Raw genomic sequence first — 72089 nt, forward strand, 5'->3', positions numbered from 1 at the left:
ACAAAAGTTTCTACCCCATAAATCAAGAACATGTTGTGGAGATTGATCACAAGTTTACCACTAGACATGTAGTTCCACAAAGAAAGTAGAGTTGTAGTAGGGCGTTGAGCAGTGCAGTCATCCTTCTCCTCCTTTGCCCCTCAACCAGAAGATTGTGGAATTCACAAATGGTTCGTCGAAGCGGTACAGGTGCACTGCCTCTAAGGTATTCGTGCGTACAGGGAAGAACATTGTATGATAAATTGCTAGATTTGATAGCGCAACCTATGCACGAAGGTGGCGACTGTCGTGGTTCTAAGTCTGACAGTGATGTAGGGGGGTAAGTATGGAGAGGCAAGATCTTAGCTATAGAGGAGTTGTAGGAATGCAAGATTTACGAGTTCAGGCCCTTCTCGGAGGAAGTAATAGCCCTACGTCTCGGAGCCCGGAGGCGGTCGACTGGATTATGCGTGTGTGAATTACAGGTGTGCGAACCCTTGTCTCAGAGGAGGGGGCGGCTTATATGGAGTGCGCCCAGACCCCAGCCAGCCCACGATACAAAGGGTTCAATGTACATTAAGGCAGGGCGTTACTGGTAACGCTAGTAATAAAGTGCTATGATGACCATAAAAGCTACTTAATAACCGACCGTTAGCATGCGGAGCGCCTTTAGGTCACCTGACCGTCGAGTGGCTTGGTCTTGGTCGAGTGATTGCTTCTTGGTCGAGTATCTTCAAGTCTGTCGAGTGAGACACCTTCAAGTCGATTGAAAGATGATTTCTTCTGGAGATGTCCTTGGGTAGGTTAGTTTGGACAGGTCCATGACCCTACCCTAGGTACATAGCTTCATCATTAGCCCCCGAATGGATCGAGGTTTGAGTGGGACAGGGTTTGAGCATTTTTCCGACTCGTTTTTCATGCCGCGAGCATACCTTGTTTCGGATCAATGAACCCAAGTGTTGACAGCGACTTCCTTTCCAGTCGCCTTGATACATTCTTAATTCTTCGTCGAGTGGGTTTCTTTACTCGAAAGGCTCCGAGTGACGGTGCGGAGGAGATCTTTGGTTTGACAAGTTGTTCTGATGTCCGCGGATTTCGTGGGATCCAAATTTTGGGAAGCGCGCGGGACGGGGGAGGCCACAGTAATCGGATGGGATAGAGCGGAGCTGCCTCGATCCCCGCGCCATCTTTTTCACCACGTATCGCGCGTGCGATTGTTACGGGATTTGACAGAGCTGCCTGGGCCTACCCGTCAGCCACTCGGAAGCGGCCTCATATAAGGTGTTGGACCGGAGTCTCCCGAACAGTGTGTTCCCATTACCTATTCTCCTCTTCACGCCCCTCCGTTGTGCTCACTCTCGCCCCAGCGCCACCGCTCCGTACGCGTCTCGCCGGCGACAATGGGGAAGGAGAAGACGGCGGCTCTGGAGCGGGCAAAGAAGGCGACGGCGAGGTCGAAGGGGAAGGCGACCAGCCGGGGCGGATCTTCCTCACAAACCGGCCTGCCGAAGGGCTGGATCCAGGGCGACTGGATCCACTCGAGGATCACCCAAGAAGACCTCGACGACCTGGCCGAAGGGGGGCTGATCCCCTATGACTCGGCGCGGCTTCCGGGGAAGGAATCTGAGCCGCAACCTCGGGAGGGTGAGCGTGTTCTTCTTGCCACCCACGTCGACCGTGGATTTTCCTTGCCTCCTCACCCTTTCTTTCGAGGGTTTCTGAACTTCTTTGGGGCACAACTCCACCACTTTACTCCCAACACAATCGTTTATCTCGCCGCTTTCATTTCTTTGTGTGAGAACTTCCTGGGTTGCCGGCCTCACTGGGGTCTTTTCAAGCACATTTTCACTTGTCGCTCCCAGACGGTGAAAAAGGCTAATCCGAGTGACGAGAGGACGCAAGTGATTCAGATGTGTGGGGGTCTTGGTATCCAGATGAGAGGAAAAAGTTCTTTTCCGGCTATGATTCTTCCCAACTCAGTCCGCGAATGGCAGTCGACCTAGTTTTACTGTAAGGACCAGTCGACGCCAGGGCAATCGACTGGCCTCCCTCCCTTTACCGTGGACCGAGTGAGGAAACCCTCCCCTTTGAAGGTGCTCCCGGAGGAGAAGGCACAGGTGAGGGTGCTGGTCGATCGAGTGGTCCAGCTTATCCGTGACGGGGTCACTGGTATGGATCTCTTGGAGGTCTTCCTTCAGTGGCGCATCCAGCCTCTTCAAGCCCGAGACCATCCAATGTGGATGTATTCGGGTCTTGAAGACTCCACTCAGATCCACCCGGAGGAGGTCGACGACGACACACTGGAGAAGTGGCTGTCGGGCATTACCGGGAACAAGGACAACCCCAGGGGAGCCAGGAGAGTCCCTCCATTCGACCAGTCTCATGCACCAGAGAAGGTCTGATTCTGAGTTTTTGCTTTGTAATTTAAATTCGCTCCTACATACACTGCATCGACTGACTTTGTTCTCTCTGCTTTCTTTCAGGCCATTATTGAAATGTATTCAATGCCCAACGGAGAGAAAGAGCAAGCTCTGGAAGGCGAGGCAAGCGGCGGCGACAGTGGTGAGTGGACTTCCGACGGTGAAGGGGGTGGAGGAAGCGACGACTCAAGTGATGGAGAAGAAGTCGAGTCACCTCCTCGCCGGGAGAGGCGATCCAAGCTCGACCAAGAACGACCGAGTGCCCGTGAAAAGGTAACTGCTCAGGCTGGTCAATCTTTGAAGCATCCTCGGGTCTCTTCACCAACCCCGACTGAGAAAGCGCCAAAGCACCCCAAAGTTGCAGAGCTGAAGACTCGAAAGGCGTTGCCGAAGATTAAGATTGACATCCCCGTTGCTTCCGCGTGAGTGTCTCCTTTCGTATTCACTCGACGCTTCATGCTGTTTGTTTTTCTTGTTTTAACTGGTCAGATTTTGGGATTGTCAGTGTTGCCACTTCCGGGACCTCAGCTTACAGGGACGAGGACGAGGTGATGGAGGATGCAGTCACTTCTAATCTGGGTATGATTTCTGCCGTACTGTCTTTGTTTGGTCGATCCAATTGCAATGTGCATCATTGGGTGATGTGACTTTGGTAATTGCACCCTACACAGCTCCCAACGTTATTGACCTCCCTGACGATGATGAAGAGCCCGAGAGGCCTTTGACGAGGAAGAGTAGGCAAGCTCCTACAAGTGAGGCGCTACAGTCGACACAGAGGGCGGAACCAGTCGTTCAGGACGCTGGCGACGCCAATCGGGGTTCTGTTACCTTCGTCGTGCCACTTGTCGAGTGCCTTGCCTTCTTCGTCGACTGCTCAGGCCCCTGTCGACCCACCTTCAGTTTTTGCAACCCATCATGTCCCAGAAGACGAAGTGAATGCTGCCAGGGAAGCTATACGCCAGGCGGGTGTCATGATGGAGAAGATGAAGATGGTGCGAGACGCCAGTCAGGCTGCCTACGACGCCAGCTCGGCTCTCCAAAGCAACGTTCAGGTTAGTTGGTCGCCGCTTGTTCTGTTGGAATATGATATTTGAAGACTCCTTTCTGAAAATCTTTGCGTTAGTACACCCACTGGGTGCGTTGCTTGAACTTTGAATTAGTGGGGGCACGCTGAGTGCACCCACTGGGTGTAGTCCCTGAGACTGCGGTGGACTGCGGGCAGTCGACTGTAGTCTTTGTATCTTGTCGAGTGTAAACCGAATTGATAGTTTGTCTCTTCCACTCGGTCTGGTCGAGTGGGGTCGAAACCGGTGGGGGCACGCCAAGTGCACCCACTGGGTGTAGTCCCCGAGACCGCGGTCGACTGCTGGCAGTCGACTGTGGTCTGAGCTCTCTTTTTTTTTACTCCCTGCACTCGACTCTGGCAGGCCGGTCGAGTGGGCTCAGAACAGGTGGGGGCACGCAAAGTGCACCTGCTGGGTGTAGTCCCCGAGGCTATGGTGGACTGCGGGTAGTCGACCGTAGCCTTAGTAACTTTTTTTGCTGTAAAAATAACTTCTCCCCTTTGATTTTAGAAATCTTGTGATCTTGGGGCTCGCTTTGCTGACTTAGAGAAACAGCAGATCCAACTGAACCTTGACTTGGAGCTGGCCAAGACAGAGCTACAAAGGGTCAAGGACGACGCCACTGGTAAGACGAATTTGTCGACTGGTCCGTCTTAAGCTTGAGTTCCCTTCTGCTCTTTCTGAATCAGGCATCATTTATTTGTAGAAAAACTGAGAGAAGCTCTGGTGAAGAAGGACCAGGATTTGGATGCTGCTCGAAAGGAGGCTGACGACAAAACCGCTCTAGCTGCACAGAAACTGGCTTCGGTCGGCCAGTTGGAAGAAGAGAATACCAGGCTGAAGTCTGCTCTGAATGACGCCAACAAGGAGTGCTCGCGCTGGAAGAAGGAGAATCTCATCCTGGGCGAGAAGATGGAAAGCATTGCTCGCGGGAGGGACGATCTGGAGAGCTACCTGAGGAGTCTTGCCAAGAAGTTGTTCATCAAGCTTGAAGGTGCACATTTTGTTCCGACTGATTTTTTTTGTGTCGACTCGGCGTATGTAAATTGACTTATCCTTGGATCGTGATGCATAGTTTTGCCAGAACTTCGAGGAGGAGACTGGGCGGATCGAACCTGGTTTGGATCCAATCAATTCTCCTGTGAAAGATGAAACTGCCATGAATCTGCTCTGACTGGAATCCCGCATTGACGGTGTCGTGGACTACTTGGCTCGACTGAAGGTCGCCATGTCGCGGATTGACCCGGCACTTTGGCCAGAGGCTGTGCTCCAAAATGATCTTGAGTCCCTGATGACTCGACTAAATGAAATCCCAGACCAAGTGCAGGAGTGGAAGAAGTCTGCTGCTCGGTGTGGCACTGACGTGGCTCTGTCTTTGGTTCGTGTCCACTGCAAGGAGGTGCGACAAGACAAACTGGCAGCAATCAAGGTCGCCAACACCTAGAAACATGACTTCCGAACTTTTATGGAGACTTTCATCGCTGCAGCCACTCGGATAGCCGACGTCGTCGACCTGGATGAGTTCGTCGAGCCTGCCAGCCCTCCTCCTACGGAGTGAACAAACTTTTATGCCTCACCTTAAATTTTCCTCGGAATGCCGAGTGGTTTTTGTGACCGTTAAACTCTTTCGGGCTGAATGCCCGAGTACTTTGATCTGTGGTCCGGAAACCTTTAGGATTTATCCGAACTTGGTTTATCGTCAAATATCTTTATGCGTTCCCCGTCGAGTGGAAATCGTTCTTTATTCGAGACAACTTTTGTATTTGCGGCGTAGCTCTGAAGGAGACAGTAGTAGTCGACCTGCACCTCGTCGTCTTTGCGGTTCAGCGATGGATTGTACGTTGTATTTTTGGCGAAGCTCCCCAAGCAGGAGGCGGCAGTCGACCTGCCCCTTGTTACTATAGAGCAGGATGAAGTGCATGTTGTATTTGTGGCGAAGCTCCCCGAGGAGGAGGCGGTAGCCGACCTGCCCCTTGTTGCTGCAAAGCAGGATGTGTTTCAAACTTAGGCGAGTGCTGGACTGCAGCTAAGTCCCCGAGTGGGAGGGATACTCTCCACTCGGTAGGATTTTTTCAAACTTAGGCGAGTGCCTGACTGCAACTAAGTCCTCAAGAGAGAGAACTTAGGCGAGTACTGGACTGCAGCTAAGCCCCCGAGTGGGAGGACTGCTCTCCACTCAGTAGGATTTTTTCAAACTTAGGCGAGTGCCTGACTGCAGCTAAGTCCTCAAGTGAGAGAACTTAGGCGAGTACTGGACTGCAGCTAAGCCCCCGAGTGGGAGGACTGCTCTCCACTCGGTAGGATTTTTTCAAACTTAGGCGAGTGCCTGACTGCAGCTAAGTCCTCAAGTGAGAGAACTTAGGCGAGTACTGGACTGCAGCTAAGCCCCCGAGTGGGAGGACTGCTCTCCACTCGGTAGGATTTTTTCAAACTTAGGCGAGTGCCTGACTGCAGCTAAGTCCTCAAGTGAGAGAACTTAGGCGAGTATTGGACTGCAGCTAAGCCCCCGAGTGGGAGGACTGCTCTCCACTCGGTAGGATTTTTTCAAACTTAGGTGAGTGCCTGACTGCAGCTAAGTCCTCAAGTGAGAGAACTTAGGCGAGTACTGGACTGCAGCTAAGCCCCCGAGTGGGAGGACTACTCTCCACTCGGTAGGATTTTTTCAAACTTAGGCGAGTGCCTGACTGCAGCTAAGTCCTCCAGTGAGAGAACTTAGGCGAGTACTGGAATGCAGCTAAGCCCCCGAGTGGGAGGACTGCTCTCCACTCGGTAGGAATTTTTTTTCAAACTTAGGCGAAACGGATTCGCAGCTAAGCCACCCACTGGGGGATTTCATTCGCAAACAAAAAACGATAACAATCACTGAGAAAATTATAATGCTCTTGTCTTTGAAAAATAAACTACAGGAGTTTTTTCTTATTACATCTCATCCGAGTGAGAATTCAAGTATAAAAGGGGCGGAGTAGCTCCGCATTCCAGGCTCGCGGCTCATCAATCTGGCGATCGACATTGTAGAGGTGGTATGCTCCATTGCGAAGGACTCTGGTGACTATGAAGGGGCCTTCCCAAGTAGGGGCGAGTTTGTGTGGTTTCTGCTGATCCACTCGGAGGACTAAGTCTCCCTCTTGGAAGGCTCGACCCTTCACATTTCTGGCATGGAATCGGCGCAAGTCTTGTTGGTAGACGGTCGATCGGATCATGGCCATTTCTCTTTATTCTTCCAGGAGGTCGACTGCGTCCTGCCGGGCTTGTTCTGCTTCATCTTCAGAGTAGAGCTCGACTCGGGGAGCGTTGTGAAGCAGGTCACTCGGCAAGACTGCCTCGGCTCCGTAGACTAGAAAGAATGGGGTTCTTCTGGTCGATCGGTTCGGGGTTGTCCTCAATCCCCAAAGGACTTATGGAAGCTTGTCGACCCATGCACCTGCTGCATGCTTGAGATCGCGCATCAACCGGGGTTTCAATCCTTTGAGAATTAGGCCGTTTACCCTTTCTGCTTGCCCATTCGACTGGGGGTGAGAGACCGAAGCATAGTCGACTCGGGTACCCTGAGAGGCGCAAAAGGCCTTGAATTTGTCAGAATCGAAGTTTGACCCATTGTCAGTGATGATGCTGTGCGGAACTCCGTATCTGAATATCAACCCTCTGACAAAACTGATAGCAGTGCAAGCGTCAAGGTTCTTGATAGGCTTGACTTCAATCCATTTGGTGAACTTGTCGACTGCTACTAGCACATGAGTGAAGCCGCTCCTGCCTGTTCTCAGTGGTCCAACCATGTCCAGCCCCCAAACAGCGAAGGGCCAGACGAGTGGAATGGTTTTCAGAGCTGACGCGGGCTTGTGCGACATATTGGAGTAATACTGACATCCTTCACACTTGTCGACTATCTCTTTTGCCATTTCATTGGCTCTTGGCCAGTAGAATCCCGCTCGGTATGCTTTAGCCACAATGGTCCGAGAGGACGCATGGTGACCACAGGTCCCCGAGTGGACATCATCAAGGATCATCCGACCTTCTTCTGGTGTAATACACCTCTGACCGACTCCAGTCACGCTTTCTTTATGTAACTGTCCTTTTATGACTGTAAAGGCCTTGGATCGTCGGACGATCTGTCGAGCCTCTTCTTCGTCTTCTGGGAGCTCTTTCCTTAGGATGTATGCAATGTACGGTACTGTCCAGTCGGGAGTGCTGACCAAGACTTCCATGATCAGGTCGACTACAGCTGGAATTTCAACTTCAGTCGAATCCGTGGCGCTTTTTGGCTGCGGGGCCTCTTCACTGAAGGGATCCTCCTGAACTGATGGTATGTGAATGTGTTCCAAGAACACATTGCTGGGGATGGCTTCTCTTTTGGAACCTATTTTTGCCAGATCATCAGCTGCTTGATTTTTCAGTTGGGGTATGTGATGAAGCTCTAACCCCTCAAATTTCTTCTCCAGCTTTCTCACTACATTGCAATAACCAGTCATGGCTGGACTTCTGACGTCCCATTCCTTCATCACCTGATTAACCACCAAATCTGAGTCGCCATAGACCATGAGGCGACGGACGCCGAGTGAAATGGCCATGCGTAACCCATACAAAAGTGCTTCGTATTCTGCCTCGTTGTTGGAGGAATCAAAGTGGATTTGAAGAACATAACTGAGTTTATCTCCTCTGGGGGAGACCAACACTACTCCGGCACCGGAACCATTCAGCATCTTGGAACCGTCGAAGAACATGGTCCAATGCTCCAAGTGAACCTGAGTTGGCAGCTGCTGTTCAATCCACTCGGCGACGAAATCTACGATTGCCTGGGACTTAATAGCCTTCTTTGCCTCAAACTTGATATCTAGAGGAAGGAGTTCAGTCGCCCATTTTGCCACTCGACCGGTTGCATCCCTGTTATGCAGGATCTCTGATAATGGAGCGTCGCTGACGACTGTAATGGAATGATCAGAGAAGTAATGAGCAACTTTCTTTGTGGTCATATAAATCCCGTATACAAGCTTCTGATAATGAGGATATCTTTGCTTCGACGGGGTCAAAACTTCAGAAATATAATATACTGGGTGCTGAATTTTGAAGGCCTTTCCTTCTTCTTCCCGCTCGACCGTAAGTACCGTACTGATGACTTGTCCCGTGGCTGCAATGTAAAGCAGCAAAGGCTCCTTACTGATTGGGGCAGCAAGCACCGGCTGGGTGGAGAGCAGAGCTTTGAGCTCTGCAAACGCTGCATCAGCTTCAGGAGTCCACTCGAACTTGTCGGACTTCTTCATCAATTGGTAAAGGGGCAATGCCTTTTCACCGAGACGAGATATGAATCGACTTAAAGCGGCCAAGCAACCAGTAAGCTTCTGGACATCGTGCACTCGCACAAGACTTTTCATTCGGAGTATAGTGCCGACTTTTTCTGGATTGGCGTCGATTCCCCGTTCGGAAATGAGAAAACTGAGTAATTTTCCGCCAGGAACTCCGAATGTGCACTTTGATGGATTAAGCTGATATCATACCTCCTGAGGTTAGCAAAGGTTTCAGCAAGGTCAGTCAGCAGGTCGGAACCCTTCCGTGACTTGACCACAATATCATCCATGTACGCCTCCACATTCCGACTGATTTGGGTGAGCAAACACTTCTAAATCATCCTCATGAATGTGGCTCCGGCATTCTTGAGGCCGGATGGCATGGTAACATAACAGAAGCACCCGAATAGACTGATGAAGGCTGTTTTGATCTCGTCAGGTCCATACAGACGGATCTGATGGTACCCGGAATAGGCGTCTAAAAAAGACAGTCGCTCACATCCCGCAGTCGAGTCGACTATCTGATCGATGCGGGGGAGAGGAAAATGATCTTTCGGGCAGGCCCGATTGATATGTTTAAAGTCAATGCACATGCGAAGTGACTTGTCCTTCTTGGGGACCATAACAACGTTGGCGAGCCACTCGGAGTGGTAGATTTCTCGGATGAACTCCGTTGCTAAGAGCCGAGCCACCTCCTCGCCAATGGCCTTTCTCTTCTGGACAGCGGACCGTCGGAGATGTTCCTTGACAGGTTTTACTTTTGAGTCGACTCTTAGGCGGTGCTCAGCCAGCTCCCTGGGAACACCCGGCATGTCAGAAGGCTTCCATGCGAAAATGTCCCAGTTCTCACGGAGGAACTGGATGAGCGCTTCTTCCTATTTGGAGTCGAGTGTTGTCGAGATATGAGTTGGAGCAGCGCTGGGGTCGGTCGGGTGGATGTGCGCTGTCTTCGTATCGCCAGTCGACTGAAAAGCTGATTCTGTAGCGGGCTTCTTGGCTCACAACAAATCACTCGGGTCTGCAGTCTTCTGGTATTCCTGCAACTCCACCACTGCCATCTGAGCATCGGCGATCTTCGAACCTTTCTGAAAACATTCTTCCGCTTTCTTCCGATTGCCCGTAATAGTGATCACACCTTTGGGGCCAAGCATCTTCAATTTGAGATACATGTAACATGGTCGGGCCATGAAGCGTGCATAAGCCGGCCTGCCCAAAATAGCGTGGTAGGCACTCTGGAAGTCTACAACTTCAAATGTCAACTTTTCTTTGCGGTAATTCTTGGAATCACCGAAAACCACATCAAGAGCAATCTGGCCGAGTCATTCAGCCTTCTTCCCAGGAATAACTCCATGGAAACTCATGTTGCTGGCACTGAGTCTGGACATCGGAATGCCCATCCCTTTCAACGTCTCAGCATACAATATGTTCAAACCACTGCCACCATCCATCAAGACTTTGGTCAGTCGAGTGCCTTCAACCACTGGGTCGACCACCAGAGCTTGCCTCCCAGGGGTGGCAATATGCGTTGGGTGATCGGACTGGTCGAACGTGATGGCAGTCTGAGACCATTTCAAATAACTTGGTGTCGCCGGAGCAACCATATTCACCTCTCGGTTGATGACTTTTAGTTGAATTTTGCTCTCAACATCAGCAAAAATCATCAGGGTGGAATTGACTTGGGGGTATCCATCCTCGCTATCTTCCTTGTCCTCAACTTTGTCTAACTCCTTCTCTTTATCTTTGGGCTGCTTGCCCTGAAACTGCTGGATCAAGAGTCGACACTGTCGAGTGGTATGTTTTGGGTAAATAAAATTACCCTCTTCATCTTTCTTAGTGTGGACGAGGCACGGCAAATCCAACACATCATTTCCGTCTTGGTCTTTAACTTTCTTGGGGTTCCAAGGTCCTTTGGGTTTCCCCTTAAACTTACCTTGAGTCACAGCCAAGGCTTTCCCAGGAGCAGCTGGCTCGGCTTTCCGCTTCTGTTTCCGATTGGAATTTCCTCCGGTTTCTTGGGCGACTGACTTCAGCTTGCCACTCCGGAGTCGATCCTCATCTTCTCCATTAGCGTACTTGGTGGCAATCTTCATCATTCGGTTCAGAGACATATCTCCGGTTCGACCGAATTTCAGATTCAGTTCTCTGTACTTGACGCCTTCTTTGAAGGCACAGACTGAAGGAAATATGCCCTAGAGGCAATAATAAAGTTATTATTTATTTCCTTATATCATGATAAATGTTTATTATTCATGCTAGAATTGTATTAACTGGAAACATAATACTTGTGTGAATACATAGACAAACAAAGTGTCACTAGTATGCCTCTACTTGACTAGCTCGTTAATCGAAGATGGTTATGTTTCCTAACCATGGACAAAGAGTTGTTATTTTATTAACAGGATCACATCATTAGGTGAATGATCTGATTGACATGACCCATTCCATTAGCTTAACACCCGATCGTTTAGTATGTTGCTATTGCTTTCTTCATGACTTATACATGTTCCTATGACTATGAGATTATGCAACTCCCGTTTGCCACAGGAACACTTTGTGTGCTACCAAACGTCACAATGTAACTGGGTGATTATAAAGGAGCTCTACAGGTGTCTCCAAAGGTACATGTTGGGTTGGCGTATTTCGAGATTAGGATTTGTCACTCCGATTGTCGGAGAGGTATCTCTGGGCCCTCTCGGTAATGCACATCACTTGAGCCTTGCAAGCATTGCAACTAATGAGTTAGTTGCGGGATGATGTATTACAGAATGAGTAAAGAGACTTGCCGGTAACGAGATTGAACTAGGTATAGGATACCGACAATCGAATCTCAGGCAAGTAACATACCGATGACAAAGGGAACAACGTATGTTGTTATGCGGTCTGACCGATAAAAGATCTTCGTAGAATATGTAGGAGCCAATATGAGCATCCAGGTTCCGCTATTGGTTATTGACCAGAGACGTGTCTCGGTCATGTCTACATTGTTCTCGAACCCGTAGGGTCCGCACGCTTAAGGTTACAATGACAGTTATATTATGAGTTTATGCATTTTGATGTACCGAAGGTTGTTCGGAGTCCCGGATGTGATCACGGACATGACGAGGAGTCTCGAAATGGTCGAGACATAAAGATTGATATATTGGAAGCCTATGATTGGATATCGGAAGTGTTCCGGGTGAAATCGGGATTTTACCGGAGTACCGGGAGGTTACCGGAACCCCCGGGGAGGTATATGGGCCTTAGTGGGCCTTAGTGGAAGAGAGGAGAGGTGGCCAGAGATGGGCCGCGCGCACCACCCCCCCTTGGTCCGAATTGGACAAGGAGAGGGGCCGGCCCCCCTTCCTCCTCTCTCTCCTCTTCCTCCCCCCCTCCACGAATCCTATTCCAACTAGGAAAGGGGGGAGTCCTACTCCCAGAAGGAGTAGGACTCCTCCTGGCGCGCCACACCTTGGCCGGCCGGCTCCCCTCCCTTGAACCTTTATATACGGAGGCAGGAGCACCCCTAGAGACACAAGTTGATCCACGTGATCATATTCTTAGCCGTGTGCGGTGCCCCCTTCCACCATAGTCCTCGATAATATTGTAGTGGTGCTTAGGCGAAGCCCTGCGACAGTAGTACATCAAGATCGTCACCACGCCGTCGTGCCGACGGAACTCTTCCCCGACACTTTGCTGGATCGGAGTCCGGGGATCGTCATCGAGCTGAACGTGTGCTAGAACTCGGAGGTGTCGTAGTTTCGGTGCTTGATCGGTTGGGCCGTGGAGACGTACGACTACATCAACCAAACGCTTCTGTTGTCGATCTACAAGGGTACGTAGATCATACTCTCCCCTCTCGTTGCTATGCATCACCATGATCTTGCGTGAGCGTAGGAAAATTTTGAAATTACTACGAAACCCAACAGTGGCATCCGAGCCTAGGTTTTATATGTTGATGTTATATGCACGAGTAGAACACAAGTGAGTTGTGGGCGATATAATTCATACTGCTTACCAGCATGTCATACTTTGGTTCGGCGGTATTGTTGGACGAAGCGGCCCGGACCAACATTACGCGTACGCTTACGCGAGACCGGTTCTCCCGACGTGCTTTGCACATAGGTGGCTTGCGGGTGGCAGTTTCTCCAACTTTAGTTGAACCGAGTGTAGGCTATGCCCGGTCCTTGCGAAGGTTAAAACAGCACCAACTTGACAAACTATCGTTGTGGTTTTGATGCGTAGGTAAGATCGGTTCTTGCTTAAGCCCGTAGCAGCCACGTAAAACATGCAACAACAAAGTAGAGAACGTCTAACTTGTTTTTGCAGGGCATGTTGTGATGTGATATGGTCAAGACATGATGCTAAATTTTATTGTACGAGATGATCATGTTTTGTAACCGAGTTATCGGCAACTGGTAGGAGCCATATGGTTGTCACTTTATTGTATGCAATGCAATCGCGCTGTAATGCTTTACTTTATCACTAAGCGGTAGCAATAGTCGTGGAAGCATAAGATTGGCGAGACAACAACGATGCTACGATGGAGATCAAGGTGTCGCGCCGGTGACGATGGTGATCATGACGGTGCTTCGGAGATGGAGATCACAAGAACAAGATGATGATGGCCATGTCATATCACTTATATTGATTGCATGTGATGTTTATCTTTTATGCATCTTATCTTGCTTTGATTGACGGTAGCATTATAAGATGATCTCTCACTAAATTATCAAGAAGTGTTCTCCCTGAGTATGCACCGTTGTGAAAGTTCTTCGTGCTGAGACACCACGTGATGATCGGGTGTGATAGGCTCTACGTTTAAATACAACGGGTGCGAAACAGTTGCACACGCGGAATACTCAGGTTATACTTGACGAGCCAAGCATATACAGATATGGCCTCAGAACACGGAGACCGAAAGGTCGAGCGTGAATCATATAGTAGATATGATCAACATAGCGATGTTGACCAATGAAACTACTCCATCTCACGTGATGATCGGACATGGTTTAGTTGATTTGGATCACGTAATCACTTAGAGGATTAGAGGGATGTCTATCTAAGTGGGAGTTCTTAAGTAATATGATTAATTGAACTTAAATTTATCATGAACTTAGTCCTGGTAGTATTTTGCAAATTATGTTGTAGATCAATAGCTCGCGTTGTTGCTTCCCTGTGTTTATTTTGATATGTTCCTAGAGAAAATTGTGTTGAAAGATGTTAGTAGCAATGATGCGGATTGGATCCGTGATCTGAGGTTTATCCTCATTGCTGCACAGAAGAATTATGTCCTTGATGCACCGCTAGGTGACGGACCTATTGCAGGAGCAGATGCAGACGTTATGAACGTTTGGCTAGCTCAATATGATGACTACTTGATAGTTTAGTGCACCATGTTTAATGGCTTAGAATCGGGACTTCAAAGACGTTTTGAACATCATGGAGCATATGAGATGTTCCAGGAGTTGAAGTTAATATTTCAAGCAAATACCCGAGTTGGGAGATATGAAGTCTCCAACAAGTTCTATAGCTAAAAGATGGAGGAGAATCGCTCAACTAGTGAGCATGTGCTCAGATTGTCTGAGTACTACAATCGCTTGAATCAAGTGGGAGTTAATCTTCCAGATAAGATAGTGATTGACAGAATTCTCTAGTCACCATCACCAAGTTAGTAGAACTTCGTGATGAACTATGATATGCAAGGGATAACGGAAACGATTCCCAAGCTCTTCATAATGCGGAAATTGATGAAGGTAGAAATCGAGAAAAACATCAAGTGTTGATGGTAGACAAGACCACTAGTTTCAAGAAAAGGGCAGAGGGAAGAAGGGGAACTTCAATAAGAACAGCAAGCAAGTTGCTGCTCAAGTGAAGAAGCCCAAGTCTGGTCCTAAGCCTGAGACTAAGTGTTTCTACTGCAAAGGGACTGGTCACTAGAAGCAGAACTACCCCAAGTGATTGGCAGATAAGAAGGATGGCAAAGTGAACATAAGTATATTTGATATACATGTTATTGATGTGTACTTTACTAGTGTTTATAGCAACCCCTCAGTATTTGATACTAGTTCAGTTGCTAAGATTAGTAACTCGAAACGGGAGTTGTAGAATAAACAGAGACTAGTTAAGGGTGAAGTGACGATGTGTGTTGGAAGTGGTTCCAAGATTGATATGATCATCATCGCACACTCCCTATACTTTCGAGATTAGTGTTGAACCTAAATAAGTGTTATTTGGTGTTTGCGTTGAGCATGAATATGATTTGATCACTTTTATTGCAATACAGTTATTCATTTAAGTTAGAGAACAATTGTTGTTCTGTTTACATGAATAAAACCTTCTATGGTCATACACACCAACGAAAATGGTTTGTTGGATCTCGATTGTAGTGATACACATATTCATAATATTGAAGCCAAAAGATGCAAAGTTAATAATGATAGTGCAACTTATTTGTAGCACTGCCGTTTAGGTCATAGTGGTGTAAAGCGCATGAAGAAACTCCATGCTGATGGGATTTTGGAATCACTTGATTATGAATCACTTGATGCTTGCGAACCATGCCTCATGGGCAAGATGACTGAGACTCCGTTCTCCGGAGCGAGCAACTGACTTATTGGAAATAATACATACTGATGTATGCGGTCCGATGAGTGTTAAAGCTCACGGCAAGTATCGTTATTTTCTGAACTTCATAGATGATTTGAGCAGATATGGGTATATCTACTTAATGAAACACAAGTCTGAAATATTTGAAAAGTTCAAAGAATTTCAGAGTGAAGTGGAGAATCATCGTAACAAGAAAATAAAAGTTTCTACGATATGATCGCAGAGGTAAAATATTTGAGTTACGAGTTTGGTCTTCAATTAAAACAATGTGGAAAAGTTTCACAAACTCATGCCACATGGAACACCACAGCATAATGGTGTGTCCGAACGTCATAACCGTACTTTATTGGATATAGTGCAATCTATGATGTCTCTTACCGATCTACCACTATCGTTTTGGGGTTATGCATTAGAGACAGCTACATTCACGTTAAATAGGGCACCATCTAAATCCGTTGAGACGACACCATATGAACTATGGTTTGGCAAGAAACCTAAGCTGTAGTTTCTTAAATTTTGGGACTGCGATGCTTATGTGAAAAAGTTTCAACATGATAAGCTCAAACCCAAATCGGAGAAGTAAATCTTCATAGGATATCCAAAGGAAACTATTGGATACACCTTCTATCACAGATCCGAAGGCAAGACTTTTGTTGCTAAATTCGGAAACTTTCTAGAGAAGGACTTTCTCTCGAAAGAAGTGAGTGGGAGGAAAGTAGAACTTGATAAGGTAATTGTACCTTCTCCCTTATTAGAAAGTAGTTCATCACAGAAATCTGTTCCTGTGACTACTACACCAATTAGTGAGGAAGCTAATGATGATGATCATGTAACTTCAGATCAAGTTACTACCGAATCTCGTAGGTAAACCAGAGTGAGATCCGCACCAGAGTGTTACGGTAATCCTGTTCTGGAGGTCATGCTACTTGACCATGACGAACCTACGAACTATGAAGAAGCGATGGTGAGCCCAGATTCCGCAAAATGGCTTGAGGCCATGAAATCTGAGATGGGATCCATGTATGAGAACAAAGTATGGACTTTGGTTGACTTGCCCGATGATCGGCAAGAAATTGAGAATAAATGGATCTTCAAGAGGAAGACGGACGCTGATAGTAGTGTTACTATCTACAAAGCTAGAATTGTCGCAAAAGGTTTTCGACAAGTTCAAGGTGTTGACTACGATGAGAGTTTCTCACTCGTATCTATGCTTAAGTCTGTCCGAATCATGTTAGCAATTGCCGCATTTTATGAAATCTGGCAAATGGATAAACAAAACTGCATTCCTTAATAGATTTATTAAAGAAGAGTTGTATATGATACAACCAGAAGGTTTTGTCAATCCTAAAGGTGCTAACAAAATATGCAAGCTCCAGCGATCCATCTATGGACTAGTGCAAGCATCTCGGAGTTGGAATATACGCTTTGATAAATTGATCAAAGCATATAGTTTTATACAGACTTGCAATGAAGCCTGTATTTACAACAAAGTGAGTGGGAGCACTACAACATTTCTGATAAGTATATGTGAATGACATATTGTTGATCGGAAATAATGTAGAATTATTCTGCAAAGCATAAAGGAGTGTTTTAAAGGAATTTTCCAAAGAAAGACCTCGATGAAGCTGCTGACATATTGAACATCAAGATCTATAGAGATAGATCAAGACGCTTGATAAGTTTTTTTCAATGAGTACATACCTTGACAAGATTGTGAAGTAGTTCAAAATAGAACAGTCAAAGAAAGAGTTCCTGTCTGTGTTACAAGGTGTGAAATTGAGTAAGACTCAAAAGCCCGACCACGGCAGAAGATAGAAAGAGGATGAAAGTCATTCCCTATGCCTCAGCCATAGGTTCTATAAAGTATGCCATGCTATGTACCAGATCTATTGTATACCCTACACTAATTTTGGCAAGGTAGTACAATAGTGATCTAGGAGTAGATCACTGGACAGCGGTCAAAATTATCCTTAGTGGAATAAGGATATGTTTCTCGATTATGGAGGTGACAAAAAGGTTCGTCGTAAAGGGTTATGTCGATGCAAGTTTTGACACTAATCCAGATGACTCTAAGTCTCAATCTGGATACATATTGAAAGTGGGAGCAATTAGCTAGAGTAGCTCTGTGCAGAGCATTGTTGACATAGAAATTTGCAAAATACTTACGGATCTGAATGTGACAGACCCGTTGACTAAAATTATCTCACAAGCAAAACATGATCACACCTTAGTACTCTTTGGGTGTTAATAGCGATGTGAACTAGATTACTGACTCTAGTAAACCCTTTGGGTGTTGATCACATATCGATGTGAACTATGGGTGTTAATCACATGGTGATGTGAACTATTGCTGTTAAATCACATGGCGATGTGAACTAGATTATTGACTCTAGTGCAAGTGGGAGACTGAAGGAAATATGCCCTAGAGGCAATAATAAAGTTATTATTTATTTCCTTATATCATGATAAATGTTTATTATTCATGCTAGAATTGTATTAACCGGAAACATAATACTTGTGTGAATACATAGACAAACAAAGTGTCACTAGTATGCCTCTACTTGACTAGCTCGTTAATCGAAGATGGTTATGTTTCCTAACCATGGACAAAGAGTTGTTATTTGATTAACGGGATCACATCATTAGGTGAATGATCTGATTGACATGACCCATTCCATTAGCTTAGCACCCGATCGTTTAGTATGTTGCTATTGCTTTCTTCATGACTTATACATGTTCCTATGACTATGAGATTATGCAACTCCCGTTTGCCAGAGGAACACTTTGTGTGCTGCCAAATGTCACAACGTAACTGGGTGATTATAAAGGAGCTCTACAGGTGTCTCCAAAGGTACATGTTGGGTTGGCGTATTTCGAGATTAGGATTTGTCACTCCGATTGTCGGAGAGGTATCTCCGGGCCCTCTCGGTAATGCACATCACTTGAGCCTTGCAAGCATTGCAACTAATGAGTTAGTTGCGGGATGATGTATTACAGAATGAGTAAAGAGACTTGCCGGTAACGAGATTGAACTAGGTATAGGATACCGACGATCGAATCTCGGGCAAGTAACATACCGATGACAAAGGGAACAACGTATGTTGTTATGCGGTCTGACCGATAAAAGATCTTCGTAGAATATGTAGGAGCCAATATGAGCATCCAGGTTCCGCTATTGGTTATTGACCAGAGACGTGTCTCGGTCATGTCTACATTGTTCTCGAACCCGTAGGGTCCGCACACTTAAGGTTACAATGACAGTTATATTATGAGTTTATGCATTTTGATGTACCGAAGGTTGTTCGGAGTCCCGGATGTGATCACGGACATGACGAGGAGTCTCGAAATGGTCGAGACATAAAGATTGATATATTGGAAGCCTATGATTGGATATCAGAAGTGTTCTGGGTGAAATCGGGATTTTACCGGAGTACCGGGAGGTTACCGGAACCCCCCGGGAGGTATATGGGCCTTAGTGGGCCTTAGTGGAAGAGAGGAGAGGTGGCCAGAGATGGGCCGCGCGCCCCTCCCCCACTTGGTCCGAATTGGACAAGGAGAGGGGGCCGGCCCCCCTTCCTCCTCTCTCTCCTCTTCCCCCCCCTCCACGAATCCTATTCCAACTAGGAAAGGGGGGAGTCCTACTCCCAGAAGGAGTAGGACTCCTCCTGGCGCGCCACACCTTGGCCGGCCGGCTCCCCTCCCTTGAACCTTTATATACGGAGGCAGGGGCACCCCTAGAGACACAAGTTGATCCACGTGATCATATTCTTAGCCGTGTGCGGTGCCCCCTTCCACCATAGTCCTTGATAATATTGTAGTGGTGCTTAGGCGAAGCCCTGCGACAGTAGTACATCAAGATCATCACCACGCCGTCGTGCTGACGGAACTCTTCCCCGACACTTTGCTGGATCGGAGTCCGGGGATCGTCATCGAGCTGAACGTGTGCTAGAACTCGGAGGTGCCGTAGTTTCGGTGCTTGATCGGTCGGGCCGTGGAGACGTACGACTACATCAACCAAACGCTTCCGTTGTCGATCTACAAGGGTACGTAGATCATAGTCTCCCCTCTCGTTGCTATGCATCACCATGATCTTGCGTGAGCGTAGGAAAATTTTGAAATTACTACGAAACCCAACACAGACTGCTTGGTGGTCAGGCACATTCTCTACCGTGTGGTGCAATGTGATCCATCTCTGGATGTAATCCCTCAAAGTTTCATTCGGCTTCTGCACACAGGACCGCAGTTCCGTCAACCCTGCCGGTCGTTTGCATGTTCCTTCGAATGTGGTGACAAACACTCGGGCGAGATCTTCCCAAGTGTAAATGCTGATGGGTGCTAACTGGTTCAGCCACGCTCTGGCCGAGCCCTCCAACATGAGAGGCAGGTGCTTCATGGCCACCTCATCATTGCCGCCGCCAATCTGGACGGCCACTCGGTAGTCTTCAAGCCAAGTATCGGGCTTGGACTCGCCAGTGAACTTGCTGACTCCTGTCGCCAACCTGAAGTTGGGAGGAATCACAGCGGCCCTGATGGCTCTACTAAAGCACTCTGGCCCCAAAATATGTGCTCTGCTGCTGGTAGGAGCATCTCTGTCGTGTCCTTCCCGGTGAGCTCTGTTCCTGTCAACCAAACCTTGAACGAGAATGGATCTTGCATCGAAGCCTGGCTCCCTGGAGTCGACTGGAATCCTTCGCCCAACACTACGAGGGTGCCTATCATCCTGTTGTCGAGGCGCATACGACCCGCTCCTCGGGGGAGGGGTGGGCACTCGACGTCGATCATCACGATCGAATCGGTGATCATATTGCTTACGGTTACCATGCTGATTACGCCGGTCCCCACGACCCTCACGCCTCGGGGGCGATCTTGGGCTATGAGCCGACTGGACTGTGTCTGCGGCAATGGATCTACTGTGAATCATGTTCCGCGACTGAGAAACAGCGGAATTCTGGTCTCCTGCTGCCCGGAGCAGCGCTCTCATCTGCAGCAAGCCTCTGCCAGCCTCCGACTGGGAAGGCTGAATCGACTCTGCTATGCGGGCTGCAGCTGCTAAATTCTGAATCGGAGTTCAATATACCTGCGGGGGCGGGAAGAGCTGACGTCGACTGGATTCGGGAACCCGTTGTCGCGCACGGTCGTCAAGTGCTCGCTGGAGGTTCTCCAGTCGAGTGCGCTCGGCCAAGTTTGCCAGGCGCGCGTCCTCCAAGGCACGAGCCTCGGGGGTTTCTCCAATGATAGGAGTGTACAATGCATCCATGTTCCGGCGGCGAAGTTCTTCTCTCTGCAGCGACGTGAGAGGCTCGGGAAGATATTCCTCATGAGGACGCGACGGGTCGCCTCCACCCGCGCCTCCATCGGTGCGGGGAAAACCGGGAGGACTGGGAGGTCCATCGACCATCAGAACCTCCGCCGCCGGATCGCTGCTGTCGCACTCGGATGCGGTCTCTGCGGAGCCGGTCGATAGGTCGAACAGGCCGTAGAGGGATTCGTCGGGCTCGATCGCCGCGACTTGAGGGGTGGCCGACTGGCGTGCCACCGTGTGTCTCGCCCACCGCTGGAGTCTCGACCGACCAGAGCGCTTGCGCCGGCGGGAAACTAGGAGGGAGGACAACACAGGAGCCGACCGGTAGGGGGTCGACGGTTGCCGCAGGAGAACGCCGCGGACGCATGCGCTAAAATGCGTTGCCCCGCGGACAGGGAGTGCGTCCACGTCGAGCGGAGCCTCCTGAAGCCACGCGGAGTCGTCGGCGATGAACGTGAGCGCGCCGAGACGGATCTCGCGGCCCTCCACCAAAACTCCGCCGAAAACCATGATGATTCGGGTCGGAAAAGATCGCAACTCCTCCAACAAAACGCTAAAACACCTGCCCCACGGTGGGCGCCAACTGTCGTGGTTCTAAGTCTGACAGTGATGTAGGGGGGTAAGTATGGAGAGGCAAGATCTTAGCTATAGAGGAGTTGTAGGAACACAAGATTTACGAGTTCAGGCCCTTCTTGGAGGAAGTAATAGCCCTACGTCTCGGAGCCCGGAGGCGGTCGACTGGATTATGCGTGTGTGAATTACAGGCATGCGAACCCTTGTCTCAGAGGAGGGGGGCGGCTTATATAGAGTGCGCCCAGATCCCAGCCAGCCCACGATACAAAGGGTTCAATGTACATTAAGGCAGGGCGTTACTGGTAACGCTAGTAATAAAGTGCTATGATGACCATAAAAGCTACTTAATAACCGACCGTTAGCATGCGGAGCGCCTTTAGGTCACCTGACCGTCGAGTGGCTTGGTCTTGGTCGACTGATTGCTTCTTGGTCGAGTATCTTCAAGTCTGTCGAGTGAGACACCTTCAAGTCGATTGAAAGATGATTTTTTCTGGAGATGTCCTTGGGTAGATTAGTTTGGACAGGTCCATGACCCTACCCTAGGTGCATAGCTTCATCAGCGACGGCTAGGTTAACATAATGTCTCATGAACTATCAACTGAACTAACAAAAACTTCAAGGTCACCGCCCTACCACTTGTAAACGTTGGTGTTTGGTTCACATGAAAAGGAAAAACGCGAAAATTATATAAACAAATCAAATTGACGTTGTTACGGCCCAGGGATGCTTCATCATTCTGGAAGCTGGCTTAAGCAGGCTGGGCCCGGGCCCCCTAGATCGGTTTATGCACTGGGCCATTGTATCGGCATATGGGCCAATTATAGATCAAGATCCAGAGGACTTGGAGTACACGTCAAGGAAACCGGCGTCCAGGGGGTCTCCTTCGCAATTGACTAGGATCCTATAACCCTAGACCGCGGTACCCATATAAACCATGGATATGCTAGTCAATAGACATCTAACCATAGAGTTGATACTCAATCCCTCGATCATTGTGTCCCCTATGCCCAATTGATATAATCGAGTAGAAAGTAGGGTTTTACCTCCTCCGTAAGGGCCTGAACTTGGGCAAACCCCATCTTGTTTCTTATTCGATCTACTCGTGTGGCCAGAGTACCCTATCAAAGGATCTGGCGGAAATAACTCCGACACAAACCGCATGGAAATGTATAATTAGCATGTTATTATGCAATAAGGATTCCAGTCTCATTCTTCGTGCGTAGGAAATTTAAAAAGAGATTCAAGTGGAATGTAAAAATCACGCGTCTTTCATCTGAAACTGAGACCAAAGAAAAACTTGCTCCATTCTTCCTTTGCAACATTCATTTAAAACCAAAGGTTTAAATAGTAGTACATCTGTTTGAGTTTATTAGTCCCCATCGTATTTTGAGTCAAACTTTGATCATATATTTGACTACCAAAATGTTAATGCATGTCATAAAAAATTATATCGTTGGATTTATATTTAATGTAGTTCCCAATGATATTATTTTTTGCTACATATAGCTTATACTTCATAGGCATTTTTTCTATTCCTATGTGTTTACCAAAGGAGGCCTTTGGCAAATTTAGCAATCCCATTCCTCTGACAAAACCAACACTACGATCGAAAACTTAGAAGCATGATGTGTAGTGGTACTAGTACTTCGCTGCTAATTAAGCCAACCGAAAAATCCGTTCCACTGCCACTGGTAGCTTGCTTCGGCCTGTGCTGCCTTGGCTTTATCGGGAGGCAATGACATACCACTAGATGCTAATCAACCTGCTCGATCCACTGAGCCGAGGAGCCTATAACCGGACAACGATTCTAGATGCCGATTCCGTAACCATCCAATTCCAACGACCAGTTGAGTATCTCACATAAAAAAGACAACACGCAGAGGTCCTCAAACCACAAGCCCACAATGATTTCAGATCTCTCTCTCTCTCTCTCTCTCTCTCTCTCTCTCTACATGGCACGTACGTAGTCCTACTCCCTCGTTTTGCTTTCTCCGTAAGACAAATAACTCCACCAGCAATCCAGCATGGAGTACCGTCGTGCTACTGATAATTTGTTGGGAGTTTGTCAAAGGGCTTTTAAAGTTGGGATTTGCAAATAATTGACCCATGCATGTGGTCCAATTGCAAGGCACTTAATTCTTTTGGTTAATTGTAGTAATCACTGCAGGAGTGATTGGCTCCTTTCTCCCTTTCAATTGTTTTCTTATGATTGGTTCGAAAATGATGATGTTTTTTTGTACCACCATGATATGCCAAGGTTCATAAAAAGCACAAATCACCTCAAATATAATTTAAAAAATACATCAAAGACCCTTCAACACCGAACTACTACTACCGCCGACAGAACGAGCCGTCGACGCATCACTGACGTCGCTTCCCTACCTAAGCCGGCTTGACCTTGTCGTTGACAACTAAGAAGTCTTCGTGCACGTGCCCCTAAGGACCAGCGTCCCAAAGCTGTAGTTGTCGCCTTTGAACACTTGAATCGATTTGAAGCGCCTAGCACTAAATCTCATCGGTGCACACGCACGACAAAAAACACTACCTTGCCGCCCCAAGAAGACGACATGAATCTATATCGGAGCTCCGTCGACTCCATCCCAATGGACGAAGTTGAGGAGGATCAGAGCCCAGAAGACCAACTCAAGAACGAAGCGCCGCCGCCCGTTGGAATGTTGCCCCTGCGGAAAAAAATAACGTAAACTACTAGGCGGAGCTGAGGCACGGAGATCCCCCTCCCCGTCACAGGTCGCCTGAGCGGCAGGCAAAAGGGAGGTGGATCCCATGGGCTCACCGATGAAGTTTGATTGATATGAATGCCCCAACCGTCGCAAACATGAGGGAAAGAGGAACCTTAACGAGAGAGGCATTACCCTTTTTCCGAAACTTGAGAGAATCCTGGAGTCATAGAGCCATCAGATCAGATATGAGGCGGAGGCGGGAGAGCCTTCTGAGGCAGGGCAAAGTGGTGGTCGTGTTGGACCCGAAGAGCCGTCGAATGTGGATGAGAGCCCTCATGAGGAGGTCCCCGTCCAGCCACCACACCATGCCATAGAGAAAAGGTTGGATTTTTTATAGCAGAGGAGAGAGTACTCAGTCGATTCACGCTAGGTTTGAGTGTTTCTTTTCTCTTTGATCGAGGGAGAAAGGTGACCGGGAACACCTGGATGATGTGGCTGCATGCCTGAGTTGAAGTAGTTGCATGTTAAGATAATGTGCAAACTGAATGATTGACGTGGCATGATGATGATGTGGACAATGTGCATGTTGATAGATTTGATAGTAGTAGGGATCAACTTCTTAAGAATGTAAGATAAGGGCATAAGCATTGCCCTATTCATTCATTAAGAAGACTTGTAGAGGTTACATAACGGTGACCCAAACAATAAAAGGGATTACTCTCGTGGCATGATTGAACTCAAAGGCTTCACACCCACCACAACCCACAACTTGACCTTCTCCTTGATTCTAGCAATGATAACACTCGACAAAGATGAAAGGCCCTAAAACCCCTCACGTTACACCCGTTCCATACCTCCCATGAGATTAACATTAGAAGGGAAATGACCCCCCCTTTCTAACAGCACCACCATTGTCATTGATATTTGCCGCGACACCACACTAACCCTTGACTGAGGTGAAGTTTCCACACTCCTCCGTGCGCAAGGGCATGTTTGCTTGCCATACACACTTTGCCATACTTTTGTCTCACAAGTGTGGTAAATTGAGGCAAATGTTTGGTTGCAGCCATATTTGTGGCATGCCACAGTTTTTGTGGTGGCCAAATCGGTCGCCACACTTGTGGCAAAAGTTGGCTAGCAATCGAGTCTATGACGAGTGGGGTATGTGACCGCCTCCCATACGTGATGGGTGTATCTGCACTTGAAAAGGAGGTGCGCCGCCATCTCCAGCTCCCTCTTACAAAGCTGACATAAGCCATAGGCTATCCATTTTCACTTTCTTCCTCCCAAACTCCCGTCAAAAATCATTTCCAGCAGCGTGTCAATATCATAAAATGTTGAGCATGTTTTTTACTCAAGAATTCCATAATGGCCCACAAAAAAGATCCATGTTTGTACTTGATGCATTGCGGTGTGCATAATTTAAGGCTCAAATGAAGACTAGAAATATAGTGTTTGGTATGGCATACTTTCTCTAAAGAAAAAAGTTGTTTCTGTACAATATTCAAAAACCTTCAAATATTCAAAAACATGTAAATCAAATGAGATTACAATCAACAAAATTTCTTTGTGGAACACATGCCCACATATGTCCTCAAATGCAACCAATTCTTCTTGGGATTATCTCCCCAATAAAGAGAGGAGGTGCGTATATAAATCTTCTATCATGATTTTAATTTTTGAATAAAAATCAAATTCTTTTTTTATTTAATTTGTGAAACCGATTAGCAATATGTCGATTTTAAATATTTTAGAGATTTGTCTTCACCACGCGAACCTCAAAACAATAGCATTTTATTTGATGCATTTTCTTCTGTTAACACGAGTTGCCAAGTTATGATATGAGGCTTCTGTGTTAGTAGTGAACGATTGCCATCCTAATAGCATACGCTTACCAGATAAAAAATGATGTTACTTTGCAATGTTATCCAAGTCTAAATAGTAAGTATTGAAGTGTTATCAACGGGTAAAAATCATATAAGTACGATCGTGCAAGTCTTACATAATAGCAAACCATGTATTATAACCTGATAATGAAATGCCTATAAAACACATACATCTTGTAAATAGCCAAACCACAGCATGGCAATTATTCATCGGAAAAAAAGTCGACAAACCATATCAATTTTGGTTCTAATGAGAGCGGATTGTGAATTGAATGCACCAATTGAGAAAAAAAATCATGAAAAATTCAAAAACGTAGAATGTTGTTGATGTCATGCTTGCATGCATTCACACGGTCTTGTGTCGTGGTTTTGTCCGATGCATGCCTTAGGCATGGATGATCAAAGGGGGCCACACGACAAGGCTAGGACGCGATGCCACGACGAAAATACCAAACTAGAGAATCAGCAACCGACTCCGTGGGAACATTTTGTTCGAAGAAGTCACTTTGTGTGGATCTCTTATGACGCAAGGCTGATTTTTGGCATCTTCATTTTGAGCTTTGCGCCATTTTTGTTCTTCGCTTCATTTGTCACATGTTATCGTTAGCATGGATTATTCTTTCACGTTTGTAGTCTTCGCAAGATGGCGTACGAGCAGATGCGCGCCTCAGAAATCAACAGAACAAACATACCAGAATGTTTCCTCTCCTATGATAAGAGCACAAATTCCTGATGGGAAAAGATACATTGCGTCTTTTAGCGCGTTCAAATCTCACCATGGTCCTCACAGGAAGATCTGCTCGCAGCACATGGTTCTTATAAATCCGAGACCGAGTAATCCAAAGACAGGGGCAACAGTCCACCGGTAACAGCACCCAAACCACCAAACACTTTGCTCCGAAGCAAATCAGCATTCCCTGTCATCCCTCTTCATCCTCTTCTTCTTGACAGCGAAAGATAGTCTCTGATCCCCTCCCTCCCCATCGCAAAACCCAGACAGACACAGCACCAAAACGGCCGCCCCCCGAGCCGGGGCCCACCTCCCCCCCTCCGCCAACTTCGCCCCGCAGCCCGACGCAGCGCGACTCAACACTCCCCCAACCCTCGCCAGTCGCCACCTCCCTCCCTCCGGCTCCTCCCCCCAGAGTAAGCTCCCCCCAAACCCTTCCTCTCCCCGGCCCGCCTCCCGATGGGCAATTGCTCCCCCTCCCCGCGCCGCCGCCGCCCGTCGCCGGCCGGCTCCCCGCCCTCCAACTCCAGCGCGGCCTCCGGCGGCGGCGGGAGCGCCGCCGCCACCACGGTGTCGCCGTACGCGCTCGCCAGATCCCCCTCGGTCTCAGTCTCCGTCGACCCGGAGGCCGACGCCGAGCGGGGGGGCGTGGTCCGCGTGTACGGCTCCGACGGCTGCCCCGTCGCGTGGCGCCTCCGCGTGGCGCTGCTCTACAAGGCGGCGGCGCCCGTGCACTTCACGCCGTCCGAGGCGGCCCCGCTCGGCCGCCCCGTGCTCCGCCTCTCCGCCGCCGACCCGGAGCTCTGCGGCGCCGCCGACGAGCTGCTGCGCCACGTCGACGCGCGCTTCGAGGGCAAGCCCCGCGTCGCGCCGCCCGACCGCCCGCCGGCCGCGCGCGCCTCGCTGGCCGCCGCGGCCGCCGAGGAGGTGGCCGAGATGGTGCGGCTGCAGCACCGCAGCGCGGAGCGGCACCTCGAGGGCGTCGCCGCCAAGCTGGCGGAGATGGTGAAGAAGGGGGCGAAGAAGGCCGGCAAGGGGCGGAGCGTGGCGGTGGAGGGAGCCGAGGTGCGGAGGCTGGGCAAGTGGTACGGCGACGCCATGGAGGTGATGCTGGAGCACGCCAGGATGGAGGAGCGCGTGCTGTTCCCCGACATCCAGAGGGCTTCGTTCCCAGGTCAATTTCAGCCCGATCCCATTCCCCATTCGTTTCAGCATTTCAGCTTCTCTGTTACTCTAACTTCAGGATTTCTGAGGGTTTGACGTACTATAAGGTGCATTTCCAATTGGGCGGTTCCCTCAGTGTCGTCTTCTGCATTTCCCTGTCCCTTTTGACATTCCGGGTGCATTCACCGCCTGTGGGCAACTGCTCCGCGTCCCTACTATAAATTGCTTTGCGCCGGCCGTGTACTCGTGCTGCTGAATTCTCATGGATTTGCAGAATCTGCCGTGACAGGAAGGGATGGGGATGGGAGCGCTCTTTTCCTTTCTCTACTGTGTTCCTTGTCGATCAAAATGCTTCTGGTTCCTTTACCTTTGTAGCTGCACATGGACATTTTTTCTCATCCGATTGGTAAAAACGAACAAGGTAACAAAAGACAGTGATGTCGTGTAGTAGAGCAGAAGCTACTGATAGAAAAATAACAAAATGCTTCTGGTTCCTTTACCTTTGTAGCTGCACATGGACATTTTTTCTCATCCGATTGGTAAAAACGAACAAGGTAACAAAAGACAGTGATGTCGTGTAGTAGAGCAGAAGCTACTGATAGAAAAATGCCCTTGTCATTTTCCTTCCAAGTGCAAAACAGAAGCAAAAATGGGGGCGTTGCGAGAATCGAACTCACGACCTCCCGCACCCGAAGCGGGAATCATACCACTAGACCAAACGCCCTTGTTGTTAACCTCGATCCAAGAGCTTAATTAAGCTGTTGTTTAATCACGCCCGTATGATTGAGTAACTGCAGTCCAATCTGATCCTAAAATTATTTTATGCGCAGGGGTGTGCGATAAGGTTCAGGAGCAGCACGGGAAGCACCTGCCCATGATGAACGGAATCAAGGAGGATATAAAAACGCTTCTGACGCTGGAGCTGGGCAGCGCCCTCTTCTATGAAGTGCTGGTCAACCTCTCCGTCCGCCTCAAGGCGTTGCAGGTACGTACATGCTTTCTTGTGCATTTGGTGGTTACCACTAATTGCATTTGGTGGCTGTTTCATCTAGCTTATTCTGCTTAAAGCTTTACTGTTCTGTACTCTGCATTGCTTGTGAGATCTTGCAAGTTTGTATTTGGACTGTGCTACTAGTATGTTTCAGTATCATATATCGGAAAGAATATGCAGGTGGCTTTGGAATTGTGCTATATGAAAAGTCATTTCGCGGAGGTTGATATGCAAGCTTCACCTTTTGTGACTTGCAAGGCTTGTCTACTGCCTTCAGGCAAAAGTGCCACCAGTAATTTGTTGGTGTGGATGTTATCCTCTCATAATCAGTACCCCTTTTGCTAATGACCCGACAAGAGATATACTCTCAGAAAGGTAGTAACCGAAAGTGAGGTACAATGATGAGAGTTCACCTAGTCCCACGAGAAAAAATATACTGATTCCTTGCTTCTTCCATGGAAAAGTTGGTTGTGTTGCACTACTGTCCCTTGCACTTTTGGAAGATCATGTGGCCCTGGATAAGGGTCACTACCAACCTGTTTGCTCTGTAAAACTTCATAGTTTGAGCAGCACATTGTATTGTAGGGTTAATTTTAGTGTTCAAGTTGGACACAGACCCACTACCATGGCAGTTGCATACAGCTCTACTACCATATTACCACATTATTATTGTGAGTGGAAAGCTTAGGCGAAAGCAGGGTGCAGCCTGGTCTGACCTGTTTACCTTGTATGATTTGCTTTTGAGGATTTCAGTGGCACATGTAGGGTCTGGTTAGTGTCGTAACTTCGAGAATTGGATATGGATCCTCCACCATTGCGTACAGCTCTACCACTGCACTTGAGTTTTGCGCCTGGAAAGTTGTGAGGAGAGTCAGCCTGGCTGAAGCTAGAGTGCAGCCTGGCCTAAGCAATTAAGAAAGTTGCTTTGCAAGACATTGGATTTTAGCTGTTTATTCTCACTACAGCTAGGTGTATCCACATGTGCCTACCAAGCTGATGAAAGGAGTTGACGTAGCTCAGCATACTGCTAAGATCATACATGTAATCATCAGGAGCACTTCCATGGATGCTTTGCCGCGTTGATTCGCCATGCAGTATCTTGGCATTAAGTTGTATGCAGACAACAACGGTTTCGCTCAGAACCAACTTAGAAGGGTCGACAACTTCTACAATCTATTCGTTACTCCCTCCGTAACTTGATATAAGATGTCTTTTTGACACTATTATACTGTATTAAGTTATGGAGGGAGTAGTTGTTAATGTTACAGTGAAATGATGTACATGCATGCTAGAATAGTGTGAAAGGTGTACCTAAATACGGAGTATTTGGAAATGATCTCCTGTGATAGGATCATTATACATTATCCTTATCTGGTACTCCCTCTGTCTGGAAAAACTTGTCCCAAGCTTGTTTCTCAAATGGATGTATCTAGCACTAACTTGATGCTAGATACATCCATTTGAGAGACAAGCTTTTTCGGAAGGAGGGAGTAGTAACTTGTAAATATTTGTTATATATTGATTCTTTAGGATAATATATCAAATGATTACATAAGCAATCACAATTTTTTTTCATGCTTGGTGTGGATCTGAAATTAATCAAACACTGGCAGGATCACGCCAAGGAGCACTTCAAGGAGGAAGAGAAGGATATGCTCCCACGATTGGAATCAGTACGGCGGATGCAGCGCGAGGAGGGGAATGTTCCTGACAAGTCCAACTCCGGATGGGCGTCGGAGGCCATGGGCACAATGGAGATGACGCACTCGAAGCTCTTCCCCTTCTTCATGACCGGGCTCATGCCTCAGGAGGCCGTGCAGTACCTCGACCTGGTGTGCAGATGCACCAAGAACACCCGGCATCTGGTCTCCATGCTCAGGTCGCTCGCGGAGCGTCTGGAGGACGCGAACCCGTCGATAATCCACAACAACCCCACACGACTATATGAGCACCTACTTGTAAAATCCCCATAAGCTTTAGATCCAGCAAAAAAAATTATTTACGTGCCACGTAAATTGTGAATGCCAACCAGCCCTCTTCTTTTCTCTTGTGTGGAGTGCAGCCATGTAATTCTTGGGTTTATTGGGTGAGAGCGTGTATATCTATCTTATCACTCCGAAGTGTGCAAGGGAAATGAAAATTTGGAGTGATAGCTATGGCAGCGTTTTTTTTACCGATCTGCTTAGTTTAATCACTGTTTCTGGGTGTTGGTGGATTGATAATGATCTGATCCCGCAAGGCCATGGCTATCCAGATCTGATCTGTGATCTACGATCTGTAAGGTGATGAGATTCTTTGGGTTGACAAGTTCATTTTGTTGATATGACACGATTTTGACTGACGCAGACCATTCAACCTGGCCAGTTTGACAGATCATCAGTTTATCCGGTGATGGACTAGGGCAGGCAACCTGAAAAATGAGTTTATGGTAAGATTAGTTCTGGTAGCAGCTAAACAAAGGGACCACTTAGTAATCTCACCAGTCAAAAAGACATGAACCTGTCTTTTTCATTCATCAAATTAAACATTAATTCTTTGAATTTGAGGAGTTAAAAAGAACATGAACCTAACACACTTCTAAAATACAAATTTTAACTCCCTATGTTTCTTTTTGGCATTCATCATTGACTATAAGCGTGCAACTTCACTAGTTCAAACAAGACATTTATTAACTCTGCTTTTGCTCTGCTTCAGCTATCTACTACTCCCTTCGTCCCATAATATAAGAGCGTTTTTAACACCAGTGTAACGTCAAAAACGCTCTTGTATTATGATGAGACGGCGGGGGGAGTTGATTAGAGAGTGTTTTTTTCTCTCCGAGCAACTATTGATTGGTAGTGGTACAATTTGCTTCTGACCCTTGAAACACACAAAGGACTATTACTATTAGAGAGTGCCTTATTATAGTTAATGGCTGAACAAAAGTTTCACTAGGCTGGGGCCATCTCTTGGCCCAGAAAGAAAAAGGAAACAAAACAAGTACATGGGATTTCTTGTTGTATGGCTTGGCTCCAATGTTTGCAGAATCAACGGGGTTCCAATTCCAATCCCAAGCTTTGATACGAATCCCAAGCCCACATTATCATTTTACCACGAGCAAGCAACTCTTTGATTGATACTGTTCGCTTCTGCCTGTATTAATACACTAGCTTTCGAAACCAGAAAGGAGCTGAAGCGCTATGGGGCACGACGACGACGTTCTTCATCTCGGCCAGCCCGGGATTCATGTCCAGCCCCACGCGGAACACTGCCACCACAACAGCATCCAGTCTGAAAACTGATTGAATACTTGAATAACAGTGCAACAAAGTATATATGACCTTAACTGCAGTTTTTAGGACAGTGTAACATCGTCATCTAGCATACCACTGATCAGACAATTAAGCAACAACAATGAATGAAACAAGCTGTAAGGTTTTTATGAATAATTAATAGAGTGGCTGCATGCATCGTCCAGATGCAGAGGTCGGGAGTCTTCCTCCTTTTCAAAAAAAAAAGAGAATGAAACAAGGAGAGGGCACCTTGAGGCGGCAGTCAGTTGTCAATGACAGTGAAGAAGCAGAGATGTCCGAGCATGAGCAACACAAATGTACACAGCGGAAGAAAATAAGCAATTAATCACCCACTCGCTAAAATAAAATCGCAAAAAACAAAACAGTCAGGCATTCTTCAAAACAGCATTTCATTGACCATGCGTGCTCCTTAGCTTCTCAATCCAGGAATAGTTGCTTTGCAGGTTTCTTCATGCATGATCATCACTTGCTCGACAACCTATTTATTTACCACAAAAAAACTATTGATATCAAGAAGCATAGTATAGATTGGAATGTAGAAATAGAACACACAACTTAGGAGAAGGAGGCCTACCTCGGTAACTCAAGCTGGCAATGGTTAACCGTTACCCGCGTCCCTGTGGGTAATTAATCTATCAGGGAACGGGTATGGGTTAGCTTTAATGCCTACGGGGAAGCCGGTTGGTCAAATACCTTACTCAGCGCGCGTAAGATGGGGATGGGGATGGGATAGCATTACCTGTGCCCGCTACCCGCCTTACCCATTAAGGCCTTATATGTGGGCTTTAAAATTAGTAGACCCCATGTAATTGCTGCCCTTACCCACCCAAAACTCCTTTCATCCCATCCCTTTGACAAAAAAGCCCCAAGAAAGCCCTAACCTAGCCACGACATATTATTTATTGTGCTGAAATGCTATGTTTTCTACTGAAATGCTATAAAAGGTTGTTGTTGATTGCTTGTATGGGTTTCTCCATGGGGATAAAAAAACTCGGCGGGGGTGGGGACAGGAATATTTTTATCACCACAGACGAGTATGGGGCTAGGGACGGGCATGAGAAGGATGTCGCGGGGACGGGAGTCCAATACCCGCCTGGGTAATCCCCATCGCCAGCGTTATCGGTAACACACTGTCCTCCTCAAGGTTTGTATTGAACAATTCATATATTGCACTCATACATCATAGTCACAAGAAAACCTTTGCCATGTAGACCGGCTTATAAGGTGGGCCCACACTCGGGACGGTGGTGAAGCAGTTCCAACCAAAGATGCCAAAGTTGTTTCATCGCGAAATAGGAAAATATGAGTTTTTTGGTCTCGTTGACTCGTACCAAATTTGGTCTCGTTGAACTCGTACCAAATTTGGTCTGATTTGGTATTATTTGGCTTTTTTTCCTTTGGAGGCATGATAGATAGATATAGCCATCCACCCATTGCCCAACCTGCCTTGCCCCAATACGTAAATACCCTCACCCGGACGGACCCCAGAAGCCCAACCCAACCCACCACGCAACAAAGCTTCCATCTTCTTATTCCGCCGCCGCCACTAGAGTTTCCCCTTCTCGCTAAGGGTTCATCGGTCCCCAGCCCTTCCACCCCAACCCCAGCTCGGATCCAGGCGATGGCGGTCACGGGAGACACCAAGAAGATCAAGATGATCATGCTAAAGACCTCAGATGGTGATGAGTTTGAGGTCGAGGAGGCGGTCGCCATGGAGTCCCTGACCATCCGCCACATGATCGAGGATGAGTGCGCCGACAACGAGATCCTAATCCCCAACGTCGATTCCAAGATCCTCTCCAAGGTCGTCGAGTACTGCTACAAGCACGTCCATGCCAAGCCATGCGCTACCGCCGGTGGATCCACCTGTGTCGTTGCGTCTGATACCGCGGCTAACGCCACCCTAGTAGAGGACCTCAAGAACTGGGATGTAGAGTTCGTCAAGGTCAACCCGACCGTCCTCTACGACATCATCCTGGTATGATATCCTTTAGTTCGACAATCTCCTTTTTCTAGATCTATTTTTTCTTTTTGTTCCCCGTCAGGGACTCAAATCTAGATTGGGTTTGCACGTCTTGCATATTAGCTTGGGCGGAATACTCATATCATCATCAAGGTAGATTCTCGATTCATTTCGATTCGATTAGATTAGGTTTAGGTTATACATGATCTTGCTCTATTGGCGATGTCCAAAATTCCTAAAATAAAAGGAAAAACTTCCCACTTTCCTAAACTAAGGACGGGAAATAAGAAGGCGAGCATATCTTCTAAATTAATCATACTCAACTCAACCCTTCCTAGAATGGGGTATTAACACATTGGCCAACCATACACAATCATAGTAAATAGGTCAGGGCATCTTTTTGTGGTTTGTATGTTTCATTGATATATGTACATTGTTGTCATGCATAACCTGGGAATTTTTTATTATGATCAGTGTGAACTTACTAGATGCACTATCATTGTGCAAGTAAATTGTATATGATTAACTTGCCGAAACAATGGGCCACTCATAACAATATATGTTTTTTTATGATTATGTTACATATATGAATGCTTCTCTCTGACAACGACCAGTCACTTTACGTCTTGTTTTGTGTTTTATTATCTTGTAACACATCTTAATGCAAGGCAACCTATCTAATTATCCATGTTCTATAGCCATTATAGATTAATGCTTCTCTGTGACACTATGTGGTTCTTATTGCCCCCTCTTAGGCTGCATGCTATCTTAACATCGAGGCACTGGTGAACCTAATATCCCAGACTATGACCGACATGATCAAGGGCAAAACTACGGAGGAGATACGCAAGATGTTCAACCTGAAGAACGACTTCATGCTCGAGGAGTAGGAGAAGATTCACAGGGAGAACCAATGGGCATTTGAGTAGAGGAGCGTCTAAGCTACACTGAATGAACGCTTACTGTTCATCATGTCAACCTTTGAGATCCCTTCTTTATGTCGTAATGGGTTTTAATTTCTGGGCCCTATGAGGTGGTTATGTTTGAGAGAACAAAAAACTATTGTGGTTAGTGGTCATCACTTGTCAAACATCGTATCATTTTCATAAGCTTCATTCCCCACTCACCTAAAGCACTCATACAAGCAATATTTTCTCTCGAGCCATTGTGAAATCATAATGTAGTTGCTTAACATGCCTATATGCTCAACCGTCCGATCAACCATTCAGCGCGACCTACCGGTTTGCAACATAGGCCATGTTGCGCTCACTGATTTGTGCTAGTGGTAGCTCGTCCAGCCACAGGTGAACGTTTGTGACATGGATCATATTGGGGTCACTTGCAAGTTGCAACAATGACGACAACACCAAGCAGGTCGAAATCCCTGCGACACGCGGCGGGCGGCTGTACCATTAGCCGGCTCCATGCCCCGTTCTCCGATTAGGATCAAGAGGTCGCATATATGCTTCATTTGGATGCAGGGGAAAAGCAATTGAAGCACCGTGCCCTAGCCCCCTATAGCACACTTGCTGGAGCATGCCGGAGTTCGGCATCGGTGCTCGGTCTGGAGAGAATAGAGAAATGGAGGGAGAGATGGTGAGAAAGAGATGAGTTGAGAGGAAGACAATGTGGGTGCCGTGGATGCTTATAGAGAGGTATGGGATGACACGGGAGGGGTTGACGGGAAATGTGTCACTCGTCGATGCACACTCTTGTATTAGCGCGGTTATTGCAAGTGCTTACCAAAAATGGGCCTTTTGATTTTTTGCCACCACTTACTTGGGACTTGACGATTTGCCACTGGTTAGTTTGTAATTGATATTTTGACACTTCTTAGGTGCTCTTTTTCAATAAAAAAACAATACTAAGTACCTTCAAATGTTTTCGATAATATGCATATGCATAAAAATAGTGGACAATAACACTCTTTGCGCCTGTTCGACTGAAGAGGTAGACAAAATTAGAAATCCTCAATGTCCCTGCTCTTCTGGCCCTCGATTTCTTGCTATTTGTTGTTTGGGACAGATTTGGAGGCTGACTTGTGGGTCTACTAGGTTGACGTGTACGAAAGGCTTTGTCAACTTAGGTCATAAACAATGCTAGCAGCAGTGACCGTTGCATGTTAATCCAACAACCGTGCTACTTCTTCAACCTCTGGTCTTCTTGCTCCAGCCGCCCAAACCAGCGTCGGCCGTACTGCCTGCTCATGCCTCCCGTGTCCGACTGTTCTGCCATGCAGGCATAACCACTCCACACTACTCCCATCGCTGGCCTGACCATCCCTCTATGCACCACAGTTCCTGTTATTCTCCGACGACGGCAGACGAACCAGTAAACCCTCATACTCCCCTCCGTGTGGGAAACAACTGGCGAGTCTTCTCTGGCTCCGGGTCATTCCCTTCCTAGGCCTCGCCGTCGTCCACCGCCCTGGTGCTCTCGGTGCGGCGTGGTCAACGTGATCAATGAATGACATCCATCGAAAGAGGACTGTATGTGGAGAGGATGACAGCTGGGTCCACCGCCGCATGCAAGGAAGTGCTTCCTTATTACACGCAAAATAATGATTCTTCCACCTGACAGCGGGGACCCACCGGAAGGGCCTCTTTATTTCGTGAAAAAAAGTTCCTTCGGCTGACAGCTCAGACCCACCAGCTATATCTTCGCACGCAAGGAAGTGCCTCCTTATTACACAAAAAAATGAATACTCCCCCTGCTAGCTGGGACCCACCATATTTGGAGGCTGACTTGTGGGCCTACTAAGTTGACGCGGACATAGGATTTGTCAACTTAGGCAATATAAACGATTCTAGCTGTAGTGATCGTACAATTTCCATCCAACGACCATCGTGTTTCTTCAACCTCTGGTCTTCTTGCTCCAGCCGCTCAAACCATCGCTAGTCGTGCCGCCTGCTCCTATGTCCCGTGGCCGGCTGTGCTGTCACGCAGGCCTCACCATCCCACCCTACTCCCATCGCTGGCCTGGCCATCCCTGTACTCACCCAAATATCCTGTTATTCTCCGGCGACGACAGCCTCACACTGCAGCCGAACTAGTAAACCCTCGTACTCCCGCCCGTGTGGGAAACAACTACCTAGTCTTCTCCGGCTCCGGGTCATTCCCTTCCTAGGCCTCACTGTCGTCCACCGCCTAGGTGCTCTCGGTGCGGCGTGGTCAATGTGGTCAAGGAACGACTTCCATCGGAAGAGGACTGTACGTGGAGAGGTTGATAACTAGGTCCACGGCCGCAGTAAGGAAGTGCCTCCTTATTACACGCAAAATAATGATTCCTCCACCTGACAGAGGGGACCCACCGAAAGGGCTACCGTATTTTACGAAAAAAAACGTTTCTCCCCTGACAGTTGGGACCCACTAGCTACATCTTCGCACGCAAGGAAGTGCGTCCATATTACGGGCAAAAAATGATTCTCTCCCCTGATAGCTGAGACCCACCATCTATGTGTTCACACGCAAGGAAGTGCCTCCTTATCCTCGATGATAGTTGGGACCCACCCGGTCGAACCGTGCATAGGGTTGTCTGTCTGATCACGAACGTGTACTTACATACTGGTCGATCGGTCTCTCTGTAGCGATGAACCATTGCCGAGTAAGGAGCGACACATGTCGTAGTAGAGGCGCAGACGTAGCATGTCACGCATGTTGGAAATATGCCCTAGAGGCAATAATAAATTAGTTATTATCATATTTCCCTGTTCATGGTAATCGTTTATTATCCATGCTAGAATTGTATTGATCGGAAACTCAAATACATGTGTGGATACATAGACAACAATGTGTCCCTAGTGAGCCTCTACTAGACTAGCTCGTTGATCAAAGATGGCTATGATTTCCTAGCCATGGACATGAGTTGTCATTTGATATATAACGAGATCACATCATTAGAAGAATGATGTGATGGACAAGACCCAAACTATAAACGTAGCATGTGATCGTGTCAAGTTTATTGCTACCGTTTTCTGCATGTCAAGTATATGTTCCTATATATGACCATGAGATCATGCAACTCACTAACACCGGAGGAGTACCTTGTGTGTACCAAACGTTGCAACGTAACTGGGCGACTACAAAGGTGCTCTACAGGTATCTCCGAGGGTGTCTGTTGAGTTGGCATGGATCAAGACTGAGATTTGTCACTCCGTATGACGGAGAGGTATCTCAGGGCCCACTCGGTAATACAATATCACAACAAGCTTGCAAGCAATGTGACCAATGAGTTAGTCACGAGATCTTGTATTACGGAACGAGTAAAGAGACTTGCTGGTAACGAGATTGAACTAGGTATGGAGATACCGACGATCGAATCTCGGGCAAGCAACATACCGATAGACAAAGGGAACTACATATGGGATTAGCTGAATCCTTGACATCGAGGTTAGACTGATAAGATCTTCGCTGAATATGTAGGAACCAATATGGGAATCTAGGTCCCGCTATTTATTATTGACCGTAGAGGTGTCTCGGTCATGTCTATATGATTCTCGAACCCGTAGGGTCGCACACTTAACGCTCAGTAGCACTAGGGTAGTATTGAGATATTAATAGTGGAAAGTCTGAAGGTTGTTTGGAGTCCCGGATGAGATCCGGGACATCACGAGGAGCTCTGAAATGGTACGGAGGCAAAGATTTATATATGGGAAGTCATATTTTGGGCTCCGGAAAAAGTTTGGTTTTTTCGGTATTGTACCGGGAAGGTTCTAGAAGGTTCCGGGGGTTCCACCATGGGGCCCAACGACCTAGGAAGGGCCCACATGGACTGAGGGGTGGGGCTACAGCTCACTTAGGCTGGCCGCCCCATTTTCCCAAGGCACATGTTGTTTAAATCTAGAGATAAGGTCTTATCTCTAAATTTAAAGGGTTGAATCTAGAGATAAGATGTTATCTCCAAGTTTAAAGGGATTTCAACCTTGTGGCCGTCCCTAGATGGGTTTTGGACGCCCTCCCCTACCCCCTAGCCTATATATAGATGGGGAAGGCGCATGGGGGCAGCCAATCCTTCACCCTTGCCCATTGCCTCTCCCAACTCCTCTCACATTTCACTGGTACGCGCTTGGCGAAGCCCTGCCGGAGTTTCGTTGCCACCACCACCACCACACCGTCGTGTTGGTTCAGATCTCATCTACCTCCTCTCTCTCTTTCTTGCTGGATCAAGAAGGAGAGGATGCCGCCGAGCCGCACGTGTGCTAAACACGGAGGTGACGTTCGTTCGACACTTGATCGGGAGTTCGTGGACGGATCATGATTGGATCACGAAGACGTTCGCCTACATCAACCGCGTTTCTTAACGCTTCCGCTTAGCAATCTACAAGGGTATGTAGATGGAATCTCTCCTATCATAGTTGTTCATCTCCTAGATCGATCTTGGTGAGCGTAGAATTTTTTTTGTTTCCCTTGCAACGTTCCCCAACAGTGGCATCATGAGCTAGGTCTATGCGTAGATGACATCATGACTAGAACACAAAGGAGTTTGTGAGCATTGATATTCAGATTGCTTCCTTCCTTGGTCTTTTCTTTATTCGGCAGTATTGTGGGATGAAGCGGCCTAGACCAACTTTACATGTCCACGTACATGAGAACGGTTCCATTGACAGACATGTGACTTTGTTGCATAAAGATGGTTGGCGGGTGTCTATCTCTCTCACCTTAGTTGAATCGGATTCGACAAAGCTCAACTTGAAGCTCAACCCGGAGAAGTGTGTGTTTGGCGTTCCCTCCGGCAAACTGCTTGGGTTCTTTGTGTCCCATCATGGGATCGAAGCCAACCCCGACAAGATTAAAGCTATCGAGTAGATCCAAGAGCCAAGGACAGTCAAGGATGTGTGGCGTCTGACAGGGTGCGTTGCCGCGCTAAGCAGATTTATTTCTAAGTCTGCCGAGCGCGCCCTGCCGTTCTTCAAAATCTTGAAGAAGTCAGGGCCCATGAAGTGGACTCCGGAAGCAGATGCGGCTTTGCAAGAGTTAAAGACCTACTTGTCCTCTGTGCCTACCTTGGTTGCTCCCAAACCACAAGAGACGTTGCGCTGTACTTGGCGGCAACCAACCAAGTGGTTAGTGCGGCCTTGGTGGCGCAGCGAGAAGTGGATGAGACTGTAGAAGTGCATGCTCTAGCCAATGCAACCAAAAGACCGATCTAATGGAAGAGACTAGGAAGCACATTATACATCAACACTCCCCCTCACGTGTGGCTCCCTCAGGCCTAAACGTGGACCGAAAGTGGGCTGCAATTTAATTGCGCCAGCCGGGTCTTGAACTCGAGACCTCTTGGCTCTGATACCATGTAGAAGTGCATGCTCTAGCCAATGCAACAAAAAGACTGATCTGATGGAAGAGACTAGGCAACACATTATACATCAACAGAGACAGAAGGTGAGCAAGGACCAGCAGAGCCAGAGAAGGATCAAGACAGTAGTGAGCATGGCAGCGAGAGCAACCCCAAGGACACGACAAGGAAGAAAGTGGTGCAACGCCCAGTGTACTTCGTCAGCTCCTTGTTGCAGGGGGCTAGATCGAGGTACTCCGGCGTGCAAAAGTTGATCTTTGGTCTCATCATGGCCTCAAGGAAACTACGCCACTACTTCCAAGCCCACGAGATCACGATTGTCACTCGTTTCCCATTGCAAAGGATACTCCGAAACCCTGAGGCTACCGGCAGAATAGTGGAGTGGGCTTTGGAGTTATCCAGTTTTGGTTTAAAGTTTGAGAGCACATCAACAATTTAGAGCAGGGCATTGGCAGAGTTTATTGCTGAATGGACGCCAACCCCTGATGAGGAAGAGCCAGAGACATCTATCCCTGGCAAGGAATCACCCCAAGAATGGATTATGTATTTCGATGGTGCCTTTTCCCTGCAAGGTGCAGGAGCTGGCGTGCTTCTTGTCGCCCCCTCCAGGGAGCACTTGAAGTATGTCGTCCAGATGCATTTTTCCTGGGAAGAGGCAACCAACAATACAACAGAGTATGAAGGGCTCCTTGACGGGCTCAGGATTGCCACAAAATTGGGAATTAAGAAGCTGATCATTCGAGGAGATTCACAACTTGTGGTGAGACAAGTCAACAAGGATTAACAAAGCCCATTGATGGAGGCATACGATGATGAAGTGAGGAGATTGGAGGAACGCTTTGATAGATTGCAAATAGAGCACGTACATCATGCGGAAAACAACATAGCTGATCATTTGTCAAAGTGTGCTGCGCAGAAGCTTCCTGTGGAACCAGGGACTTTTGTTCTCCATCTTACTCAGCCCTCCGTATCCCTAGCAACGATGGCCCTGAAAAAGAGAAAGTTGGACTCCGATAAGCCTCTCCCGTTAGAGCCGTCCGCTCCTGGCAGAGACCCTGCCGGAAACAACTCCTCGCCACCTACCGGACCGCACCCTCCAGTCGGGCGCATCGTCCCTGCGAACGAGGAATGTGCCCCACAGAAGAGGAGGTGCTGCTAGTCCTCATTGCCGAGCCCCAGGCTCCAACTTGGGCAAGGAACATAGTCCACTTCTCCAAACTGGAGAGCTTCCTGGCGACCAAGATGAAGCTGAAAGAGTAGCTCGGAGGGCCAGTATGTATCAGTTTGTCAATGACACTCTGTATAGAAGGAGGCCCAACGGTGTGAAATTGAAGTGCATCTGCCGGGAAGAAGGAAAGGAATTGATGGCTGAGATACACAAAGGCATGTGTGGCTCCCACATTGGATCAAGGGCATTAGTTGGGAAAGCATTCCGGTAAGGATTCTATTGGCCCACATCCCTCTAAGATGCAGTCGAGCTAGTCACCAAATGTGAAGCCTACCAGTTCCATTCCAAGAACATCCACCTGCCTGCCCAAGCTCTTCAGATGATCCCTTTATCATGGCCATTTTCGGTCTGGGGCTAGATATCCTCGACCCCTTCGCCCTAGCAATCGGGGGCTTTGAATTCTTGTTCGTTGCCATCGACAAGTTTACAAAGTGTCAGGAAGTGACTGCCGTGAGAAAGGTGACTGCTCAGTTAGCTATCAAGTTCTTGAAAGAATTGGTGTGCCGTTTTGGAGTCCCGGCAAGGATCATTACCGGCATCAACACCCAGTTCACGAGCCGAGCCTTCATGCAATATGTTCATGCCCTCAGATGCAAGATTTCATTCGCCTATGTTGCACATCCCAGAAGCAATGGACAAGCTGAGAGGGCGAACGCTGAGGTGCTACGGGGACTCAAGATGAGAACCTTTGATACGCTGCAGAAGCACGACATGCGGTGGATCGATGAGCTGCTGGTAGTTCTTTGGTCCCTCAGAACAACACCAAACCGAGCTACCGGGCAGACTCCCTTCTCCCTGGTCTACGGGGTAGAAGCAATTATCCCCATGGAACTCATTTACGGGTCGCCTCGGGTGCTTGCCTACGATGAAGTAGCGCAAGTTCAGCACCGGCGTGACGATGCTGTGCTACTCGAGGAGAACCGTCTCGGGGCTGCTACGCGTGCTGCACGCTATCAGTAAGCCCTGCATTGCTATCATAGCCGCATGGTTCATGCGCAGTGTTTTGAGGAAGGCGACCTTGTCCTTAGGCGCGTTCAGTCTGCCAAGGGTACAAACAAGTTGACGTGGAAGTGGGAAGGCCCTTACCAGGTAGTACGAGTCACCAGACCTGGCGCAGTCCGTCTGGAGACTGGAGATGGCACTCAGTTGCAAAACTCATGGAATATTGAGCATCTCTGCAAGTTCTACCCGTATGGTGCGGCTGTCGGGTCCTGCCCGACAACCACCCTTTTGTACAGGCTTTGCCTCAGCTGCATGTAACCCCTTGTACAAAGCCAGGGCGATGACCCCGTACAAGAGAAAAATAAACGAAGCACTATGCGGGGCCCCCGACAAAGTTGCATGCATGCATGAGCATTCCAAGAGCATTGCATAAGCATTTCATGAGCATTTGCAAATGCATATAGATAGGATCGCATCTTGCATCATTCCCATCTGCATGAAGCTGCAGGTTCCTGCCGTGAACCTGGCCTCTACAAGGAGTTGGGAAGATGAACCAATGTTGCAATCTCCGGCAAGCCAAACAGATAAGTTATACCTCTTGTCCGTTAGTGTTCTGTAAGCTATAACTTGTGCATGAGAAAACCTCGCCACTCCTTGAGACTTAGGTGCTCCCATCCTTGATTCGAACGTTGCTTTAATCAGAATGGTCGCAATGGACTTTGGTAAAAGGAAGTTGATGGGGGGCTGGTCCCTTTATCTTTTGCTCGGTAGACACAATTCTCCAGCAAGCAAAAAGGTACCGGCAAGATAGCCTGCCGGGGAAAACTCGTTTATTTACACTAAGGAGGCATTCTACCTCTGCATGGACATATACATGCACGGGTTCCTGGCAAGGTTCATCTTTTTCATTAATATGCAGGGAATACAAGTACAAGCATTATAGAACACAAACATGGACTCGACAGATTACATTATTTGAATTAAAATTTGACAAGTACCTACAAGTTTAAGATTTAAAAAATATAAGTGCCCCGTGATGTCTTTGCCCTTGTCCATCTCTTTCAGGAAGAGGTCGAGGAGGCCGATGGCGGACCCAGCTGGGATTCTGTGCCTTCCCAAGATCATAACGACGTCGTTCCCCGGCAGGGAGGAAGAAACCGAAGGGCGGGCGTGGATGGTGACGCTGCCGGAGGACCAGATGGGGGACACGGAGTCACCGGCAAACACGACTCGTTGGAACGGTCGTCCCCGTTCTTGACGCGTTGTGGGTTGCTGCTACCTCTTGAGCACTGCGTTGGTTTTCCCTTGAAGAGGAAAGGGTGATGCAGCAAAGTAGCATAAGTATTTCCCTCAGTTTTTGAGAACCAAGGTATCAGTCCAGTAGGAGACTACACGCAAGTCCCTCTACCTACACAAACAAATAAGAACCTCGCAACCAATGCGATAAAGGGGTTGTCAATCCCTTCACGGTCACTTACGAGAGTGAGATCTGATAGAGATAATAAGATAAATATTTTTGGTATTTTTATGATATAGATTGGAAAATAAAGATTGCAAAATAAAATAGATTGGAAACTTATATGATAAAAGATAGACCCGGAAAAGGCCCCAAGATGGGATCTCTTGGGTACAGAAGGTTGCGGCGGTGGAAATAGGGTTTCGTGGTGCTCCTGGATGTTTTTGGGGTATATGGATATATATAGGAGGAAGAAGTAGGTCGGTGGAGCTGCGAGGGGCCCACGAGGGTGGGGGGCGCGCCCAGGGGGGCAGGCGCGCCTCCCTGCCTCGTGGCCCCCTCGTTTCTTTCTTGACGTCTATCCAAGTCCCCTGGATCATGTTTGTTCCAATAATAACGCTCCCGAAGGTTTCATTCCGTTTGATATTCCTTTTCCACGAAACACTGAAATAGGAAAAAAACAACAATTTGCACTGGGCCTTAGGTTAGTAGGTTAGTCCCAAAAATAATATAAAAGTGTATAGTAAATCCCATTAAACATCCAAAACAGATAATATAATAGCATGGAACAATAAAAAAATTATAGATACGTTGGAGACGTATCAAGCATTCCCAAGCTTAATTCTTGCTCGTCCTCGAGTAGGTAAATGATAAAAACAATTTTTTTGATGTGGAATGCTACCTAGCATATTTCTCAATGTAATTATCTTTATTGTGGCATGAATATTCAGATCCGAAAGATTCAAGACAAAAGTTTAATATTGACATAAAAACAATAATACTTCAAGCATACCGACTAAGTAATCATGTCTTCTCAAAATAACATGGCAAAAGAAAGTTCATCCCTACAAAATCATATAGTTTGGTCATGCTCCATTTTCGTCACACAAGAATGCTCTCATCTTGCACAACCCCGATGACAAGCCAAGCAATTGTTTCATACTTTATTAGTCTCAAACTTTTTTCAACTTTCACGCAATACATGAGCGTGAGCCATGTATATAGCACTATGGGTGGAATAGAATAAGATGATAGGGGTTATGTGGAGAAGACAAAAAGGACAAAGTCTCACATCGACGCGGCTAATCAACGGGCTAGGGAGATGCCCATCAATTGATGTCAATGCAAGGAGTAGGGATTTCCATGCAACGGATGCACTAGAGCTATAAATGTATGAAAGCTCAACAAAAGAAACTAAGTCGGTGTGTGCTACCTCTTGAGCTTGCGTTGGTTTTCCCCGAAGAGGAAGGGATGATGCAGCAGAGTAGCGTAAGTATTTCTCTCAGTTTTTGAGAACCAAGGTATCAATCTAGTAGGAGGCCACGCTCAAGTCCCTCATACCTGCACAAAACGATAGCTACTCGCAACCAACGCGATTAGGGGTTGTCAATCCCTTCACTGTCACTTACGAGAGTGAGATCTGATAGATATAATATTTTTGGTATTTTTGGTATAAAGATGCAAAGTAAAAAGTAAAAGCAAAGTAAAAAGCAAAGCAAGATTAAAGTGATGGAGATTGATTTGATGAGAATAGACCCGGGGGCCATAGGTTTCACTAGTGGCTTCTCTCAAGAGCATAAGTATTCTACGGTGGGTGAACAAATTACTGTTGAGCAATTGATAGAATTGAGCATAGTTATGAGAATATCTAGGTATGATCATGTATATAGGCATCACGTCCGTGACAAGTAGACCGAAACGATTCTGCATCTACTACTATTACTCCACTCATCGACCGCTATCCGGCATGCATCTAGAGTATTAAGTTAAAAACAGAGTAACGCCTTAAGCAAGATGACATGATGTAGAGAGATAAATTCATGCAATATGAAATAAACCCCATCTTGTTATCCTCGATGGCAATGATGCAATACGTGCCTTGCTGCCCCTTCTGTCACTGGGAAAGGACACCGCAAGATCGAACCCAAAGCTAAGCACTTCTCCCATGGCAAGAACTACCAATCTAGTTGGCCAAACGAAACGGATAATTCGAAGAGACTTGCAAAGATAACCAATCATACATAAAAGAATTCAGAGAAGATTCAAATATTATTCATAGATAGACTTGATCATAAACCCACAATTCATCGGTCTCAACAAACACACCGCAAAAAGAAGATTACATCGAATAGATCTCCACAAGAGAGGGGGAGAACTTTGTATTGAGATCCAAAAAGAGAGAAGAAGCCATCTAGCTACTAACTATGGACCCGAAGGTCTGAGGTAAACTACTCACACTTCATCGGAGGGGCTAGGATGATGTAGAAGCCCTCCGTGATGACGGCCCTCTTCCGGCGGAGCTCCGGAACAGGCCCCAAGATGGGATCTCGTGGATACAGAAAGTTGCGGCGGTGGAATTAGGTTTTTGGCTCCTGTTTTGATCGTTTGGGGGTACGTAGGTATATATAGGAGGAAGGAGTACGTCGGTGGAGCATTGAGGGGCCCACGAGGCAGGGGGCGCGCCCTAGGGGGGGGCGCCCCCACCCTCGTGACCGCCTCTTTTGTTCCTTGGCGTAGGATCCAAGTCTCCTGGATCACGTTCGGTGAGAAAATCACGTTCCCGAAGGTGTTATTCTGTTTGGACTCTGTTTGATATTCTGTTTCTCCGAAACACTGAAATAGGCAAAATACAGCAATTTTGGGCTGGGCCTCCGGTTAATAGGTTAGTCCCAAAAATAATATAAAAGTGGAAAATAAAGCCCAATATAGTCCAAAACAGTAGATAATATAGCATGGAGCAATCAAAAATTATAGATACGTTGGAGACGTATCAGGCATCCCCAAGGTTAATTCCTGCTCGTCCTCGAGTAGGTAAATGATAAAAAAGAGAATTTTTGATGCGGAGTGCTACTTGGCATAATTTCAATGCAAATCCTCTTAATTGTGATATGAATATTTAGATTAGAAAGATTCAAGACAAAAGTTTATATTGACATAAAAATAATAATACTTCAAGCATACTAACAAAGCAATTATGTCTTCTCAAAATAACATGGCCAAAGAAAGTTATCCCTACAAAATCATATAGTCTGGCTATGCTCCATCTTCACCACACAAAGTATTTAAATCATGCACAACCCCGATGACAAGCCAAGCAATTGTTTCATACTCTAACTTTTTCAGAACTTTTTCAATCTTCACGCAATACATGAGCGTGAGCCATGGATATAGCACTATAGGTGGAATAGAATGGTGGTTGTGGAGAAGACAAAAAGGAGGGGAAGATAGTCTCACATCAACTAGGCGTATCAACGGGCTATGGAGATGCCCATCAATAGATATCAATGTGAGTGAGTAGGGATTGCCATGCAACGGATGCACTAGAGCTATAAATGTATGAAAGCTCAAAAAGTAACTAAGTGGGTGTGCATCCAACTTGCTTGCTCACGAAGACCTAGGGCAATTTGAGGAAGCCCATCATTGGAATATACAAGCCAAGTTCTATAATGTAAAATTCCCTCTAGTATATGAAAGTGATAACATGAGAGACTCTCTACTATGAAGATCATGGTGCTACTTTGAAGCACAAGTGTGGTAAAAGGATAGTAGCATTGCCCCTTTTTATTTATTTTCCTTTTTTGGGCCTTCTTTTTTTATTTGGCCTTTCTCTCTTTTTTATATTTTTTATTGGGACAATGCTCTATTAAATGATGATCATCACACTTTTATTTATTTACAACTCAATGATTACAACTTGATTCTAAAACAAAGTATGACTCTATATGGATGCCTCCGGCGGTGTACCGAGATATGCAATGAATCAAGAGTGACAAGTATGAAGAAATTATGAACGGTGGCTTTGCCACAAATACTATGTCAACTACATGATCATGCTAAGCAATATGACAATGATGAATGTGTCATGATGAACTAGATGGTGGAAAGTTGCATGGCAATATATCTCGGAATGGCTATGGAAATGCCATAATAGGTAGGTATGGTGGCTGTTTTGAGGATGGTATATGGTAGGTGTATGATACCGGCGAAAGGTGCGCGGTATTAGAGAGGCTAGCAAAGGTGGAAGGGTGAGAGTGCGTATGATCCATGGACTCAACATTAGTCATAAAGAACTCATATACTTATTGCAAAAATCTAGAAGTTATCAAAGCAAAGTATTACGCGCATGCTCCTAGGGGGATAGATTGGTAGGAAAAGACCATCGCTCGTCCCCGACCGCCACTCATAAGGAAGACAATCAATAAATAAATCATGCTCCGAATTCAGCACATAACGGTTCACCATACGTGCATGCTATGGGAATCACAAACTTTAACACAAGTATTCTTTAAATTCACAACTACTCAACTAGCATGACTCTAATATTATCACCTCCATATCTCAAAACAATTATCATGCTTCAATCTTTTCTTAGTATTCAACACACTCAAAAGAAAGTTTCACAAATCTTGAATACCAAGCATATTATTATTAAGCAAATTACCATGCTATTAAGACTCTCAAAATAATTTAAGTGAAGCATGAGAGATCAATAGTTTATTTAAAAGAAATCCACCAACGTGCTCTAAAAGATCTAAGTGAAGCACATAGAGCAAAACTACATAGCTCAAAAGATATAAGTGAAGCACATAGAGCAAAATTATAACGCTCAAAAGATATAAGTGAAACACATAGAGTATTCTATCTAATTCTAATTCATGTATGGCTCTCTCAAAAGGTGCGTACAGCAAGGATGATTGTGGCATACTAAGACACAAAGACACAAATAATACAAGACTCTCCAAGCAAAACACATATCATGTTGGTGAATAAAAATATAGCTCCAAGTAAATTACCGATGGAGGTGGACGAAAGAGGGGATGCCTTCCGGGGCATCCCCAAGCTTCGACTTTTTGGTGTCCTTGGATTATCTTCGGGGTGCCATGGGCATCCCCAAGCTTAGGCTCTTGCCACTCCTTGTTCCATAATCCATCAAAAGAATTCACCCAAAACTTGAAAACTTCACAACACAAAACTTAAAGTAGAAAACTCGTGAGCTCCGTTAGCGAAAGAAAACAAAAGACCACTTCAAGGTACTGTAATGAACTCATTATTTATTTATATTGGTGTTAAACCTACTGTATTCCAACTTCTCTATGGATTATAAACTATTTTACTAGCCATATATTCATCAAAATAAGCAAACAACACACGAAAAACAGAATCTGCCAAAAACAGAACAGTCTGTAGTAATCTGTAGCTAGCGCAAGATCTGGAACCCCCAAAATTCTAAAATAAATTTCTGGACGTGAGGAATTTATCTATTAATCATATTAAAAAATAATTAACTAAATAGAACTCTTCAAATAAAAATGACAGCAGTTCTCGTGAGCGCTAAAGTTTCTGTTTTTTACAGCAAGTTCAACAAGACTTTCCCCAAGTCTTCCCAACAGTTCTACTTGGCCCAAACACTAACTAAACACAAAAAAAACACAACCAAAACAGAGTCTAGGTAATTTATTTATTACAAAACAGGAGCAAAAAGTAAGGAATAAAAATAAAATTGGGTTGCCTCCCAACAAGCGCTATCGTTTAACGCCCCTAGCTAGGCAAAAAAGCGAGGATAGATCTAGGTATTGCCATCTTTGGTAGGCAATCCATAAGTGGCTCTCATGATAGTTTCATATGGCAATTTTATTCTCTTTCTTGGAAAGTGTTCCATGCCCTTTTTAATGGGAATTGAAATCTAATATTCCCTTCCTTCATATCAATAATCGCACCAACCGTTCTAAGGAAAGGTCTACCAAGAATAATAGGGCAGGAAGGATTGCAATCTATATCAAGAACAATGAAATCTACGGGCACATAATTTCTATTTGCAACAATAAGAACATCATTAATCCTTCCCATAGGTTTCTTAATAGTGGAATCCGCAAGATGCAAGTTTAGAGAGCAATCATCAAAATTACGGAAATCTAGCAAATCACACAAAGTCTTGGGAATAGTAGAGACACTAGCACCCAAATCACACAAAGCATAAAACTCATGATCTTTAATTTTAATCTTAATAGTTGGTTCCCACTCATCATAGAGTTTTCTAGGGATAGAAACTTCCAATTCAAGTTTTTCTTCATAAGATTGCATCAAGGCATCAACGATATGTTTAGTAAACGCTTTATTTTGGCTATAAGCGTGAGGAGATTTTAGCACGGATTGCAACAAGGAAATACAATCAATTAAAGAGCAACTTTCATAATTAAATTCCTTGAAATCCAATATAGTGGGTTTAGCAACATCTAGATTTTTATTTCTTTCAATCCCACTTTTATCAAATTTAGCATCAAGATCAAAAGATTCAGAACTATTGGAACGCCTTCTAGGTAAAGGTGGATCATATTCAGTCCCATCATTATCAAGATTCATATTGCAAAACAAAGATTTAATAGGGGACACATCAATAACTTTTAGATCTTCATCATTATTTTCATAGGAACAACACGCTTTAATAAAGGCATCTTTGGAAGCACGCATCCTAGCGGTTCTTTCCTTGCACTCATCAATGGAAATTCTCATGGCTTTGAGAGACTCATTGATATCATGCTTAGGAGGAATAGATCTAAGCTTTAAAGAATCAATCTCAAGAGAAATTCTATCAACGTTCCTAGCCAAATCATCAACTTTAAGCAATTTCTCTTCAAGCAAAGCATTAAAATTCTTTTGTGAATTCATAAACTCTTTAACACTATTCTCAAATTCAGAGGGCATCTTATTATAATTTCCATAAGAGTTGTTGTAGGAATTCCCATAATTATTAGAAGGATTACTAGGATATGGCCTAGGATTAAAATTCCCTCTATAAGCGTTGTTACCAAAATTATTCCTACCAACAAAATTCACATCCATAGATTCATTGTTATTCTCAATCATAGTAGACAAGGGCATATCATTAGGATCAGAAGAAACACTCTTAGTAGCAAATAATTTCATAAGTTCATCCATCTTTCCACTCAAAACATTGATTTCTTCTATCGCATGCACTTTTTTATTAGAGGATCTTTCAGTATGCCATTGAGAATAATTAACCATAATATTATCTAGGAGTTTAGTAGCATCTCCTAAAGTGATTTCCATAAAAGTGCCTCCCGCGGCCGAATCTAAAATATTTCTAGAAGCAAAATTCAATCCGGCATAAATTTTTTGTATAATCATCCACAAATTCAAACCATGAGTAGGGCAATTACGTATCATTAATTTCATTCTCTCCCAAGCTTGTGAAACATGTTCATGATCAAGTTGTTTAAAGTTCATAATATCGTTTCTAAGAGAGATGATCTTAGCGGGAGGAAAATACTTAGAGATAAAAGCATCTTTGCACTTGTTCCATGAATCAATACTATTCTTAGGCAAAGACGAAAACCAAGCTTTAGCACGATCTCTAAGCGTAAAAGGAAATAGCTTCAATTTAACGACATCATTATTGACATCTTTTTTCTTTTGCATATCACATAAATCAACGAAGCTATTCAGATGAGTAGCGGCATCTTCACTAGGAAGGCCGGCGAATTGATCTTTCATAACAAGATTCAACAAAGCAGCATTGGTTTCACAAGATTCAGTATTAGCGCAGACTAAGGCATAGCCTAGTGGTGGGAAGGGGCTGATGCCTTCCCACCCACCCAGGTTCAAGGCATGGTACTTGCAATTTGGGTTTGTTGCACCATTTATACTGTAGGGGGTTCCCTTACAGTCTTTCTGTCAAAAAAAGATTCAGTATTAGCAAGAGGAGCAATCAGAGTGCTAAGGAAATCATTATTATTGGTATTGGTGAAGTCACACAATTTGGTAGTATCTTGAGCCATCGCGACCGACAAGCAATCTAACACACGAGCAAACAAAAAGCAAGCGGGCAAAAGAGGCAAATAGAGAGGGAGGATAGAGAGAGAGAGGGCGAATAAAACAGAAATGGTGAAGTGGGGGAGAGGAAAACGAGAGGCAAATGGAAAATAATGTAATGCGAGAGATAGGGATTGTGATGGGTACTTGGTATGTTGACTTTTGGCGTAGACTCCCCGGCAACGGCGCCAGAAATTCTTCTTGCTACCTCTTGAGCTTGCGTTGGTTTTCCCCGAAGAGGAAGGGATGATGCAGCAGAGTAGCGTAAGTATTTCCCTCAGTTTTTGAGAACCAAGGTATCAATCCAGTAGGAGGCCACGCTCAAGTCCCTCGTACCTGCACAAAAAGATAGCTACTCGCAACCAACGCAATTAGGGGTTGTCAATCCCTTCACGGTCACTTACGAGAGTGAGATCTGATAGATATAATATTTTTGGTATAAAGATGCAAAGTAAAAAGTAAAAGCAAAGTAAAAAGGAAAGCAAGATTAAAGTGATGGAGATTGATTTGATGAGAATAGACCCGGGGGCCATAGGTTTCACTAGTGGCTTCTCTCAAGAGCATAAGTATTCTATGGTGGGTGAACAAATTACTGTTGAGCAATTGACAGAATTGACCATAGTTATGAGAATATCTAGGTATGATCATGTATATAGGCATCACGTCCGTGACAAGTAGACCGAAACGATTCTGCATCTACTACTATTACTCCACTCATCGACCGCTATCCAGCATGCATCTAGAGTATTAAGTTAAAAACAGAGTAACGCCTTAAGCAAGATGACATGATGTAGAGAGATAAATTCATGCAATATGAAATAAACCCCATCTTGTTATCCTCGATGGCAACGATGCAATACGTGCCTTGCTACCCCTTCTGTCACTGGGAAAGGACACCGCAAGATCGAACCCAAAGCTAAGCACTTCTCCCATGGCAAGAACTACCAATCTAGTTGGCCAAACCAAACGGATAATTCGAAGAGACTTGCAAAGATAACCAATCATACATAAAAGAATTCAGAGAAGATTCAAATATTATACATAGATAGACTTGATCATAAACCCACAATTCACCAGTCTCAACAAACACACCGCAAAAGGAAGATTACATCGAATAGATCTCCACAAGAGAGGGGGAGAACTTTGTATTGAGATCCAAAAAGAGAGAAGAAGCCATCTAGCTACTAACTATGGACCCGAAGGTCTGAGGTAAACTACTCACACTTCATCGGAGGGGCTATGATGATGTAGAAGCCCTCCGTGATGACGGCCCTCTTCCGGCGGAGCTCCGGAACAGGCCCCAAGATGGGATCTCATGGATACAGAAAGTTGCGGCGGTGGAATTAGGTTTTTGGCTCCTGTTCTGATCGTTTGGGAGTACGTAGGTATATATAGGAGGAAGGAGTACGTCGGTGGAGCATCGAGGGGCCCACGAGGCAGGGGCGTGCCCTAGGGGGGGGGCGCCCCCACCCTAGTGACCGCCTCTTTTGTTCCTTGGCATAGGGTCCAAGTCTCCTGGATCACGTTCCGTGAGAAAATCACGTTCTCGAAGGTTTTATTCCATTTGGACTCCGTTTGATATTCTGTTTCTCCGAAACACTGAAATAGGCAAAAAAACAGCAATTCTGGGCTGGGCCTCCGGTTAATAGGTTAGTCCCAAAAATAATATAAAAGTGGAAAATAAAGCCCAATGTAGTCCAAAACAGTAGATAATATAGCATGGAGCAATCAAAAATTATAGATACGTTGGAGACGTATCAGTGTGCATCCAACTTGCTTGCTCACGAAGACCTAGGGCATTTGAGGAAGCCCATTGTTGGAATATACAAGCCAAGTTCTATAATTAAAAATTCCCACTAGTGTATGAAAGTGACAAAACAAGAGACTCTCTGTCATAAAGATCATGATGCTACTTTGAAGCACAAGTGTGGAAAAAGAGGATAGTAGCATTGTCCCTTTTTATTTATTTTCTTCTTTTTGGGCCTTTTTTATTTAGGACAATGCTCTATTAATGATGATCATCACACTTCTTTTTATTTAGAACTCAATGATTACAACTCGATACTAGAACAAAATATGACTCTATATGAATGCCTCCGGCGGTGTACCGGGAAGGGCAATGAATCAAGAGTGACATGTATGATAAATTATGCATGGTGGCTTTGCCACAAATACGATGTCAACTACATGATCATGCAAAACAATATGACAATGATGAAGCGTGTCATAAATGAAACGGTGGAAAGTTGCGTGGCAATATATCTCGGAATGGCTATGGAAATGCCATAATAGGTAGGTATGGTGGCTGTTTTGAGGAAGATATAAGGAGATTTATTTGTGATAGAGCGTATCATATCACGGGGTTTGGATGCACTGGCGAAGTTTGCACCAACTCTCAAGGTGAGAAACGACAATGCACGGTACCGAAGAGGCTAGCAATGATGGAAGGGTGAGAGTGCGTATAATCCATGGACTCAACATTAGTCATAAAGAACTCACATACTTATTGCAAATATCTACAAGTCATCAAAAACCAAGCATTACGCACATGCTGCTAGGGGGATAGATTGGTAGGAAAAGACCATCGCTCGTCCCCGACCGCCACTCATAAGGAAGACAATCAAAGAACACCTCATGTTTCAAATTTGTTACACAACGGTTGCCATACGTGCATGCTACGGGACTTGCAATCTTCAACACAAGTATTTCTCAAATTCACAACTACTCAACTAGCACAACTCTAATATCACCATCTTTATATCTCAAAACAATTATCAAGTATCAAACTTCTCATAGTATTCAATGCACTTTCTATGATAGTTTTTATTATACCCATCCTAGATGCCTATCATATTAGTACTAATTTTATAACAAAAGAAAATTACTATTCTGGTCTAAAAGACTATCAAAATAATATAAGTGAAGCATGAGAGACCAATAATTTCTATGAAATAAAATCACCAGCGTGCTCTAAAAGATATAAGTGAAGCACTAGAGCAAAATTATCTAGCTCAAAAGATATAAGTGAAGGACTAGAGCAAAATTATCTAGCTCAAAAGATATAAGTGAAGCACATAGATTATTCTAATAAATTCCAATTCATGTGTGTCTCTCCCAAAAGGTGTGTACAGCAAGGATGATTGTGGTAAACTAAAAAGCAAAGACTCAAATCATACAAGACGCTCCAAGCAAAACACATATCATGTGGTGAATAAAAATATAGCCTCAAGTAAAGTTACCGATGGAAGAAGACGAAAGAGGGGATGCCTTCCGGGGCATCCCCAAGCTTAGGCTTTTGGTTGTCCTTGAATTTTACCTTGGGGTGCCTTGGGCATCCCCAAGCTTAGGCTCTTGCCACTCGTTGTTCCATAATCCATCAAATCTTTACCCAAAACTTGAAAACTTCACAACACAAAACTCAACAGAAAATCTCATGAGCTCCGTTAGTATAAGAAAACAAACCACCACTTACGGTACTGTAATGAACTCATTCTTTATTTATATTGGTGTTAAACCTACTATAGTCCAACTTCTCTATGGTTCATACCCTCCGATACTAGCCATAGACTCTGTCAAAAAAAGAACAGTCTGCAGTAATCTGTAGGTTTCGAATACTTCTGTAACCCCAAAAATTCTTAAATAAATTGGTGGACGTGAGGAATTTTTCTATTAATCATCTGCGAAAATAATCAACCTAATCACACTCTCCAGTAAAAAAATGGAAGCAAATCTCGTGAGCACTAAAGTTTCTGTTTTTTACAGCAAGATCACTAAAACTTCCCCCAAGTCTTCCCAAAGGTTCTACTTGGCACAAACACTAATTAAAAGCATAAAACTACATCTAAACAGAGGCTAGATGAATTATTTATTACTAAACATAATAAAAAATCAATAAAATAAAATAAAATTGGGTTGCCTCCCAACAAGCGCCATCGTTTAACGCCCCTAGCTAGGCATAAAAGCAAGAATAGATCTAGGTATTATCATATTTGGTATGCAATTCATAGGTGGCTCTCATAATAGATTAATAAGGTAATTTAATTTTTTTCTAGGAAAGTGTTCCGTGCCTTTCCTTTATGGAAATTTGAATATAATATTCCCTTCTTTCATATCAATAATTGCACCAATCGTTCTAAGGAAAGGTCTACCAAGAATAATAGGACATGTAGGATTGCAATCAATGTCAAGAACAATGAAATCTACGGGCACATAATTCCTATTTGCAACAATAAGAACATCATTAATCCTTCCCATAGGTTTCTTAATAGTCGAATCCGCAAGATGCAAATTTAAAGAACAATCATCAAATTCACGGAAACCTAACACATCAGACAAAGTTTTTGGAATCGTGGAAACGCTAGCACCCAAATCACATAAAGCATAGCATTCATGATCTCTAATTTTTATTTTAATAGTAGGTTCCCACTCATCATGAAGTTTTCTAGGGATAGAAACTTCTAATTCAAGCTTTTCTTCGTAAGATTGCATCAAAGTATCAACAATATGTTTGGTAAAAGCTTTATTTTTACTATAAACATGCGGAGAATTTAGCACAGAATGCAACAAGGAAATACAATCTATCAAAGAGCAATTATCATAATTAAATCCGTTAAAATCCAAAATAGTGGGTTCATTGCTATGTAAAGTTTTGACCTCTTCAATCCCACTTTTACCAATTTTTGCATCAAGATCTAGAAACCCCGAATTATTGGGACGCCTTTTAACTAGAGTTGACTCATTTCCAGTCCCATCATTATCAAGATTCATATTGCAAAACAAAGACTTAATAGGAGACACATCAATCACTTTTAGATCTTCATCCTTATTATCATCAAAATTAGAAGAACACACTTTTATAAGGCAATCCTTTTTAGCACGCATCCTAGCGGTTCTTTCTTTGCACTGATCAATGGAAATACTCATGGCTTTGAGAGACTCATTGATACCATGCTTAGGTGGAATAGATCTAAGTTTCAAACAATCAACATCAAGAGAAATTCTATCCACGTTCCTAGCCAACTCATCAATCTTAGACAATTTTTCTTCAATCAAAGCATTGAAACTATTTTGCGAACTAATAAATTCTTTAATACTAGATTCAAAATCAGAGGGCATGTTATTATTATTACCATAAGAATTTTTGTAGGAATTACCATAATTATTAGAGGAATTATTAGGATACGGCCTAGGATTAAAGTTTCCTCTATACACGTTGTTACCAAATTGTTCGTACCAAAAAAATTCACATCCATAGATTCATTATTATTCTAAATCAAGGTAGACAGAGGCATATCATTAGGATCAGAAGAAACACTCTTATTAGCAAACAATTTCATAAGTTCATCTATCTTTCCACTCAAAACATTAATTTCTTCTATAGCATGAACCTTTTTACTTATAGATCTTTCGGTGTGCCATCGAGAATAATTAACAATAATATTATCTAGGAGTTTGGTAGCTTCTCCTAAAGTGATTTACATAAAAGTGCCTCCCACGGCCGAATCTAAAAGATTTCTAGAAGCAAAATTCAATCCAGCATAAAATTTTTGTATGATCATCCACAAATTCAAACCATGTCTAGGGCAATTACGTATCATTAGTTTAATTCTCTCCCAAGGTTGTGCAACATGCTCATGGTCTAGTTGCTTAAAATTCATAATATCGTTTGTAAGAGAGATGATCTTAGCGGGAGGAAAATACTTAGAGATAAAAGCATCTTTGCACTTGTTCCAAGAATTAATACTATTTTTAGGCAAAGAAGAAAACCAAGTTTTAGCACGATCTCTAAGCGAAAATGGGAATAGCTTCAATTTAACAATATCATTATCCACATCTTTCTTCTTTTGCATATCACACAAATCAACAAAGCTATTTAGATGGGTAGCGGCATCTTTGCTAGGAAGGCCAGAAAACGGATCTTTCATGACAAGATTCAACAAAGTAGTATTAATCTCACAAGATTCAGCATCGGTAAGAGGAGCAATCAGAGTGCTAATAAAATGATTATTGTTGGTATTGGAAAAATCACACAATTTAGTATTATCTTGAGCCACCGTGACAAACAATCCAACACACAAGCACACAAGAAGTGAGAGAAAAAGTGGCGAACAGAAAAGAGGGTGAGTGGAAAAGAGGGCGAATATATCGGCAAGGGTGAAGTGGGGGAGAGGAAAACAAGAGGCAAATGGCAAATAATGTAATGCAAGGGATAAGAGTTTGTGATGGGTACTTGGTATGTCTTGACTTGTGGTAGATCTCCCCGGCAATGGCGCCAGCAATCCTTCTTGCTACCTCTTGAGCACTGCGTTGGTTTTCCCTTGAAGAGGAAAGGGTGATGCAGCAAAGTAGCATAAGTATTTCCCTCAGTTTTTGAGAACAAAGGTATCAATCCAATAGGAGACTACACGCAAGTCCCTCTACCTACACAAACAAATAAGAACCTCGCAACCAACGCGATAAAGGGGTTGTCAATCCCTTCACGGTCACTTACGAGAGTGAGATCTGATAGAGATAATAAGATAAATATTTTTGGTATTTTTATGATATAGATTGGAAAATAAAGATTGCAAAATAAAATAGATTAGAAACTTATATGATAAAAAATAGACCCGGGGGCCATAGGTTTCACTAGTGGCTTCTCTCAAGATAGCATAAGTATTACGGTGGGTGAACAAATTACTATTGAGCAATTGATAGAAAAGTGAATAATTATGAGAATATCCACGCATGATCATGTATATAGGCATCACGTCCGCAACAAGTAGACCGAAACGATTCTGCATCTACTACTATTACTCCACACATCGACCGCTATCTAGCATGCATCTAGAGTATTAAGTTCATAAGAATAGAGTAATGCATTAGGCAATATGACATGATGTAGAGGGATAAACTCAAGCAATATGATATAAATCCCATATTTTTATCCTCGATGGCAACAATACAGTACGTGCCTTGCTGCCCCTGCTGTCACTGGGAAAGGACACCGCAAGATTGAACCCAAAGCTAAGCACTTTTCCCATTGCAAGAAAGATTAATCTAGTAGGCCAAACCAAACTGATAATTCTAAGAGACTTGCAAAGATAACCAATCATACATAAAAGATTTCAGAGAAGAATCAAATATTGTTCATAGATAAACTTGATCATAAACCCACAATTCATCGGATCTCGACAAACACACCGCAAAAAGAGTTACATCAAATAGATCTCCAAGAAGATCGAAGAGAACATTGTATTGAGATCCAAAGAGAGAGAAGAAGCCATCTAGCTAATAACTATGGACCCAAAGGTCTGTGGTAAACTACTCACACATCATTGGAGAGGCTATGGTGTTGTTGAAGAAGCCCTCCGTGATCGGTTTCCCCTCCGACGGAGCTCCGGAAAAGGCCCCAAGATGGGATCTCTTGGGTACAAAAGGTTGCGGCGGTGGAAATAGGGTTTCGTGGTGCTCCTGGATGTTTTTGGAGTATATGGATATATATAGGAGGAAGAAGTAGGTCGATGGAGCTGCGAGGGGCCCATGAGGGTGGGGCGCCTCGTGGCCGCCTCGTTTCTTTCTTGACGTCTACTCCAAGTCCCCTAGATCATGTTTGTTCCAAAAATAACGCTCCCGAAGGTTTCATTCCGTTTGGATTCCGTTTGATATTCCTTTTCTGCGAAACACTGAAATAGGCAAAAGAACAACAATTTGCACTGGGCCTTGGGTTAGTAGGTTAGTCCCAAAAATAATATAAAAGTGTATAACAAAGCCGATTAAACATACAAAATAGATAATATAATAGCATGGAACAATCAAAAATTATAGATACGTTGGAGACGTATCAGTTGCCGCCGCCGTCCGCGTCACTACCACTCGAAGACCTCAGCACGACAGTCACATCAGACACCATGCTTTCCGGATCATTCCACAGAGAGCATGGTCGTCCCCAGCAGCCCTGACGTTAGAAGTCATCGCATGCCTCGGAGACGTGTATGGGAGCAAAGAGCCCTCCTGCACGGCAAGAGGACGACACCCAGGAGGAGTCAGATTCGCCTTTGCTAACGCTGAATCTCTTCCGTGACTCCTCCCCAGCGCCACGAAGGGAAGAAGAATGGGGAGCGATTGACTACCATGCGCCATGCCCACTACGGGCCTCGACATGGTGTCGTTCGCATCCCCTCCCACTAAGGTCAAGGCTACGGGCGGCCCGGCGGCGAACACGCCGGAGTTGCCACCTCCATCGTTGTTGCCGCGCCGCTCGACTACCCCTTTCAGATCTAGGAAAAGCCTCAGGATGGAGGAGCCCACCACATCTATGATGATACGTGGTTTTATCACAATTATCATCATAGAAGTGTTATAAGCATGACATATTTTTTTTCTGTTCGGCCCATAATGTCACGGATGTGTCTTTTTTTTGTAGTGATAGGACGCTAACCCATCAGACCACCTTTTCTCTTTCTTTGTTTATTCATTCTTCTCTTTCTCTCTCTTCATCTCAACCAATCACATGGTATTGACCAGACATATGAGGAAGAAAATGAGAAGTGTGGCTCCGTAGACGTATTCATAGGGGCTCAAAATGGACATGCCCAGTCACTGGCCAGGCGCGTCCACGAGCGTTTAAGGGGTCATATTTGATATGTTCGACTGTAAATGCTCTTATATAAAGAAAACAGTGGAGACAAGCTCTAGTTTGCACAAATAAAAATTAACTCAAAATGTAATGGAAGAGATATAATGGCGCCAAGCTGTCGTGTGCAGGATGAGACTAGCCACAATGGGGAGTAACTTAGACTAGTAACATGCCTATGTTACTACCTCTATAGTGGAAAGTAACATATGTGTGGTAACATGCAATACTTCATTTATTAGGCTATAGACTCATCCTGCCTTGATATGTGTGATGTTACTTATACTACTAGTAACTAGCTTCTCTTTCTTCATTTATTGCTTGCCACATCATCTATTTTATCTGGATATGTGTGATGTTACTACCTATGTTACTCCTACTGTGGGTAGTCTGATAGTTGTCTCTTGGCTGGATTGATCTGGAAATTAAATAACACTACATGTATGTGGACTTGAGATGTGGTTAGTAGTAGAGAGGGCAGCTTTTTTCCTTTTACCAGAGGCGATAGGGCATTGTGGTTCACATGGGATAACACTGTTGATAATTAAATGAGAAATATGGGGCCTATAAATAGCTGGAGGATGACATACACGACAGTAATATGGCGTTGTGCTTGATCGCTACGAAGACTGACGTGCATGATAAGGCCTCCAAACATCATTTTCACTTTTATAACACATAGTTCACCCATTCTTCACTATGATAACTGATCCAAACAAGAAGAAAGAGACAATTACACACTTCAACAAAGACACGACTTCATTGACTGCTACTACAAGTGCACTCGATACTTTTTCCATCTCCTTATGTCCATTGCCATCTTCCTCAAGACATTTGCTTCTTCTTAGACCTCGGCATTTCCCGGATGGGCCGGGTTTCAAAGAGCCCAACCCCAAAATCCCAAGCCCGGGCATGGTTTGGCCCATGGCCCGGGAAAATGCCCATTTTTTGTATATAAAACAATAAAATAACTATTTTCGGGGGTTATTACTATAATACTATGTTTATATTTATATAAAAAACTTGAAAATCATGTGTTTACAGGCTTCGATCCTGGCTGCGGGCTGGAAAGTGAGGCCCGTGCCTGGTCCGGGCGCTGGGCTTCGGGCCGGGCCTCCCATGCCCAGGTTTACGTCTTCTATGTCTCTAGATGAAGAAATTGAGAAATAGCCTCATATGCCATCTCATCTCTAGCAACTTCTGCACTAGACCTCTATGAATCAATAGATCGATATATTCTTCTTTCCAGTACAAAAAATTGCAACCTTTCTGCACAACATTAAGCCAACATTTGGCTCACATTGCTTGAAAACGAAGAACAACAGATATATGAGCACTTAATTTGTCCTTCAAACAATTGTAGAATACCCATCCAGGGTGTTTTCCGTCTTGAAGACCCGACGCAACACCATCTGCCAATTATCGTCTCATTTTATTAGCAGGAGAGGCGAGCAAACGAATTGGTGGATAACGACAGAGGATCCCGCGCCAGCGGCGGATGAGAACATGCCGACATGAGGTGGAGGGGTGAGATGCAGGTGCCAAGAGAGCTCCAGGTGGCTTTGTGCTCCCATTCCTGCTAAAATGCGGCTCTATGATGCCCTTCTCGTGGATGAGCTCGTGGCAGCTATGGGCCGTGAGAGAATCTATATGGGTAGGGAGGTCGGTGGGGGTTGCGGTATGTCAGTGTGCGTGCGTGGTGGACGGTAAAGACAAGTAGGGCGTCGCCGGTGTGGAGGTGGTCGAGTGGGGTAGAGAAGCGACCACGTGAGAAAAGAGAATCTTTTGTTGGGAATAGGTTTCGGCTGCTCAAATTTGAGAGCTGACAGATGCTTTTAAAAAGTTTGAGCAGCTAAACCTTTTGGGAGTTGGGCTAGGTGCAACTTTACTCCAACAAGGTAATCTTACGAGGAGTTAAGCCCTTTTAGAAGTTTGGCTAGAGATGCTCTTAGTAATTAGTCGGCTGATATTTTTAGAATGTCTCTCTCTCTCTGTAACATTCTGCTTCCACCCTCCTCATGCATCCTCCACTCTAGCCCGCCTCCGGCGAAGCTTGCCCTCTCAAATTTCCAGACATCTGATGTTTGTCAGTGTATTCGATTATCAAGCAGTACTACATTATAAGAGAAAAGGCATTCTCCCGTGCACGGGAGGTCCCATACATGTAGGCGCCCTTGATCAATTGGAGATTCGTGAACATGGAGTTGGGTATTGGCTACATTATTGGTATGATCTTTTGTATTGATTCTACTACATCACCTCGTCTGACATCTTTTGCCCATGTCTTTTGGCCACCTTTTGCCTCCAACGCCACCCTTCTCTCATCTGTAATACCTAAATAGTTCATACCCACTAAACTAATTCCCTTGACATGTAGGCCATCCACATCACCAAGCTAGCCACATCAGTGTTTCCTAAATAGCTTACAGGTGGAGCCCAGTGATAACCCACAAGTGTAGGGGATCACAACAGTTTTCGAGGGTAGAGTATTCAACCCAAATTTATTGATTCGACACAAGGGGAGCCAAAGAATATTCTCAAGTATTAGCTGCTGAGTTGTCAATTCAACCACACGTGGAAACTTAATATCTGCACCAAAGTATTTAGTAGCAAAGTAATATGATAGTAGTGGTAACGGTAGCAAAAGTAATAGTTTTGGTTTTATAGTGATTGTAACAGTAGCAACGGAAAAGTAAATAAGCGAAGAACAATATGTGACAAGCTCGTAGGCAATGGATCAGTGATGGATAATTATGTCGGATGTGATTCCTCATGCAATAGTTATAACATAGGGTGACACAGAACTAGCTCCAGTTCATCAATGTAATGTTGGCATGTATTCCAAATATAGTCATACGTGCTTATGGAAAATAACTTTCATGACATCTTTTGTCCTACCCTCCCGTGGCAGCGGGGTCCTATTGGAAACTTAGGGATAGTAAGGCCTCCTTTTAATAGAGTACCGGACCAAAGCATTAACACATAGTGAATACATGAACTTCTCAAAGTACGGTCATCACCGGTAAGTATCCCGATTATTGTCACTTTGGGGTTAACGGATCATAACACATAATAAGTGACTATAGACTTGCAAGATAGGATCAAGAACTCACATATATTCATGAAAACATACAAGGTTCAGATCTGAAATCATGGCACTCGAGCCCTAGTGACAAGCATTAAGCATAGCAAAGTCATAGCAACATCAATCTCAGAACATAGTGGATACTAGGGAACAAACCCTAACAAAACTAACTCGATTACATGATAAATCTCATCCAACCCATCACCGTCCAGCAAGCCTACAATGGAATTACTCATGTATGGCGGTGAGCATCATGAAATTGGTGATAAAGGAAGGTCCATGATGACGATGGCGATGGATTCCCCTCTCCGGAGCCCCGAACGAACTCCAGATCAGCCCTCCCAGGAGAGATTAGGGCTTGGCGGCGGCTCCGTATCGTAAAACGCGATGAATCCTTCTCTCTTATTTTTCTCTCCCTGAACACGAATATATAGAGTTGGAGTTGAGGTCGGAGGAGCACCAGGGGGCCCACGAGGCAGGGGGCGCGCCCAGGGGGGTAGGCGCGCCCCACCCTCGTGGACAGGGTGTGGGCCCCCTGGCCTTGATTCTTTCGCGAGTATTTTTTATATATTCCAAAAATAATCTCCATTGATTTTTAGGTCATTCGAAGAACTTTTATTTCTGCACAAAAATTACACCATGGCAATTCTGCTGAAAACAGCGCTAGTCTGGGTTAGTTCCATTCAAATCATGCAAGTTAGAGTCCGAAACAAGGGAAAAAGTGTTTGGAAAAGTAGATACGATGGAGATGTATCACCCAGCAGCGTTAGACTCTGTGGTATGTGCAGAAAAACCACATTAGCATTCCGTTACCACCATAGGCTGACCACGGGTGTCTTTCATGGGCTAAACCTCACAAATTCTTGGTGGCTCTCTCCCATGCTCCACACCTCTCCCATTGGGTCCTTCTTCCTTGGCTCCTCGCCTCCCGATTAACTCTAATATCGACCGACTTTCTGATATTTCTGCCGTCCAATCGTCTCCCCAATTAACTTCCCCATGATTGATTTCCCATTACTCTCTTTTATTATCTCATATTTATGACAGATGATCTTCATCTTCACTAAGGCCCCTTCCAGTGCTCCACCTTATACATGTGTGAAGGCTGCCATGTAGGCAAAAAGAAAATGATGTGGCAAGGTAATTAAGAGGACATAGATGGGTGTGGTGACCCTAGGTATAAAAAATGCTAAGCGTGGGAACCGAGGGAAAACACTTAAATGAAAGAAGCCCACCAATGCATGGCTAACTTTAATTGCTAAATCACTAAATTAACGATGCTTAGCTACAACAAGTTAAGCACCTTTGCATTATGGACTTTAGTTGCTTAGCTTTTTAATGTGCTAGGTCATCGGCGCCGAGGAAAAAGTGCTCCTGAGACCTAGAGGACTGATACGACTCCAACGTATCTATAATTTTCGATTGTTCCATGCTAATAATTATCTGTTCTAGATATTTTATATGCATTAATATGCTATTTTATATTATTTTTGGGACTAACCTATTAAGCTAGAGCCCAGTGCCAGTTCCTGTTTTCCCCTGTTTTTGAGTTTCGCAGAAAAGGAATACCAAATGGAGTCCAAACGGAATGAAACCTTCGCGATGAATTTTCTTGGACCAAAAGAAAACCACGAGACTTGGAGATGAAGTCAGAGGAGCCACGAGGCGGCCACAAGGACTGAGGGCGTGCCCCACCCTTGTGGGCCCCTTGTGCACCTCCTGACCTAATTCTTTCGCCTATATATTCCCATATATCCCCAAACCACCAGAGGCATCCATCAAAACACTTCTCCACTGCCCCAACTTTCTGTACCCGTGAGATCCCATCTAGGGACCTTTTTCGGCACCCTGCCGGAGGGGGATTCGATCATGGAGGGCTTCTACATCAACTCTATTGCCCTTCCAATGAAGCATGAGTAGTTTACCACAGACCTTCATGACCATAGCCAGTAGCTAGATGGCTTCTTGTCTATCTTTGATTCTAAATACCATGATCTCCTCAATGTTCTTGGAGATCTATTCGATGTAATACTTTTTTGCGGTGTGTTTGCCGAGATCTGATGAATTATGGATTTATGACCAGCTTATCTATGAATATTATTTGAATCTTCTCTGAATTATTTTATGCATGATTTGATATCTTTGTAATTCTCTTCGAACTATCGGTTTGGTTTGGCCAACTAGATTGGTTTTCCTTGCAATGGGAGAAGTGCTTAGCTTTGGGTTCAATCTTGCGGTGTCCTTTCCCAGTGACAGTAGGGGCAGCAAGGCACGTATTGTATTGTTGCCATCGAGGATAAAAAGATGGGGTTTTCATCATATTTCTTGAGTTAATTCCTCTACATGATGTCATCTGACTTAATGCGTTACTCCATTCTTATGAACTTAATACTCTAGATGCATGTTGGATAGCGGTCGATGTGTGGAGTAATAGTAGTAGATGTAGAATCGTTTCGGTCTACTTGACATAGACGTGATGCCTATATTCATGATCATTGCCTTAGATATCGTCATAACTTTGCGCTTTTCTATCAATTGCTCGACAGTAATTTGTTCACCTACCGTATTATTTGCTATCTTGAGAGAAGCCTTTAGTGAAACCTATGGCCCCGGATCTATTTTCCATCATATAAGTTTCCGATCTACTATTTTGCCATCTTTTACTTTCCGATCTATAATCCTAAAATACCAAAAATATTTACTCTACTGTTTGTTTACTTTCATCTATCTCTATCAAATCTCACTTTTGCAAGTAACTGTGAAGGGATTGACAACCCCTTTATCGCGTTGGGTGCAAGTTATTTGATTGTTTGTGCAGGTATTTGGTGACTTGTGTGTTGTCTCCTATTGGATTGATACCTTGGTTCTCAAACTGAGGGAAATACTTATCTCTACTTTGCTGCATCACCCTTTACTCTTCAAGGGAAAAACCAACACAAGGTCAAGAAGTAGCAGGAAGAAGTTTTGGCGCCATTGCTGGGAGATCTATGCCAAGTCAAGCCATACCAAGTACCCATCATAAACTAATCATATTCACAATAACATTTAGGTCTCATGTTTACTCATATCAATGACATAATCAACTAGCAAGCAATAATAATAAATCTCGGATGACAACACTTTTTCAAAACAATCATAATATGATATAACAAGATGGTATCTCGCTAGCCCTTTCTGGGCAAATTTGATGATTTGCCACCCCTTACCTCCCCCTTTCATAATTTGCCCCCCCTGAGAATGACAGGTGGGGCCCGGGCCCGCCCGTCATTGAGACAATGGGTGGCAAATTGTGAAAGGGGGAAGTAAGGGGTGGCAAATTATCAAATCGGCCCCCTTTCTGAGACCGCAAAACATAAATGCAGAGCACCCCTGAAGATCAAGGACTGACTAGACATTGTAATTCATGGTAAAAGAGATCTAGTCAAGTCATACTCAATGTAAACTAACAATAATACATGCAAATGACAGCGGTGCTCTCCAACTGGTGCTTTTTAATAAGAGGATGATGACTCACCAAGATAGGCCTTTCGCAAAGGGAAGCAGGGATTTGTAGAGGTGCCAGAGCTCGATTTTGAAATAGAGGTGAATAGTATTTTGAGCGGTATACTTTCATTGTCAACATAACAACCGAGAGATCTCGATATCTTCCATGCTACACACATTATAGGCGGTTCCCAAGCAGAATGGTAAAGTTTATACTTCCCCACCACCAACAAGCATCAATCCATGGCTTGCCCGAAACAATGGGTGCCTCCAACTAACAACATCCCGGGGGAGTTTTGTTTGCAATTATTTTGATTTGATTTGAGCATGGGACTGGGCATCCCGGGGACCAGTCATTTTCTCGTGAGTGAGGAGCGGAGTCCACTCCTCTTGAGAATAACCCGCCTAGCATGGAAGATACAAACAACCCTAGTTGATACATGAGCTATTCGAGCATACAAAACATAATGTTTATTTGAAGGTTTAGAGTTTGGTACATACAAATTTACTTGGAATGAAAAGTAGATACCATATATAGGAAGGTATTGTGGACTCATATGGAATAACTTTCGGGTATATGGAATTGGATGCACAAGCAGTATTCCCGCTTAGTACAGGTGTAGGCTAGAAAGAGACTGGGAAGCGACCAGCTAGAGAGCTTCAACAGTCATGAACATGCATTAAAATTAATCAACACTGAATGCAAGCATGAGTAGGATATAATCCACCATGAACATAAATATCGTGGAGGCTATGTTCATTTTGTTTCAACTACATGCGTGAACCTGTGCCAAGTCAAGTCACTCGAATCATTCAAAGGAGGATACCACCCTATCAGACCACACCACAACCATTTTAATAGCATGTTGGCACGCAAGGTAAACCATTATAAACTCCTAGAAAATTAAGCATGGCATAAGCAACTATAATCTCTAATTGTCATTGCAAACATGTTTCATTCATAATAGGCTGAATCAGGAATGATGAACTAATCATATTTACAAAAACAAGAGAGGTCGAGTTCATACCAGCTTTTCTCATCTCAATCAGTTCATCATATATCATCATTATTGCCTTTCACATGAACAACCTAATAGTGTGGATAATAATAATAGCGCACGTGCATTGGACTAAGCTGGAATCTGCAAGCACTCAATACATGAGAGAAGACAAGGTAATATGGGCTCTTTGTTAGATCAACAATAATGCATATGAGAGACACTCAACATTTTCATCAAGGTCTTCTCCTCTCGACCCCCAAAGAACAAGAAAATAAATAAAACTATTTACACGGGAAAGCCCCCAACAAGCAAAAGAAGAACGAGAAATATTTTTGAGTTTTCTTTTTAATTACTACTACTACAAGCATGGAAAGTAAGCTAGCTAAAAGCTACAACTAGTTTTTTTAGTTTTTCTTAAGGTTTTTCAAACACACAAGAAGAAAGCTTAAAAAGAAAATAAACTAGCATGGATGATACAATGAAAAAGTATGAGCGCCGACAACTGGCATGAGTGTGTGAACATGAATGCAATGTCGGTGAGAAATACATACTCCCCAAGCTTAGGCTTTTGGCCTAAGTTGGTCTATGCCCACGGGTCAAAACTGCCCTCTTCGGTGTACTGAGGAGGGTCTTCGGGGTGCCACTGGTTGGCGATCTCCTCCGGATCCCACTGATAAATAGACTGACGGTGAGGATCAGATTGTGGCTCCAGCTCTGGAGCTGATGTCAGGCTCTGGTATGCCTGAACGGCCTCCGACAAAACAAGGTACGTGCCTAAAAATATGTTGAACAAAGAGGGAGCAGGCAAGGTAATAGTCTCAAAGTGTTTCTTATCAAATATCAGTCTATAGTTAAGCATCTTCTTCTTATGCTTAACAATAAAATCATGTGCTACCATGCTCTTATAATCTAGAAAAATATGAGGAAGCAATTTTTCCTCTTTCTCATAATGCCTAATAGGTTTGTTAAAGTGTGCAGCAAGGCGCGAGGCGAAGATGCCTCCCAAGACGGGACCCTTTGTATGGTTCAGATTTAACCGTTTAGCAACAATAGCGCCTAAACTGAAAGTGGTATCACGAAACAAAGCATGGCGCAAAATAACAATATCAGGGGCACTAAGATTTCCATAGTTCCTGCGACCAAATAAGAATCTACTAGCAAATATTGCAAAGTAACATAGAACAGGAAATTGTATGCTAGTGATTCTTGCATCAGAAACTTTCCTCGTTTCCCCTATAGCGATTGTATCAATAAATCCCTCCACATCATTATGATGTGGTTCCTCTATGCTGCCCTCAAAGGGTATCCTACAAACCCGGCAAAAATCATAAAGTGACATCTCCTTATGCTCATCATATAAATAAAATTCCACCGAAGGTGGTGATCTCCTAGCATGGAAATGAAAATTTTGCACAAAAATATTGGTGAGTAAGAGATACTATTCGCGTTGGTCGTGGAGGAAGTCGGTGAGGCCTGCATTCTCAGCGAAGTAATAAAAATCTTCATAAATCCCGGCCTCTTTCAAGAACTCATCACAAGGCCATTCACACGGCCGAACCTCTATAGTACGAGGGAGATTATACTTGGGCTTCTTATTTTCTTCACTTTGATTATCCTTAGAGCTTCGGCTCGATGAGCCCCTTAAGAATCTCTTCATCTTTTTCTGAAAATTTCTGAAATTTTTAGTAACTCAAAAATAAAAGTGAACCAAACTCAACATAATTGATAGCAACTACTCCTACAAGTGCCTAGAGGCCATATAATGCATTAGAACTAGTTTTGACCACATAAATTTGACCTCCAAGCTCAAGAACAGGGTCACCTAAGAAGCAAAAAATTTCAATAAATAAAGCACTAGAACAAAAACTAATTGGACAATTGGAGGAGTCACATACCAAAGAACAATCCCCCAAAGCAGTTTTGTGAAAGGAGCTTTGAGCAAGGAGATCGAAAATGGCAGCAAGATGAGCAAGAACTTGGGTTTGAGCTGGTGGGTGATTTTTTCTGGAGGAAGACGAAGTGTGTGCGTGCAGGAATAAGTGGAGGGGGCCCATGTGGGGTCCCCCTGATGTGTTCTCAAAGCAAAAAATTCTTAAATATTCTGGAAAAAATCATATTTCATTTTCAGGGCATTTGGAGAACTTTTACTTTCGGGGTATTTTTTATTGCAAGGATAATTCAGAAAACAGAGAGAAAAATACTATTTTTTGCTTTATTTAAGATAAATAATAGAAAGTAAAAGGAGGGTACAGAAGGTTGTGCTTTCTAACTTCATGCATCTCATGCTCATCAAAAGGAATCCACTAACAAGGTTGATCAAGTCTTGTTAACAAACTCATTCCGAATCGCATGAAACCGGAGAAATTTCGGACAACACTAGGTTACCTCAACGGGGATATGGACATCCCCAACAATAAGAATATCATATTTCTTCTTGACAGTGGGAAGAGGAAATTCAAAACCTGCAATAGTAATCGTTGAAAATTTTCCAATAGAATTTATACTATGGACTTGAGGTTGTTTCCTCGGAAAGTGTACAGTATGCTCATTACCATTAATATGAAAAGTGACATTGCCTTTGTTGCAATCAATAACGGCCACTGCAGTATTCGAAAAGGATCTTCCAAGAATAATAGACATACTATCGTCCTCGGGAATATCAAGAATAACAAAGTCCGTTAAAATAGTAACGTTTGCAACCACAACAGGCACATCCTCACAAATACCGACAGGTATAGCAGTTGATTTATCAGCCATTTGCAAAGATATTTCAGTAGGTGTCAACTTATTCAAATCAAGTCTACGATATAAAGAGAGAGGCATAACACTAACACTGACTCCAAGATCACATAAAGTAGTTTTAACATAGTTTCTTCTAATGGAGCATGGTATAGTTGGTACTCCTGGATCTCCAAGTTTCTTTGGTATTCCACCCTTAAAAGTATAATTATCAAGCATGGTGGAGATTTCAGCTTCCAGTATCTTTCTTTTGTTAGTAACAATATCTTTCATGTACTTAGCATAAGGATTCATTTTAAGCATATCAGTCAAACACATACACAAAAAGATAGGTGTAATCATTTCAGCAAAGCGCTCAAAATCATCATCATCCTTTTTCTTGGATGGTTTAGGAGGAAAAGGCATGGGTTTTTGAACCCATGGTTCTCTTTATTTACTGTGCTTCCTAGCAACAAAGTCTCTCTTATCATAACGTTGATTCTTTGATTGTGGGTTATCAAGATCAACAGCAGGTTCAATCTCTACATCATTATCATTGCTAGGTTGAGCATCAACATGAACATCATCATTAATATTATCACTAGGTTCATGTTCATTATCAGATTGTGTTTCAGCATCAGAAATAGAAATATCATTGGCATTCTCAGGTGTGTCTACAACAGGTTCACTAGAAGCATGCAAAGTCCTATCACTTTTCTTCTTCTTCTTCTTAGAAGAACTAGGTGCATCAACATTAGTTCTCTGAGAATCTTGCTCAATTCTCTTGGGGTGGCCCTCAGGATACAAAGGTTCCTGAGTCATTTTACCCCCTCTAGTCATGACTCTAACAACATTATCATTTTTCTTATTATTTAATTCATTGAGCAAATCATTCTGAGCTTTAAGTACTTGTTCTACTTGAGTGGTAACCATAGAAGCATTTTTACTAATGAGTTTAAGTTCACCTTTAACTCTAGACATATAATCACTCGAGTGTTCAAGAATATCAACATTGCGGTTCAATTGTCTACCAACATAAGCATTGAAATTTTCTTGTTTAACAATAAAATTATCAAACTCATCTAAGCATTGGCTAGCAGACTTATAACGAGGAATATCACCTTCATAAAATCTATAGAAAGAATTTACCTTTACTACCTATTGTTGACACCAGATTTTGGCATGGTCACGAATCCAGATTCATATGCAAAAGTTAGAGGCAAAACTTCGCGGGCCGGCCCCGAGTGAGAAAGTATTCGGCCTTTGTCGGCTGAATGAAACCTTGCCGGGGTAAAACCTTGCCGGCGGAGAAGCATGCCGGCGTGGAAAGCTTGCCGGCGGAGAAGCTTGCCGGTGTGAAACTTGCCGCCGTGAACAGTAACCTTGACGGGAAAGCTTGCCACCGTGAACAGTAACCTTGCCGGGGAAAGCTTGCCGCCGTGAACAGTAACCTTTCCGGGGGAGAGCTTGCCGCCGTGAACAGTAACCTTGCCGGGAAAGCTTGCTGCCGTGAACAGTAGAAACTGT

General features: G+C 44.7%; 2 protein-coding genes and 1 non-coding gene across 3 annotated transcripts; 2 read left to right on the top strand and 1 right to left on the bottom strand.

Annotated features, from left to right (window-relative positions):
• Positions 1 to 26618: 26618 nt before the first annotated feature.
• On the top strand, positions 26619 to 30827 carry LOC125545354 (hemerythrin HHE cation-binding domain protein). Its single transcript, XM_048709271.2, has 3 exons — positions 26619 to 27673; positions 28494 to 28648; positions 30268 to 30827. The coding sequence occupies exons 1-3, from the start codon at positions 26959 to 26961 to the stop codon at positions 30625 to 30627; spliced, it is 1230 nt and encodes a 409-aa protein (XP_048565228.2). The 5' UTR covers positions 26619 to 26958; the 3' UTR covers positions 30628 to 30827.
• TRNAP-CGG (transfer RNA proline (anticodon CGG)) lies at positions 28316 to 28387 on the bottom strand. Its single transcript has one exon. It is a non-coding gene; the product is annotated as a tRNA-Pro (tRNA).
• Positions 30828 to 33424: 2597 nt separating the features above from the next.
• On the top strand, positions 33425 to 35026 carry LOC125547025 (SKP1-like protein 1). Its single transcript, XM_087516947.1, has 2 exons — positions 33425 to 33925; positions 34666 to 35026. The coding sequence occupies exons 1-2, from the start codon at positions 33569 to 33571 to the stop codon at positions 34798 to 34800; spliced, it is 492 nt and encodes a 163-aa protein (XP_087373073.1). The 5' UTR covers positions 33425 to 33568; the 3' UTR covers positions 34801 to 35026.
• Positions 35027 to 72089: the final 37063 nt, after the last annotated feature.

This window comes from Triticum urartu, chromosome 3A (assembly GCF_056163025.1).
Source record: "Triticum urartu cultivar PI428250 chromosome 3A, HENAU_Tu73, whole genome shotgun sequence".
NCBI classification, from domain to species: domain Eukaryota; kingdom Viridiplantae; phylum Streptophyta; class Magnoliopsida; order Poales; family Poaceae; genus Triticum; species Triticum urartu.

Bases quoted from the DNA above. Each gene is read 5' to 3' on its own strand.
- LOC125545354 (XM_048709271.2), top strand. From the start codon at position 26,959: ATGGGCAATTGCTCCCCCTCCCCGCGCCGCCGCCGCCCGTCGCCGGCC. The intron at 27,674-28,493 runs GTCAATTTCAGC...TTTTATGCGCAG, and splicing joins CCAGAGGGCTTCGTTCCCAG to GGGTGTGCGATAAGGTTCAG. The intron at 28,649-30,267 runs GTACGTACATGC...AAACACTGGCAG, and splicing joins TCCGCCTCAAGGCGTTGCAG to GATCACGCCAAGGAGCACTT.
- LOC125547025 (XM_087516947.1), top strand. From the start codon at position 33,569: ATGGCGGTCACGGGAGACACCAAGAAGATCAAGATGATCATGCTAAAG. The intron at 33,926-34,665 runs GTATGATATCCT...GCCCCCTCTTAG, and splicing joins TCCTCTACGACATCATCCTG to GCTGCATGCTATCTTAACAT.